Here is a 72,089-nt window from a genome sequence, read left to right on the forward strand (position 1 = left end):
AATCCACTATAATTTCCGGGAGATTTACATAAGGAGAAGGAGGAGGCTACTGCCCTCAAATCCTTTCTCACTCTCACAAGGATTCACTCTTCCTCACGCACAGCTCTCTACACTCTGCACCTCACAACACAGCACCCTACAATTCTCTGCAGCTTCACCACACACTGCTGCAATTCACCACACAATCACTCTGTATACTGCAACTCACACACCATATTTATATACATATGGGAGGGGGAGGAAGTCAAAAAAAGGCAGCTGCAAAGTCACAAGAGGTGGGCAGATTTGGTGGCCATCCATCTCCAGTTTCAACATTTTCTGCTGGGTGGTGCGGCTGCTGACACCCATACGAGCCACACATCCTAACAATCTCCACCTTGGCGAGTATCAACTCTCAAGTCCACAGCTCCACCTTGACACGAGCTCGATCAATGCAAGTCTTCATAACTTGGTTCAAACATCTGAAGCATGCAAAGAGTATCGCCTTCTTCATCAGCAAACTGAACTCGTCTGTTCGTTTCTGATGACGTGCCGCTATCATTATCCGAGGTCAAATCACCAACCACTGCGGTTCCCATTAATTGATATAACCCATAAGACTCCTTCCCAATGAATATCTTTGAGTCGCGTCGTGTCACCTCCATAGCTCCACCTGCGACAGAGATTTGACAGCCCTTAGAATCCAATCGACTTAGGGAGATCAAATTTCTTTGTATCCTTGGTACGAAGCTTACGTCATCCAAAATACGAACCGCTCCAACAGGCGTCTTCAGTTTCACAGATCCGATCCCTCTGACATTGCATGAAGACCCATCACCGAGTGATACCGTACCGCGAACTTCTTTGAAAGAATGGAAAAATTCTTTCTTAAAACAGACATGAACGAAACTCCCAGAGTCCAAAACCCATCCATCATCGTTTGGACTGCCATGAGCATTCATGTTTTTCTTCATCAATTTATGGCACTTTCTCTTCATATGGTCGTGCCTTTTGCAGTATCGACACTACACATTTCTTCGACTGATTTGTTGACGTAAGCTGCTCACCATTACAAAGGCCTCATCATTGGCATACCACGAGACATTCTCCGATACATTGACACCGTATCGTGTCTTCTTTTCTTCTTTGTATCGTTTTCTATCTCCACAGTCCCTCTTGAAGTGCCCTTTTTAATCACACCAGTAACATACGAATTCACTCGTATCTTGTCTTCTTGATTTTGAACGCCATTGCTTACCTCCGAACTTTCGATCTTTGCTTCTTCCTTGTCTCTCACTGTTAGCTACCAAAGCTTGCACATGAGACCTCATAATCAGCTTTCTTAACGTCTCAGAATCTTGAAGTGATGCCATCACATCATCCAACTTCAAGGTTTCCTTCCCCACAAGTAATGCAGTTACCAGACCATCAAAAGAAGCTGGTAGAGACAACAAAAGTAGAATTGCCTTATCTTCTTCATCAATCTTTACGCCGAGGCTCAACAACTGGGTCAAAATCTTGTTATAATCATTTATGTGATCAAAAAGGCTGCTTCCCTTCATTCATTCGAAGTTGATACAGTTTATTCTTCAAAAACAACTTATTGGTAAGGGGTTTCGCCATATACCTTTGCTCCAATTTCTTCCAGAGCTCCATTGGTGAGGTTTTGTCTAACACCGAATACTTAACTTCATTTACTAGACACAATCAGATTGTGCTGACCGTCTCCATCTCTAATTCGGTCCAATCATCATCTTTGAAATGATTTAGCTTCTTCCCGATCAACGGCTTGATCAAGCCTTGATGAACCAAAATATCTTTCACCGTGCTCTACCATAAACTGAAGTTGTTCCGCCCATCGAACTTCTCCACCTCAAACTTCGAAGTGCCAATACCTTCCATTCTGCTCTGAATCTCAATAAATGGACATTGCCAATGGCTCCGGAACGGTTGAAAACCTTAGAAATGGTTCAAGCCGCTCGAAAAACCAACCCGAAATCACTTTGAAAAGCCCGGTCGAACTTCAGGTCAAATCAGACAAGAAAAGTCAACTATCCGTTAACTTTAACGGAATATTCCTGACGACGTTAACGGCCACTAACGACGTTACTGAAGCCGTCTGATGACGTGGCGCAGTGGTCCCCACCTGCTGCATAGCACGGGACAACCTCATGTGGGGTCCACTGCTAATGTGGTACGGGACAACCTCCCTTTGGGGCCCACCGGTTGACGTGTCCTGGACCCACTTTGTGGGGCCCACCTGCTGATGTGGCTATACGGACTACTAACGTGTCGCCGGGTCCCCAGTTGACGTGGTGTGCTGACTCGGCCTGACACCTGCTGACTCAGCGCTTACGTGGCCGATGACATTAGCGTCCTCAACCTCCAAACGTGCGCCAGACGTTTGCCAGCGCGTGGGCGCGCGTGACGTTACTTCCTGATCACTTGGTGGTGCATGAGAACACGTGCGTGCACTTGGCGGCACATGAGAACACGTGCGTGCACGTGGCGACGCGGTCTTTCCATCTGAGGCGCGTGTGAGTGCGTGCAGCTTCGTACGAGCTCTGTTTGAGCTCTGGTTACCGCCATCGACTTCATCTCAACAAAAGGAATTTTGTGGTGGCTTTAAAAACAAGTTTCGAGCTACTGGACAAAGGCTCAAACTTGGAAATTTTGCTTCGATCCGGCAATTTTGCTCCAACCTGGCTCTGATACCATTTGTTGGGAAATGATCGACGAGCAACAATCTCACAAGCAAAATTACGCAACACAAATGTGAGACAAGATTTACGTGGTTCAGTCCACTGTGACCTACGTCCACGGGAGAGCTCAAATCCACTATAATTTTTGGGAGATTTACACAAGGAGAAGGAGGAGGCTACTGCCCTCAACTCCTTTCTCACTCTCACAAGGATTCACTCTTCCTCACACACAGTCCTCTACACGCACAACTCTCTGCACTCTGCACCTCACAACACAGCACCCTACAACTCTCTGCAACTTCACCACACATTGCTGCAATTCACCACACAATCACTCTGTATACTGCAACTCACACACCATATTTATATACATATGGGAGGGGGAGGAAGTCAAACAAAGGTAGCTGCAAAGTCACAAGAGGTGGGCAGATTTGGTGGCCGTCCATCTCCAGTTTCAACATTTTCTGCTGGGTGGTGCGGCTGTTGACACCCATACGAGCCACACATCCTAACAGATTCTCTACATAATGACAGATTCTTGCGGGTCATTCTTCAATCATGAGGAGCCCAACCTTCCCTGACTGTTTGTGCTGAATGAAATATTTGAATTTGAATGCATGGCTTGAGATTGTCATTTTATCATGGTTCATGTCCCAAATTAGGCAATCCAAGTGACCCCTCTGCTCTGTCAGTGCTTGAGAAGCCATTATTCGGCATTTGAGGCTTGAATCTCATACGTTTCCTGATTATTGACCCCTTACTTCAAACAAGAACTTTTGATAACCCAAATTTTGCCCTCGTAGCTTCCTCTGATACAATGGCGAGACTCTGGTCTGTGTCAACCGGAGAAGATATTAAGGCATATCAAAGGCATCACAAAGCAACTGTTTGTTGTGCACTCCATGATGGTGCTGAACCTTCTTCCTGAAACTGTAATTCCCATTTTTTCCCTCTTTCTTTTTCTTCTCTTAGGTGATTGGCGCTGTACGATATGGGCTGTGGCACAAGTTTGAGACAATTTGCAAATGATTGCTGACTATGTGAGCTCTGCATAGTCTTTTTGGGCATCCTTGTAGATGAAAACTTCTTTTACTGTTCAAACTAGCTGATTCCTCCGCTAAAGCCTAAAGTGTGTCTATGCATGTTCATCAAATTGAAGTTATCTCATTATCATTGTGCCTACAATAGGAAGGCAAATTCTTGAAGAAGCTTTCTTTACATTTACCTTGCAACAAAAAATTTAGTTGTATAACCCACAATTTATGGTATTAAAGTAGCAGCTTGGGTGTTATAGTGGGTCAATCCCATTCATTGTTCAAGAACTCAATGCTAAGAGCAAAATATGAGCGGTGCAGTATGTTCAAAATATTACTTTGATTACTTCGGTCTATAATTAGTCACCCTTGAATGAATTTCCAAATCTTTGTAGTTTAAAGATGAATAAACACTATGCCAAACAAGAAATAATTAAAATGAATTAAAGTTTTTGCTAAAACCGAGGTAGTGTTCCGACAGAAGGATTATATAATTTATGTATTTACAAATCCTTAAACCAATTATTTACCAACACTTTGGGCTAAAAAATTGAATTAGATGAGCCCAAAAACATGAAAAACTTTATGAAAAAAGTTAGATATTAGGGACATAATTTTCAGCTTTGACAGAACTTTAATTTTTTACAGTTAATTTTTTATATTTAACCATTGAATAATGAAAAAAAAAAAGCAATTTTATTTATTATTTTTCAGAAAAAGGAAATCTAAGATTTTATTTAGAATGATAAACAAAGCATAGAAGTTCAGTTTTTTAGTAGAACTCGATTCAGTAGATAATGAGTTAATATTAGAGAGAAAAAAATATCACAATTAGATTTAGGCAATTTCTCATAAAAATTCATCGATGCAAAATGGGAAAAAGGGTGAAAATTGATCATTAGCTCACACTTCGGACATTTTGGTTCAAGCAAGGAAGGCAGACCATGACAAAGCGCATGCCTAGAGAATGAGGGAAGGTTAGCCTCTGCTTGACCTTTAGATATCAGACTCAGCAAGATGCAGTGTGTATTGGGACTCAGCAAGATGCAGTGTGTATTGGGATTTTGGTGTGTGAGAGAGAGAGAGAGAGAGAGAGAGAGAGAGAGAGAGAGAGAGAGAGAGCAATTGTCTGAACCGCATTAAAAGAACAATGCAAGAAATGAAGAACTGGCAAATAGGGGTGCTCATGGTTATATTAACCAAATCATTAATCAAGCCGAAGTTTCAATTCACTAAAACATGCGAACCAAAATTGAACCATTTAAAATGATTAACCAAAATTTAGTTAACCAATTTTTGGACCAATAACCAATGATTAATTGAACCAAACAATTAAAAATAAATTTCTTTCTTTCGCCATAACCAACATGTAAAAAATTTGAGATATTTAAAATAAAAATATAAGCATGAATATTAGATTAATACAACTCTTTTTAATTTAAATATTTAAATTTTATATGACATTATATACAATATGCATATTTATAGTATATCAATTTAGTTCACTTAATTGTGATTATTGAATGCGCCGAACGAAACTGAACCGGTAATCAAAAAAATTAAAAATTGCAAACCAAAACCGAACTGAAAAAATGGTTAACCAATTTTTTAGTTTGGTTTGGTTTGGTTTTGTGGATTAGTTCGATTTTTTAATTTTTCTTGCCCAACCCTACTGGCAAATATCAGAGAGGGACAGCATGAGATTATGAACAAAGATACCCCACTACATGATCAAAAATAATTATAGTTCAACCAGCATTCATATCACCAGCAAGCTTACACGCTTGAATGGAAAAAGATAATAGTGTCACTTGACTAAGAATCTCATGGCCAGAAATATGAGACAACAGCCATCAAGGCAGTGAATTCTAGAGAATGGAATCAACCAGCTACAACCAGATCAACAGGAAAAGATTCCCTGGGCAAAAGATGAGCGTTAAAATGGAGACAACAAGGGCATAGCATTTACAATCAGTTCTTGAAGCACATATTAATGCTCAATGTGGGACTTGTCAAGGAAAGAAAATATTAGGCAACACTACAAAAAGAGAAAGGACAAGGATGAAATCAGTATATTGGCCTAACCTACATGCTAAAAGGCTTGAGCAATGTCACTAATAATAACGGCCACCAGTGTTGTAAACACGCCCTCCCGGGTAAGGAACCCTAGCTTCAGTTCCTTGAGTTCTCCCATGCCCCAGAAACTGACCCCGCTCTCGGTAAGATTCAAAGGCATAAGCTCGATGTGCATCTTCAGCAGCAGCTGCAGCTGCTGCTCCACCATAGCCATGAGCATCGCTCAGGCCCGTGTTATTAGGGTAGAGACTCATTCCAGCCTGCTGGTACTGATGTAACCTTGCCTGTGATTCCTTGCGGAGGAACTCTTCCCTCAAGTTGGCATGTCGAGCACGAAGTGATGACAGTTTTTCCAGATACCTCATATTGATCTCAACTATTTTCTGAAACAGAAAAAGAAAAAATTGCTTCCATGTTTCACATTAAATGACCAGGTCATCCAAATAATAAACTACATCTAAAAAAAAAACATAATTAAGTGATGATGTTAGTACTTTGCACCAATTGCTTTGATCATGCAATGAATGACATCTTCATAAACAGTGAGAAAATAGCTCAGTGATGTGATGATGACAAATAGCGCAGATAACTGCACTGCTTTTTCTGCTTTCTTTTGAGCATCCAATATGTTGATTCTTCAAGTTCTCATATTTCACACCAAATGTGGCAGTAAACAATTCCCAACTAGCTGGCAGTAGGGGTGTACAAAATTTACCAAAAAACCAAAAACCGGACCGAACCCAATCCGTTTGAAGCTTTGGTTTGGTATTCGGTTTCGGTCTTTGGTTTCGGTTTTGAATATATTAAAACCGATTTTTCAGTTTCGGTTTCAGTTCCACTTAAAAACTGAACCGTAAAAATCGAAAACCGATTATAATTTTGAAATAATTATTTTTCATACAGTATATATATACGTCTTGTGAAATATATTATTTTTTAATCTGAATTGTTGTCATGTAGTGCTTGTTCGGGGAATGGGAAAGAATTTTATATAAAATGTATGAGATTCATGCTTCCCATTTTGACGATGTGGAACGAGTTTGGTGGAGTGGAAGAGCCGGGCCAGCCGCCTATTGCCCGTTGGTGTGGGGACTTGTCAGTTGTCACTTGGCTATTGCCTATTAGGAAGACCAAACTCCACTCCAGGTCCTGGTAGCTGCCAAGTGCTGAGTCACCGACTGCTGTGCCCTCACAAATCACAATCACAATCACAAGTCAGTGAAGTCACAAGACTCACAACACCTCCCGCTCCCTCCAACGCTCACGCCTACACCGACGCCGACACCTTCCGTCCTCACAAGTCACAACACCACCGGCTTCCTCCCAAGTCCCACCCGCACGCCGACACAGCGACACTCATGCCCACACCAGTCGCCAATGGCCACATCTTCCACACCGATGCAGCAACGCAGCTCATGCCCACATTTTCTCTGGTGTGAATCACAGGGTTTAGACATGGAGCCGGAATAAAGCATTATAATTAATTAATTTCTGTATATAATAATATATATATATATATATATATATATATATATATATATATGTCAGTATGTGTGTGTGAAGGAAAAAACTGAAAAGGAAGAAAACAGAGTAGGGGAGTGTAAGAACCGTGTACACCCCTAGCTGCTAGCCATCCCACATCGGTTGGAAATGGGAAGGAAAAAGTTTCCCCGCCTTTTATATTGCAGTTGGATCTGCCTGTTAAAATGAACCATACCACACTCTCATTTGCTGCTGTGCTGGGCCTTGGCCCAGTTAAATCAATAATATTGGCTGTGGGCCTGTGGCTTGTGGATGCCAGCCCAACTTGGCATTAATGTATTTTTTGCTTGATTGTTTAAAATTCGGTTAAAACCGAAATAACCAAACCAAACCGTAAAGTTGACGGTTTGGTTTGGTAATAAACCGACGGTATACGGTTCAGTAGCGGTTCAATAGTTTTAAAAACCGAGCAGTTCAGTTCAGTTGACGGTTTTGGAAATAACCGAACCAAGCCGTGTACACCCCTAGCTGGCAGAATGGGTATGTATATTTTTGAAGTTCAGTAAACCATTTCTACCAAGTGCACTATCCTATACTCAATAATTGTTTAATTTTAAAAAAAAGAAAATATAAGTATTTTGTTCTAAAAATTAATAAGAAAAATTTTTTTTTGGGGGGGGGGGGGGGGAGTGTTACGAAACCAGTCCATTTCAGAACGAAACCAGTCCATTTCAGAACAGTTTGTGCTGATGGAACGACCAGGGCAAGCAAGTAAACAATTACTTATAACTTCCTGTTTTTTTTAACAGCAAAAGAAATTCAATAGATAGAATGAGAATGTACAATCAGGAGAAGAGACATCTCCTTGACAAAGCTTGGGAAACCTCAGGGAAAACAAAATAAGAAAGCCAGAAAGTATAAAAAACAGCCCAAGAAAATCAGCACAGCCTAAGAAGTTAAACAGAGAATGCCAATCCTGCTTAATATCTGCAAAGCATATTCCCTAGAAATTACCATTGCCCAGGCACCACAGAGAAGACAGAAGATGAATCTTCTCCCACACAAAACCCAACAAAAAATATTGCCAAAAACTCCTCCACTGTCCTTGATAACTGAATAACTTGTTCTAAACCTTCCATGCAAAATTACAATGCAAGAAAAGATGCAGAGCAGATTCTGAGCAGTTAAAACAAAGCACGCACATATCTGGAGAGAGAGAGAGAGAGCCTTTAAGGCCTCCTAATCCGCAGCAAGTCATTAAGAAAATGAAAATTGGGTCCTGAAGTTTTGGATTCATTCAGCATTTTTTTTTTTCATTTGGTAAAGATGGATTTCATGGAAAGAACACCAAGGGGGTGCCATGTACAAAGAAAAAGAGAGAACAAAACAGATGGATCAACAATGTGACAGTGTATCCAAGAAATCAAAAATTGTGACCAGTATCCAAGAGATCAAAAATTGTGACCAGTATGTACTGCTGACTGAACCAGCTTGAAATAGTAGTAAGCCATCTATCCATGATAATTGTGGGAGAAATAATTGTTCCTTTAAAAGCTTTGTTTCTTTAAAAGCTCTAAATTTTCTCTCTCCACGCAATCCAGAAGATAGTGAGTAGAATCAAGGACAAGGCTTTTTTAATTTCTCTACTCATAGAAATACACTCAGAAGCCCAGACTTCCTTTCCCACAGAGGTCAGCAATGACCCAGCACTATGCCATAGGAGCAGTGACAAGACTCCAAAAAATTCTGATCCAGGGGCAGTGGAGCAGTAAGTGTGGTCTACAATTTTTGGCATCTTCTTTGCGAAAAAAACATCAATTTACCAAAGTGCAACCACTTTGCTGAAAGCCATTTTTTCATACTTCTTTTCAAGTATTTTTGGCCAGAAGTATTTTTTTTTAAAGTGGTTCCAAACAGGGGATAAGAGCAAGATCCTTAGCTGAAGTTGCCACACAAGCAAAAAAATTAACTCTGGTTGGTCAAGAGTTTTCCAAATGGCTTGCATTTTATAAACTCAAACAATTTCATACCAAGCAAAGAAAACACAAACACACACACACACACACACACACAAATTTCAATTCTTATAATAATGTTTCAGCAGCAGTTCCATTCCCCCACCCTCCACCCCAAAAAAAAAAAAAAACTGCAATCTAGGCAAAAGGAAATTAATACTATTTTATAGGTCATCAGGGAAAAAAGGACAGGGCTAACGTACTAACCTCTCTGTGCCTAGCATTTTCCACATCTTCTGCATCATTCTGTTCTTTGGTTAATTTCATAATTTCATCAAGGAATTTTTTTTCAAGACCTTCAAAACTTGATGGTAAAGGATTCTCTTCGTAACCAATGTCCATATCTTGCTCGTGGGGCTGAATGCTGGATTCTTTGTTGCCTTGTTTCTCCGAAACCAGATTTGGGTCTGATATCTGACCTTGGTAAAAAGACCTACTTGAGTTGCCCCCTGGACCTGCACCATGACAAGATTATAAATATAGTGTTATTACCACTTTTGAGTAAAAGCTTAAGCTATAGGTTGTGCCCAACAGTGTATATCAAGCTTTTAACACCCTCCACATGTGCTGATCAATTGCACATGAAGAGATAAAAAAACAATAAATAACATCCGTTGCAGAGAGTAACATAATTTTCAGTCATGACACAACCGAAGCAACAAGACTAGAGCCCAAGACTTCTGTAAATCATAGCTCTGGTACCATGTTAAACAACCACTTTACCTAAAAGTTTACTGATGTAGGACAAGAAGCCAGACCGTGGAAAACCCTTGTTGGAGACTCATTAAAAAGAATTGGTCAAGGATTGTGGGGTCTAGTCAACAGTTTATTATGTGTTTAGTTTAATTAGTATAGGATTATGTGTATTTGGGGCTTGTTTATAATGTTTGTGTATGTTAGGGGTTGGTCTAATTTCATGTATCTTCAGGTGTATATGTATAATTTCTTGTATTTTACGCTTTCTTATAATTGTGTTTGAAAGCCATGTAAGAGTTAGGTTTTTGATGGATTTGAGTTGAAAGTGAACGTATGATTCCCCCATTGTATCTCATCTCTCCTTGCTTCTGCTTCCTTCCTCTCTTCAATTTCTTCTAGTTCCTCCCTTGGCTGCAGATTTTGATGCTGTCTTGGTTCATTTGGTATCAAAGGATTCAAAGCCCAATCACAATCTCCATACTTCCATTTTCAGTCCCCCCATTTTCCTTCCAATCATTCCTCTTCTTCCTCCTCCTTTCTTCTCCATCTCTTCTTCTCTCTCTGACTGCTTACTCTCTTATTAGTCTGTTCTGTTCTGTGATTGCTGTCTTTTCTACTTGCAACAATTTCCTCCCTTTTTAATTCTTCCTCCTCTCTTCCTTCTCAGTTTCTACTCTTCTTTCTCTTCTTCAATTTTCTCCCTATTTTCTGTAACTGCCATTTAAAATTTCCCTGTAACATTCTTCCACACAGCCATACAAAAACCAGTGTGCTCAACTTCTCAAAAAATTACAATCGTGCCCCTTGATTTTGAAACACTAATTTCCAGACATCTTGCCACACCATCCAAACCATTGACAATAGAACCCCCCAAGACCCTCTTTCCCTGAAATTTCATCACTGTCCAATCACCAGTGAAGTCCCTTGTCACCAGAAGTATCCAGCCATTGGCCACTCTTAAATCCCAAATTTCCTGGGATTATTTCTGCACACCACCACCACCATTGCAATCCCCACCCCCTGATATACCTAGGCCGAAAATATCATCACCAGCGAACCCTTTCCAGAAGCTCACACACCCCAAACTCTGGTCATACACGTGAGGAAACTTACCAGTCTCTACTGTATTTTCCAGTTTCACAAGAAATTGCTCCAGCCATGATATTTTGGGTTTCTTTCATGATATTTTGATATGCAGCACAATATTTTGATTGTGGACATGATATACTGCTAACATGCATGATAATTTGATACAAAAAGCAAGAAATTGACGCTGCCAGCATCAAAAATAAAGTTTTATTGCTGCATTTTGTGAATTTGTTTCATTTCAGCACGAGACTTAGGATCAAAGGTGAATTCAAGATCTTGAAAACTGGAAGTCCATTTGTCGTTTTGCATGAATAAATTGAGGGTTGTTAGCAAATTGTGTTTAAGGGCCTTTTGTGATATATAGTTGCAAACTTGCAGCATATATAAATAAATCCGACATGGCAACAGCTTACTGGAAAAATAAATGGCTTTTGTCATACTCTAGACATAATTTCAAGTCATTCTGCACCTTTCTTAAATTTGGAGAAAACATCTACAAACTCATCATTGATGGAAGATGTCCTATGAACATGGTTTCTAGAAATGGAGTCACTTGAATGCAACTTTATATGGAGTCCCACCCAGAGCCTTACGACATATCTTGGATTGATAACACTACTTTGCATGTCTGTGAAAGATGTTGGTTCCTATCCAAATGGAAGACTATTTTGCTAATGCTCGGTTGAATGATTTGGGTGTGACTCAAGGACATGACGAACACGTGTCTTTAACTAAAATGGTAAGAAAATCATTTTAAAGCCTACTCTACCAACCGACCAAGACAAAGAATCTGAGATTATTGATCATGTCAAAGTTACTCAACTTCCAAGATCTTTCAAAATTTCCTGTTGTTGAGTTTGTCATTCCCAATGTGTTCACTGATGCCAATTCTCAATTCAAATCCCCGGTGTTGCCAAAGGAATGTGGTTTCTTTCTTTCATCACTAAAGTATAGAGCAGAGACTTTAGAAGAGCTCAAATTCACTTCTTACTTTTGATACTCCAACAATTCAAAATTCAAGGCCGAATTTTTCTAATTGGGAGAGATTTGATGTAGGACAAGAAGCCGGATCATGGGAAAACCCTTGTTGGGGACTCATTCAAAAGAATTGGGTCAAGGATTGTTCGGTTTAATTAAATGTTTATCATGTGTTTAGCTTAATTAGTATAAGATTATCTGTATTTGGAGGCTTGTTCATAATGTTTGAGAAAATTGAATTGAAAGTGAACGTGTCATTCCCCCTTGTATCTCCTCTCTTCTCTCTTCCCCTTCCTCTATTCAATTTCTTCTAGTCTCCTCTTTGGCTGCAGATCCTTGAAGCTCTCTTGCATCACTTAGGCTACTAGGTTGCAAGCCAACAATCTATATCAAGCTTTCAACATATATAGTATTTGATAGCAAAACAGATATTTCTCCACAAAGTCAGTCAGTTTCTCCATGAGAAAAGAATCAAATGATTGGTTAAGCATGCCCTGTAGGAAGTCTTCTTTAAATGGGCGTACGATTTTGCAACTGTTTAAGAGGGTCTCTAAATTAAAATTTATTTGGGGAAGAGTGGGATAGGTTGAATAAATTTGTGTGTTCCTAGATCTTTGCAGTTGACCTCTTTAGTTGGGTGTGATATTCTAGACTGGACTCTGATTTGTTTAGCAGTGCCTTTAGGTTGTAATCCTAGGTCAGTTTTGTTTGGGATCATGTCATGGAGTAGGTATCCAAGAGGTTAGATAGATGAAAGGGTGCTTCATTTTCTCCAGGCGCATTATCTGGCCTATCTTGCTAGTTTCCTCTCTATCTCTTGTTTATTTTCTGAATAAGTGGGGGTACCTAAAAGTATTGAGAAAGTCATTGAGGATTTCCTTCAGTCCAGGGTTGAGCATAAAAAGGGTCATTTAGTTAGTTGGGAGGTTGTTTATAGGTCTAAAAAGGAGGAGGTTTGGGTCTTGGAAATTTGGTCTCGAACATTGCTTTAATGGGTAAATGGTTATGGTGCTTTCTATTAAGGTTTCTTCCCTTCGGCACAAAGTAATTGGAAGTAAATTTGGCTCGCACGGCAATGAGTGGGATACCAATTTGGGGTTATAAGTCATTGGAAGAGTATTCACAGATACAGATAAATCAGCTTTAGGAAGACTTTTTATTTTTTAAGGAAAAAAGGGTGGAGGGGTTTCTTGGCTTCGCACTTCTTTTCCTCGCCAGTATAACTGTCCTCATTACAAATTGAAGATATTTCTTCATTCTTTATGTCAAAGAGGGGTGGATTCTCTTGGGAAAGTTTCCACATTTCCTAAACAAATGTTGGAAAATGGAAAACAAACTAGCACTTGCACAATTCTTTAGACAACTGAAAATGGAAAATGAGAAAAACTAGTATCTTGGGCTCCATTGAATTCCAAAATAAACTAATATGCTAAGCATCTTTCTTTGCCTACTTAGCCCTCATCCTGTTGTCCTAGGATTTGTCAGATAACATTGCTTACCCTGACCCATTAAGTCTTCACAAACTTAGACAGAGTGTAAATAATTACTACCATTTGACTGATGTGGGTAATTAGTTAAGGTGGTCCAAAATGAATAATGGATCAGTTTCCATACGGTCCAAACAGTCACCAAGCAAAAAATAGGAAACCACAACCAGTGTACTAAACACCACATACAACTAACCACAATCAATACCCTAAGAAACTATATACACCACATCAAAACAGATCAAGCAGCGTATTGCATTTATAAGCTTCTCAAATACAATCCAGAAGATAGCGAACAGTTTTTTTTTTGGGGGAGGGGGGGTGAAAAAGGAACTTTATTGGGAATCAGAAGAAGCAATAGTTACAAAATGGGAGGAAAAAAAAAAAAAAAAACTCCTCACTATAAAGAAAAAAGAAAACAAAACTGCAACATCTGAATAAAGCACCCGAGTCATGGAGTTGGATGACATATTGAAAACAGCAACCCCTTAAAGAACTTACTATAAGCAAAAAGAAGCCAAGTACAAATCCTATCCCAAAGAAATCCCACACATTACCTCCACCACAACAACCCAAGTCTTAAAGTCCCAAAGAAAATATCTCACTTAAAAAATTATAGCAATTTTTTTCTAGCCAAACTCCCGATAACACACACAAAGAGCATACCTTGACAACCTTTAAACATCCCTGCCTTTCCAAAAACCAGCAAAATAAATAGTCAAAAGATCTTCCATTGACTTCGGATAAACCCACATTTCACCAAGCACATCTAAAAGAGCACTCCACCAGTTTCATGCAAAAGAACAATGAATAAATGAATGAGACACGTCTCGGACATGTATCTGACGAAAGAGCTTTAGAAGGCCTCATACTCTGCAGCAGGTTGTTGGAGTTATCTCTGTTGAGGATCACCAGCAAAACAAACATGATCCTAGAAGGAACTTCTGCCTCCCAAATACCCCAGTGGAGAGGAAAAACCTCATCAATCTTAGTCAAATAAGAGGAGAAAGATTTACATGAATAATCCTCTGAAGAATCCAAAGACCAAACTCGGCCACCACTTGTACTAGAGATAAGGCAATCCTCCAGTAAAATGAGTAAAGAAGACAGCTCCTCCCCCTCCCTATCATTCAAATCCCTTCTAAAATTGAAGTCCTAAGGAAAGGAATCAAGAATAAGAACGAGGAAATCACATTGTTATGACAGGAGAGATGATACAAATGACCCAAATAAGAAAAAAATGCTGCCCCCTCACCCCACCCCAGCATCTTCCCAAAACCCTAATACGATCACCTCTCAATGAAGCTCTGCAGGAGGAAGAAAGAATGATAAACTTGGGAAATGAACCTCGAAGGACTCTAAAGACCTTCTAATGCCCAAAGTAGCATCCACCCATTATTTTGTAAGCCATGTTTGATTTGCATTACAATGTGCCAAAGAGAATTCACCTGTAAAGGAAATCTCCACAACCATTTGGCCACTAGGAAAGTGTTTTTAGCCACTAGATTGCTAAGACCCAACCCACCTTCTTCCTTCAACCTACACACCATCTCCCACCTAACCAAATGATCTCTCCTATCCCTACACTTGACCAAAGAAAATCCCTCATAATCCTCTCTAGCCTCTGAACTACAACTCTGGGAATCCTAAAAAGAGAAAAGTACAGCAGACCGGTCTAAATAGGAGTAAGTATAACACCAGAGGAAATTAAAGCTCATTTCCAACCATCCAACATCTTAGCTACATCAGACACCACCAGATCCCAAAAGGCTAATGAACAAGGGTTACCACCCAAAGGAACTCCTAAATAGAACAAAGGCCATTCTGAAACACCATACCCAGCTAGGGATGTCAGCTCCAAAACTCTCTCAAGATTAACACTAACCAACCCAACAACACACCTCCCCCAAATTAATTCTAAAGATCAGAGGCACTCTCAGAAATGTACAGAATTGTAAGAATGTTAACAAAAGAGTCATCATGGTCATCTAAGAAAATAATGGTATCATCTGCAAACTGCAAATGAAACACTACAACTGCCTCCTTAGTCCTTACCCGCCTTAATACCCCTCACAACCCCACTTTCTACAGCCCTATCTATCATTCTACTCAACACATCCACCACAAGGACAAATAGGAAAAGAAGCATAAGAGATCCCCTTGCTAAATCCCCTAAAATAAGAAAACCAATCTTTATGCTACCCATTAATAATTACTGAAAAATAAACATAAGAAAGACACCCCTAGTCCAATCCGCCACCTAACTCCAAAGTCTTTCCTCCTAAGCACGCTGTCAAGAACTCCCAACTAACTCTATCATAAGCCTTCTCAAAGTATAATTAAGTCGCAATACTGTTTTTCTTCCTATAGCGAACATCCTCCACTGTCTTATTAGCAATCAAGGTAGCATCAACAATCTATGTCCTCCCCACAAAAGCACTTCGAGCAAGAGAAGTAGTATCACTAAAGACAGAACTCAACCTACTAGGAAGCATCTTAGCTATGATCTTGTACATGCCAGATATTAAACCGATAGGCCGAAAATCGAGACCTAAATTGACCTATTCTACTAGGGCACAAGTGATATGAAGGTATAATTCACTCTTCCCCAATTTACCATTACCATGAAACTCATAAAAGATCTTCACTAAATATGCCTTCGCCACATCCCTGCACTCTTGAAAAAGCACTAATCCATCAAACCCTAGAGCCTTATCCCTCTCAAGACTAAACATCACCACCCTAACCTCCTCAAAAAGCCTCTTCAACCAAGACATCTATAAATCCAAAATAGACTCCACTTCAACCATCATTTACATCCCAACACTCCTAGAAAGAAAAAGCTAGCCCATCAAACTCCGGAGCCATATCCCTCTCGAGACTAAACACCACCGCCCTAACCACCTCATCCACAAAAAGCCTCTCAAACCAACACATCTACAACAACAACAGCAAACCTTAAGTCCCACTAGGCAGGGTTGGCTACATGAATACTTTTTCGTCAATTCACGAGATCAATGGTATTTCCCTCAGCTAACTTAAGAATTACTAAATCCTTTCTCACTATCTCATTCCAAGTTATTTTAGGTCTACCTCTACATCTTCTACTATCAGTAACAATAACTAAACCCTCCTCACTTGGCCTGCATTTCAAATGCCTAAACTACCTAAGCCACCCCTCTCTTATGTTATCTTCTACTGGTGCTGTGCATAACTTAATGCGAATTCGTACCTTAATTAATCCCTTAATGTTAGCATTCGCATTTTCACAACTTTTTTTTATTCTTCGAAATTTATAAATGCTTCAGCTTTGCCAACTAATCTCACTAGATTATAGAAGTCCACAGCGAAAAATGAAGGAAAACTAAATGGGAAATTTATATAGGGGAATGCATTCATCTCTAAGACATGGTCGTTGTGACAGCCAAGGAGCCAAACTCCAGCCCCGTGTGCATCTACTACTAAAACAGAATGCCCTAATCATTCAAACTCACTTCCCCCTGTACTCCACCATAGTGAAACCCTAAATCCCCCATTTCCTCAAGTCGATCTTTTCACAGCAATAAAACCCTAGCCCTCCACATTTTTGCAACTTTTATTTTTTGGATACGTTGTTTCTTAGCTGCCCAACATTCTGATCCATGTAGCATATCTGGCGTTACAGCTATCCCATAGAACTTTCTTCTTAATTTTAAAGATATTCTAAGATCACATAGCACACTTGAAGCACTCCTCCACTTTACCCAACTTGCTTTAACTCTATGTATTGTACCGCTTCAATCTCTCCTTCCGCTTGCATGATAGACCCAAGGTAATGAAATTTTCAATCTCTCCAACCAACACATCTATAAGTCCAAAATAGGACTTCAATCAAAGCCTCATTTGGAGATGTTAAGAGTTAAAAAAAAAATTAGCTTGAATCAATGCACTGGACACAAAAGCAAGTCATTTTTCAACAAAGAACAACAATGAAACCTTGCATGCAGCAACTTAATGCCAGGTAACAGTAAATAAAACTTCATCACGCCAAGCAACAACTGACACATTGATCAGCAACCTGACAAAATGGCATCTTGTAGCATACATCAAAATACAAGATTTATGACCAAGATCTTCAAACCCTATAAACAATGACATCAAGCTTGGCCATAAGAGGCAATGCAGTCTGAAGCAGAGAACCATGACCCTTTTGACAGAGAGGGGTAAAGCAAAGAGAGTAATGAATAGAAATAACCTAAGATGGAGGTTTTGCCATGTTCACGATGGAACTTGCAGAGATGAGAGTTTCTATACATGAGGAAAGAGACTGAAACTAAAACAATCTAGCAAGGAAGAGGAAGAATGGGAGATTGGATGATGAATGGTTCAGAAATGGCAAAGAAAATGAGAGAGATTAGTGCTCCGATACCAAATTGATATATTGCCATAAAACATTGTAATTATCCAGTGTGTTTTCTTAGGAAAAATGTAGCACCCTAGATTTACCATCTGCAGGTTGACTTCCTAAGAAACAAAGAGCCCTAGCTTCATGGAAGAGCTAGTGGAGATGATTTCCACAAAAAATGATTTAAAAAATTGGTTTAAGTCAAATTCTAATAATGTGTCAATGGTGACATGTGAGATAGTTATGAAAGAGGATTGGTCAAATAAGAAGTTAGTCATGGGTTGACAAATCTTGAGGTGAAATATTTAGCTAAAAAATATCTAATGCAACATTTATCATAGGAAAACACACCATCCAAGTATTTCTTTTCAGATGGCACTGCAATGTATTTTTTTGTTCAGATTATTCAGAATACATAAATGAATAAAAATGAACAATGACACGTTCTGAAAACTGTTACCAAACAAAATAGCATACTGCCCCACCTTATCTTCCACAGACCAGTTTTCACATTTCCTAATTCCCATGCAGCCCCCTATTTCATTAAATGGAAGTCATTATGTAGAGGACCCCAATCCAATTTCATCATGGATCAACATGCTCAACAGTCAATCCCAGTGTGTAAGATAATGATTATTCAATCAAAACTAGCAATGTTTTTTTTTCCCTTTGAAGGAAAACATATAGAGAACATTTAGGGATCATTTGGAATCATTTATGAAGAAGTACTTCACTGATAAATTGTTGAACTTAGTAATTAGTAATAATAAGTGTTAAACTGAAAAAGTATTTAAAGTCAAGAGCATTGTTTGGTTGCATCTAAATTCTAAAAATAAGTAACAGTTCCAACGGCCATGCGAGAGAGAGAGAGAGAGAGAGAGATTTGATCTAAAGGCGGAAGCACGAAGGGACGGAGGAAGAGAGTGTCACACAGGCGGGCAGATTAGAGGTGACAGTGAAGGCTTGCATAGGCCACAGAGAGAGAGAGAGAGATGGCGAGGGAGTTCTGGTAGTGGTGCAAGGAGGAGGCAGACAATGGTAGAGGAGGAGGGGCCCAGCTATGGCATCGGAGGGGACTGAGGCCACTCTGGAGAGAGGAGAGAGGAAAAGAGAGAAAAGGAAGGAAAATTTTCAATCAATTACAAAATTGCCATTGCAAGTGATTAAAATTATGAATAGGCCACCAACAATAACCACTTTCAAAGCCAAAAAACAATCCCCCATTGCTTCTTAAAAGGTACTTATTTTTTCCCCAAAAAAAAAGTGGTTATGAATAAGTACTTTTTGGATGAACATAAAAGAACAGCATCAAAATTTCCAATGTTCCCCACAACAGAAGTGATAATTATCATTGTAAGAAAATAATTAATAGAAAGATTCCAAGAACATTACTTGCCTTCATTGTATGAATGAGATGGCAGTGGATCTGATACTTTAGGGGCATCTCTGCCCCACTGTGAATGCCCTTCTGATTTTGAAGACATGTATGGATTCTCTTCCTCACCAGGATAAAAGTCTGGCCTTCCAGGGAAATTGTTTAATCCAGCATTGTGTTGCATTCTCTGCGCAGCCATGTGCTGCATCTGAGAAGCAGCATATGGATTGACACTGGCATCATATGGTGCCTGCCTCTTCATATTCCCTGCATCACAGTGCCAGCTGTTTATAATAAACCTAGTAATAAAACAGTAAAAACAACAAAAAGCATTTCATAAAATTTGCAATAAATTGATTAACTTGCTATTCATGATAAAAATTTTGAGAAATTGTATAAGAGAAAAAGGACCACATTGATCACGATGAAAATCAACAATACAATGGTGTAAAGTACACTTACATTTAAGAAAACCATTTCAATTAGTACAGTTCCATGGCATAGCTATTTCTGAAGCAACAGAATTAGAGAAAATTTACACAAAAAAAATGCAACATTCAATGCACAAGGTTCCCATGCCATATTGGGGGTCTAAGAAGGGCTTGATATATGCAGCCTTATCTTAACATTTGAGGACACTGTTTTCATAATTCGAACCTATGACCCCGGGAGTAAGACCCTTAAGTTATGTTTGGTTCACAAAATGTCTATTCCCAGAGACAAAATAGTTATAAAATAAAATAATTTGATTGTTTACCTAAAAATGTGTCATATGATAAAGCAAATAACAAAGAAATTTTTTTTATAAATCCATAACAATAAATAGACTAGAAATAACTATTCCCAAATTTCATGAATGTATATTCCTTCCCTATTTTGATGGAATAGCATAAGCTTCTACTTGAGTGAATTCCTTCTAAACTATTACACCCTCGGAAAGAAAATTTATACAAACATAACAAAAACTAATTTTGATTGCAAAGGTTTGAAAAAAAAAAAAAATTTTGAATCTAAGAACAATAAGCACAGCAATAGGAAAAAATCCCTTCCCATTTAATCCACCTGCAACCTACAACCATTACTCTGAATCCCAAAAACAAACCCCTTCATTGATCACAGCAATTCAACACACCAAGCTTCCAGAGTGGAAGCCTCCAGACCACGTCAAGTACATGAAAATTATTAGAGATTGAGAAAGCAAAATGACTTCGCTTCTCTTTTCTCCCTTCAATCATCCTTAATTCAAATTAGCACTCTGTTTTTATTCCCTTTTTCTAGGGTTTGTAACATAACTCTAATTCTAACCATTAGGCAGCTACCAACACCCAAAAACCCTGAAAACCAGAACTCATGAAGTATACAAAATCGTGCAATAGGTCACAATTACAAGCACCCAAAACATAACTTGTTACACAGGTTTAGCCCAGCACACAAGTGCCCGTTCTCAGTAAACCAAGCCCAGTTCCATTCATCATCCAAAAAAACATTATTGAAACAACTAGCATGAATCAATCCAAAATGCGCCCAAGCCCAACCCAAACCCCTGAACGTGGCATTGCGTGATGTGGATGAACAACAAAATCAAAATTTTAGCACAAACTCGCAGCAGATGCACAAAGGCAAAATCAAAAGCACCATAATGAAAGTAAGAACATCACTTTTACCTGATTTGTTCGATCCTGGCTCGCTCTTTCTCTCTTCAGAGACAGGAGGCGGAGATTACGCCAGCGGGAGAATGGAAACCCCTCGTCGCTTGATTTTGATCCGTTGGGGAGCGAAGATTGAGGGTTCTATACTAGGTACAAGTCCGCAACTTCACTGTTCTCGTTCCTCCTTTCTTTTTCTTTGTTTTTTTTTCTCTTTTGGGGCCGGGTGGGGCGAGTATGCCCCGTTAGGTTTGTGCAAAATGGGCCGATCAGGTTACGAGAAAAATCATTGCTCGTCTGAAAACATCGCTGAGAAAAGAAAGGGAAGGAAAATAAAAAGATTTTTTTTTAATTTTTTATATTAAATATTATTAAAAAGAAAATTTTATTTTAATATCTTAAAAGTTTAATAATTAAATATTAATAATATGTAAAATTAAATTTTTGTTTATTAGTTTAATATATATATATATATATATATTTTACTTTGATTAATAACCAAACATAAGAAATTAGATTCGTTTATATTTTTCTTTTTCTTTTTTATATTTTTCAAATTCCAAATCGGAAGAAAAATAAAATATTAAAAAACTTGAATTTTTATGTTTGCTTATTAAGGAAATTGATAAAGAAAATAAAAAAGTATATCAAATTCATGAGTAAAAATTATTAATATTCAATTTTTTCATATTTTTAATTATATTAAAATGAACTTTCATTTTTAATAGTTTTTAATCTAAAAGGAAAATATAATAAAAAATGAGTTCCCTCCTCTTTTTTCTTTTCTTTAATTTACTTAAGGGTTCGTTTGGATGCAGTATTTTATGTGAGAAAAAGAAAGAAAAATTAATGAACGAACTCATTTTCTCTTATATTTTTTTTTCTATTAAATATTATCAAAAATAAAAATTTATTTTAATATAACTAAAAATTAAAAAAATTAAATATTAATTATGTGTAAGATCCTTTGTATTTATGGATTTAATATATATATTTTTTCTCACTTTCCTTATATTAACCAATCGTGAAAATGAGGAATTCATGATATTTTTCTTTTCTTTTTATAATATTTTATGAGTTCCAAATAGGCCTAAGTAAAATTTTACCCATAGAGAAAAATCATATCATAAGTTAACAAATTATAATAGTTTGATAGATGGTAATTTTGATTTCTATTTAGAAATGTTTTAAATAATTGACTACAATAGACATCTCAAAAAGTCCAAATAAGGTTGCTTTTAGAATAATAGATTTTAAATTTTTTAAAAATTCATATAGTTTTTTATTATATTTTGTCTAACTAAATTTACACAAATTGAAATTAAAACTCTAAAATTTATACTTCTAAACACAAGTTTTTAAGTCTTATATCATTTCCTTACCTCCTTTTTATATTTTGTTCGTTTACATTTCTAAATTTTTTATTTTTTTTTTTATACTTGTGACAAATATAGAATCACACTGGAGTGGAAGGGGCGTTTTTATTTTCTATTTTCATCCTCGGTATAGGTAATTAATAATGAAATGAAATATTGATCAATTTTTAAAAACACATTAAAATGTACAAGTCTAATAATTTTTTAAAAGAAATTAACTCTTTTAAAAATGACTTCTAATTAAAGGGAAAAAAATAAAACATTCATTTATAGTGCTCGTGTAGAATTTAAAAGAAAAAATTAGATAAAGTAAATTCCAATAATTTCATTCTATCTAGGTCACATGTTTTAAGTGCTTACTAAAATTAAAAGATTCATATTCTATAAAGAAGTTCAATAGTTTGTTAAATAAAATCAACATCTACGTAGCAAAACTAACTAAGAATAATCTTCACCCATTGTTCATTTTTATTATCAATAATAGTAAAAAAAAAAATTAGTTAACATGCGATCTGATCCAATTTTTATCATTATTTTCTGGCTCTCGATCATACTTAGATCTTGTATCTTCAAAAGCTCATTATTGATCTTCATTTTCAATTCCCTAACAGATGCATCTTCAATCGTGTGACTAACTCGTTTAATAGACCTGTATAACTCATTGCATGGAAAAGTAACTAGTTATTTCATTATTTATGCAAATGCTTCATCACTATCAATTATTTTCTTTAGTTTCTTCTTCGAACTCAGCAAGTCATTGGAGCACGTGCATGGGCAATAGAGGACTCAATGTGGTTGTCCATATTTTGTTGACCTTCTATTTCAAAAGAGAGAGAAGAGTTACTAATTTGAACAATATTTGTGAAAAATTCAATATGTTTGGTAATATTGTTGCATGAATTGGAAAGTCATTCTTGAAAATTTTAGTACCTAATTGCATATACAAAAATGTATATTCAATAACATTGATAATGAATTGAATACACAATGTTCATCGAACAAAAAAATAAGTACATGGTTTTTTTCGCCTATAATGACTGCGGTGAGGATAAATTTATCATAATTTTTATTTTATTTAATATTGCTATACCATAGCAAACTTAATGTTTAGGTTACTATCTTAAGAGTAGTAATTCTTTTAAATAGACAATCAATGAATAAATATAAATTATAAACAAACTTTATGAGGATTTGAAAAGTAATGACAATTTAGTAAAATTTAGTTCTCTTTAAAAATCTAATTACAAGTTTCATGAACATATTGGTAAAGCTAGAAATGAATAAGTTACGAATAAAAGTTAAAACCTTAGAAAATGGTAAAGCAAAAGTTGAGTTAATTGAATTAGAAGATGAAGATATTTATACGCAACCAGATTATGAAAAAGAAATCTTTTTAGGATATCTGTCAAAAGTCAACATACACAAATGATATACAGAAATAAAAATAGTTATTAATAAGAAATTTGTATTAGTTGTTCGTGCTCTTTTAGAGTGCTGATATGAATTGTGTACAAGAAGGATTAATACCAACCTCTTATTATGAAAAAACAAATACTCAACTTTATGGTGCCAATGATTCAAAATTACACATAAATTACAAGATAACAGATGTTCACATATGTAACAAAGAAATATGTTTAAAAACTACTTTCATACTTATCAAGAATATACAACAAGAAATTGTTCTAGGAACACCTTTCTTTACGCTACTATACTCATTTCAAGTTGATGAAAAGGGTACACATACAGAAATCAATGGTCAAAAGATTACGTTTGCATTTATAGAAAAAATGAAAGAAAAAGAAGTTAATACTTTAAAGGATTTGGCCGTTAAAAGAGTTTATTTGATCAAACAGAAAAAAAAAAAAAAAACATATTAAACAATTATCTAATTATATTTATCATAAGAAAATAGAAGAAAGAATTCAAACACCAAAAATCAAAAGCAAAATAGACCAATTCAGGGAAAAATTAGAAAAGAAAGTTTATTCAAATTTACCTAATGCATTCTGGTCAAGAAGGAAACATATGGTAAGATTACCGTATGTTAAAGATTTCACAGAAAACAAAATACCTACAAAAGCAAGACCTATACAAATGAATCATGAGTTACTAGAATACTATAAAAAAGAAATCAAAGACTTATTAGACAAGAAATTGATTAGGAAGAGTAAATCTCCCTGGAGTTGCTCTGCTTTCTACATTCAGAATCAAGCTGAAATAGAAAGAGGTTGTAGTGACCCGAAGAATAATAGCATTTTAAGTATTAAAGAGGGAGAGAAAATAGAAACAAAAACAGAAGGAGGCCGTAGACTTTGTCGACGAACATAGGGTCTCGTTGACGAAGGTCTTCAGAATTTCGTCGACGAACACAGGGCTTCGTCAACGAGAAAATACCGAGAGACAGTTCGGTATGCTCTGAACTTCGTCGACAAACACAGGGCCTCGTCGACGAATTTTGTGAAGGGCTCATCGACGAGGTGACGTGTCTCGTCGACGAATCTGACCCTACAAATAACTAAAAATCGGGATATTTTTCATTTTCACCTCGCCTCTCTCTCTCTTCTCTCTCTCCTACGACTCTCTCTCCCTTCTCTCTTCATTTTCGGCCCCACCAGTCACCGAATCGACGATCCGAAGCTACTACGATGTTCCTGGCGGAGTTCTCTACAAGACTGCCGAAACGGATGGTCAGGAAATCGAAATTGGATTTCATCCCAAATTTAGGGTAAGGACTTTTATCCAATTTTTGACTTCCTGACAGTTATAGGAAATGATATAGGCAGGAAAATACTAATGTTTAGTTTTGAAAAATATCATTTTCAGGGTGTTGTATAGGAGGTCTTGCGGGTATCGGGTTAGAGTACAGTAAGGGCTTTTCAGAGTTAAGGTAAGGAAAGTATGCTATGTTAGGAAATTTCTAAATATTATACAGTATATTTATTTATGAAAATTATGTATTAAACTATGGTGTGGCTTGTGAACATGTATGTAGTACGGGGATATGTTTTACGAATTGTAGTTTCATGATTTTTATGAATTTCAGTACCATGATTTTACGGATTTAAGTACTATGATTATGTGAACTTCAGTACCATGATTTTACAGATTTTAGTATCATGATTATATGAATCTCAGTACCATGATTATACGAATTCCAATATTACGAATATGCAGTTCCATGTTATGATTATTCATATTTCAGTACGTTATGCAGCATCATGGTTAATATTATTACTTTAGAATCATGATAAAACAGATAGATATGTATAGAAAAATATTATATGATATCAGACCCTGTTGGACTTGCAGCTACAGAGCACGGTACCGTTGCTACAGATACTATGTTATTTTATGAGTGCAACCACCTATTCAGATAACACGTGGTACGGTCGACCACATAGGCCCTTAAAGAGGTTAGGCTCCCCATCCAGATATGGGTTGAGGTGGGCAGATCGACTGTCGGAGTTCAGTGATTTATTCCTAGTTGGCCAGCCAGGATAAATCTAGCCTATGGGCCGCACAATCTCGTTATGAGGGGCATGTCATGACACAGATAGCCACAGGGAACGGTTTCAATTACTATTACTTACGTATTGATTTACAGAAACGGGGATCCTGCTATATACATTAGAAGTATTTTGAATTATAACCATAATACTGATATGTCGAGCAATAGGGAAAAGAGGTGATGTACTTTATTATTTGTGATGTACTTTTGTACTCAGTTATTCATGTTTATATGAAACAAATTTCATGATATATATAGTAGCTCATTTGTCACACACTAATAATAGCATATTTCTTCTTACTGAGCGTTGGCTCATCCCAGTGTTGAAATATTTTTCAGGTGATACAGGTAGGCGAGCAAATCAGGCTCGCAAATAGAGGGGCGTCTGTAGTGCCCTGTCAACAAAATGAGTATGTTTTGGGAGGATTTTTGTATTACCTTAGCTAGTTGAGGGTATTTTGGGAAATTCAAATATATGTGTATATGGGGAAAACATGTAGTACTCTGGTATTGAGTGATATTGGTTCTATATTGTATATAATAGTTATGGTGATGTTTATATGATTATGCTTCTCGCTGCTTAGGTTAATATTGTGGTATCAGAGTATATTAATTGTTACAGTGTTAAAAAAAAATCAATTTAATAAGCAGGTCGTTACAGAAGCGCCCCTAGACTTGTCATAAATTACAAACCTTTGAATAAATCCGTTCAATGGATTAGGTATCCAATACCTAATTGAAAAGTTTTACTAAATAGATTATGTACAGTTGCAGTTTATTCAAATTTTGATATGAAGTCAGGATTTTGACAAATTCAAATAGCTAAAGAAGATAAATACAAAACTGCTTTCACAGTCTCATTTGGTCATTATGAATGGAATGTTATGCCCTTTGGATTAAAAAATGTTCCATTAGAATTCCAAAATATTATGAATGAAATATTCAATCCTTATACAAAATTCACAATTGTATACATTCACAATGTCCTTTTATACTCTGAATCAATAGAACATCATTTCAAGCATCTAAATATCTTTTATGAAGTTATTAAAAGAAATGGTCTGGTTATCTCACAACCAAATCAAATTATTTCAAACTAATATTAGATTTCTTGGTCATAACATTTATCAAAATACTATTACTCCAATCCAACGGTCATTAGATTTTGGAAATAAATTTCCAGATGAAATTAAGGATAAGAATCGGCTTCAAAGATTCTTTGGATGTTTTAATTATGTTGCAGATTTTATTCAAAATATTAGAATCTTACTCAAACCATTATTTTAAAAGATTAAAAAAGAATCCACCTACGTGGACAGAAGAACATACACAAGTTGTTATAAAGCTCAAAAGTTTAGTAAAAAGCTTACCATGCCTTAGTCTACCTGACCCAAAAGCTTTTATGTTTTGTAGAAACATATGTCTCTGATGTTGGATTTGGGGGTATTCTTAAACAAAGAATAGATTCAAAAGAAACCCTAGTTAGGTTTCATTCGGGTGCTTAGTCAAGACCTCAAGTCAATTACTCAACAGTTAAAAAGGAGATTTTGTCAATAGTTTTATGCATTCAAAATTTCCAAGATGATTTATTTAACAAAGAATTTTTACTTTGAGTTGATTGCAAAAGTGCAAAAAACATTTTAGAAAAAGATGTTAAAAATTTGGTTTCAAAGCAGATTGTTGCTCGTTGGCAAGCCATTCTTTCTGTATTTGATTTCCGAATTGAATTTATCAAAGGTTCTTCAAATTCAATTCCAGAATTTTTTAAAAAAAGACTTTTTACAGGGTAAAAATGGCTAAAAGACAAAAGCCCAGTGATTATTACTCAAAAGAAATTACCCCCTCAAAAGCCTCTCCTTCAAAACCTCCAGAAAAAATTCCTGTTTATAATAGGTACTCGCCTCTCATAAGACCACCGAGCCTTCGAACCCCATCCTTCAAAGAGATCATGGAAGGACAGTTACATTCCCCTCAGCAATCTACTTCTCAAAAGTTTTCAAAATGATATTTTATCAAAGATATCTTCGAAGATCTGTTTCCCATTGAACTTAAATGGGATTCATCTTCCCCCTTTGAAGTTATCAAGAAATTCTTCTTTCAGGGTTGTCATCTTGACACTCTAGACACTATAAAAAACAGAAGATTTTATGAACTTATTTTAGTAGAAACAAATTCAGTCATAATTGATCATACTTACGATCTGCAAGATGCTTCAAAGATTAATTTTTCGAAAATAAAAATCTTAAAAATCATTACTCGTTCTGAGTGGGGTCAGCACCCACACGTCTCCAAAAAGTTTAGGGAAGTTTTTGTCCCTCAAACTTATGATTATCAAGATTATGGAAAAGCCTGGTTCTTTGCCATGTACGTCAGAAATTTTACTCATTCATGATTTATCCATTTTGATCAAAAGATGATCAAACACTTTCTCATATGGTTCCTCTCTTAGTTTAATTTCTTTGGACCAGAGAAAAATATTTTCCCAAAATTTATTCAAAATGATTTTGAATTATTTCAAAAGAATTTTAAGCTCCCTCTATAATATTCAAAAACCTATGCAAGCTTATTGTTCTTCTCTTCGATATTCATGATTACTTGGATTACATGTTGGGGTTATGTTATAATTCCTCCTGAAGAAAGCTCCTCATGTCACACAAAAGCATTACAAAGAATTTTCAAGGTTCGTTGGTGGGATAAATTCTCCATGCCCAAAGGAAAAGTTCGAGCATGGTTGGCTCAGTCCCTTAGTCATGAAGTCCCTTATCCTGCCTCAAAAGACAAGAAGAAATTGTTTGAAGACAATGATACTATGTCAATAGTATCATCAAGGAAGTCAAAATTATCTACAAAGTCAAAATTACTCAAGATGCTTGCACAACTTGAATCAGACGATTCTGATTCGTCAAAAGACCAGGATTCTCCGAGAGCCGTTGATTTCAATCTCTTAGGATCGGATATTAACTCGTGGTACAAATTTGTTCAAAACGATTAAGAAGTTACCTATTTCAAGAAAACTTTGAACTGAAGGATCTTCAATTATCAAAAGAAGACAAACCTTTGCATCCATAAGTTGCGGTTATATTCAGAATTATCAAAAGAAGGTATCATGTTGTCTGAATATTTACTCAAAAGTCTTTTACACCTGTCCACCTTTTGGCTAGGGTTGTATTTTTTTTTTCTTGTAAATTAATTGTTTATTTAAAGGTGGTGGATCCCAACACAAATGTAGCCGTCCATGTGTTGTCACCTATAAGTAAAGTTTTTTTTATTTTTTGTGTCTGCTCGCCTTTTGTAAAGATTCCCGTGTTGACTTTAGTGGACGATGAGACTCAATTAGTACCCGCACTAATTCACCCCAAATTCCAAATGATTTCAAGTCTGAGCCTTTGTATCTATAAATAAGAGTCCTCTAGTCTGTAACAACTTGCACCAAGTTGAGGCTTTAATTTCCTTAAGCAAGCCTTAACCTCGAGCTCCACTCAACTCTCTCCTCCCTTTTCTCTCTCTAACCTTCTGTCTTAGGCTTTTTGTCATGTAAAAAGAATATTATTCAAATTTAATCAAGTAAGTTTTCAATTTCAAATTTGTTTGCACATTAAGTGTAACGCCCCGACCCCCTACGTGGGCCCAGAGTTCTACTAATCCATTCATTTATCTGATAATCCACATTTTAATATCATTTATGTAGCAGAAAACATAACTATAATCTTCCAACAAATATAATACCAGAGTTTTCCAAAATCTATCTACACACCGTAATAAACCATGCTTCCACCTCTATCCAACATATATACATGTCCCAAAAAACATCTAGTATTCACAATCATTCATTTCTTATCAACCTTAAAACATAAGACACAAAATATAAAATATTAACATTCCCAAAAACATAATTAAAATTTTTATACCCTTTTTTCTTATACCTCCCAAAAATGCTATAAAACCTCGAGCTATCTAAGCTCGATCTCGAGGAGGTCCTGAAAAAGATACATTTATATTTGGGTGAGACACATCTCAGTAAGAGAAGAAACAATATATTAAAACAATATGTGGCTAACATGAGTTTATATAACAACATATTAATAACATTTGCAAAACACTTCCATAAACCCTGAAATCATTCTTTGAACCTAATCAAACACATGTAAAGGTTTAACCCACGAGATAACCTAAGGATATGGATGATTACCCGCCCATACAAGTAGCACCCCTCTGCTCTAATACATTAGGCAACCCAAAAGTCACAGCTAAAGTATACTAGGACACTCACCTTACTCAGTAATCGCTCAAGTGATAAATTAATATCGTACTCACACAGTTCATACAAAAGTTTACCGGTGAAGGCTCCCAAGAATAGGGAAATCTATCCGCCCATACAAGTAGTTTCCCTCTGCCCTAGCACATTATGTAGTCTACTGCTACAACTAATACAACCAGGGCACTCGCCTTACTCAACAAGCCCTCGGGCGAAGAGTTTGCCTCACCCAAACGTAACATGTTCTATCATAATACATTATTTTGTTTGCCATTATCCTGCATCTCTTAACTGTTCATGTTTTCATCTTTTACTTTTCATTTCATTTCACTTTATATGGCTCTTTCCTATTTTACATTGTTCACATTTCACATTTCACTTCCATTTCATTCATTTCCATTTTCATTTCATTTCATTTCATACCCAACATCTTTCAGCTATTTTACCCAGCATTTTTTAGCTATCATACATTTACCCAACATCTTTCAACTGTTTTACCCACCATCTTTCAGTTGTCATACATTTACCCAACATCTTTCAACTATTTCACCCAACATATTTTAGCTGTAGACATGATTGCATTAACACACACAAGCAACATTGTTCATATCATATTTCATTCTCAATATATTACTTACTTAACCTACATCTCATACATTTAACATATATTTGCACAAAATTTACATTTACTCATACCACATAATTTAGCAATAAAATTCATACACTGTCTGTAAATAAGCCAGCCAGCATTTAATGTTTATATACTGAAAATACCTTTCATTTCTTACATAATTATCCTGAAAATATTTTCCACTTTCATTAGTTCATTTTCGCATATATGTATCTAATAAACAGCCTTAAATTTGTAAAAACATAATTTAAATGGTTGGCATTTTAAACTTATACCGAAACATATACACATATATATAACACAATTCATTTTCCATTAAATTCATAAAAAATTTGATTTAATATATATTTTTCCCCTTACCTGGTTTCTTAAACTACGCCAACAAGAACCCTGAAAAGATACCTCGACGCTCACCTAAACACTGAATCAAAAATCCAAATTTCATTAAATCAACCATAAATAAAATATTATTTTAATATTTCCTAGACCCATAAATTCCAAATAAATGGTTATACCCTCAAATATAACCAAATTACCAAATCTCTCAAATCTCACTCTCGCTTTGGAATGGAGCCAAAAAAACCCTAATTGGAAATTTACTTACGCCAAAATAACGACGATCACAACTAGGATCTCATGGTGGTGTCTGATCATCAATTTTACAGCAGATTTAATGAGAAATTGAAAAATTAGAAAAAAAATTGTCTTGCCCTAAGAATGGTGCCAACGCTGTAACGACCCCGACCTGCCACGTGGGCCCGGAGTGCTACTTTAGTGACGTCAGTGTACCTGATACTTTATTCATCAAAATAAAACACACGTACGCAGCGGAAATAAAATAAAAAATCTTCAAATTACATTACCAGAGTTCTAACTATCTTTATATACAAATATATCCATTTCCACAAAACTACATCCCATAAAACTAAACAAAAATAAAATCTCTATCTACACACTACCTACATAAAATTTACATCACTAGCCCGACTCCTCTCGCCCGCTAGACCCGATCTCTAGGATTCCTTGAATAGACAGTTTGTAAAGTATAGGTGGGGCACAGTTCAGTAAGGGAAAGACTAAGTTAATATCGGTGTGTGACCAGCATGCATTTAGTGTACAAAAAATAACCAGTTCACTAAGTAGACAAGCACATTTATGAAAACATTCTTATTTTACTCTCACACACACAATTAGTCGAGGATAGGGAAGATTACTTGCCCATACAAGTAGCTTCCCTCTACTCTAGTATCATTACTGCTACCAGGGCACTCATCTTTCTCAGTAAGCCCTCGAAGTTATCTTATTAATTAACTGTATTCACATAAATTAACAGATATGCATATAAGACACTCCCTATGACAAACAAGCCATTTACATCCCCATGGCACGGGTTGTGTAACCTGAAGGCTGTACTAAGTCTGGGTGATCAGTCCAAACAAAGTCAAATACAACATCCTCTACAAACACATCTGCAAGCATCCACAGCAAAACTGCAAGTCCGACGCTCTTACTTAAACCTCACGCAAGCAGTCGGCTGGACCCCTTACACTTCTATTCAGATAGTGTGGGTGCACATGGTCTAACTAGCAACGGTACCGTGCTCACATTACACTAGTCCCCAAGGTTCCTAAAGCATATCATGCAATTTAGATAATAGAAATCACTATTTAAAGCATTAATTCACATATATTTCCTGTTATTCCAAAAACTTGGCTCTCGGCTACAAATACAATCCGGCATATAGCCATCAATCAAAACTCGACCCTCGGCCATCAAATAATAATCCTGGCCCTTGGCCAATCAAACAATACACGACCATTGACCATTATTTCAAACACCTGCATTTCATAAATAGTTTCAGTATTTTCACAAGCATTTCCAGTATTTCTCAACCAATTCAGTATTTCATAGACAATTCAGTATTTCAAAATCCCAAATCCATATATATAATAATCCATACAAATTAAATCATTTGTCACACGATTTTCCACATTTTAACAAATCCATATAAATAAACAAGTTTTTCACCGTTCATTTTATTCAAAAATACCATACTATATATCATAGGTTTGTAAAATTCATTTTGAACGGTTGATTTCCAAAATAGCCTTTAAATTCTCAAATGAATAAATAAATAAATAAATAAATTTATATAAACATAACAATTTAATTGATTCAAATTTCATAAAACTATTGACTTAACTTAATCCCTGTCGCGGCGTCCCGACGAGCGCGTGTGCCCTGGGCGGCGAAATTAAAATCAACTTCATATTTTCATGGAAAAACATGGAATGTCGGAGTCGCCACTAACCTTTAGTGTGGTTAGAACACATGATTACTACCCCGTTAGGGGTAGAATCGGTCTACAATACCAGAGTTGGGGTCGGGAGTTCGATTACGCGAGGGGAAGGTATGAGCACCCCCTACGCGCCCGTTCTTAAGAATGGTACCTAATTAATTTAAAATTATCCCTAAGTTAATCTAATAAATCTTTACATTACTCCTTTTTATGAATTTATAAATACATAGGAAAATAAATAAATATATACATATATTCCTTCAGAGCTTAGGGTACGTGATGCCCAAAGGCTAATACCCCTTGCAATTAAATCATAGGGATTAAAAATCAAAAATACTTTATAAAATACGCTCCCAAATGTTAAAATTGTAAGTAAAATATTTATAGGAAAATAATAGTATGGGAGGTTTAAATAATGGATATAATAATTTAAACATAATAAATAAATAAATAAAATAATAATAAACTAGAGTATTAGGATACCACAATACGTACTAATCAAAATATATAATAGAAGCTAAAATATCTAACATACCAATAATAGTAGAATATAAACATATAATATAGACTAAGATAATGAGCATATCATAATATTAAAATACCACATATACGTTATAAACAAAAATACTTAAACATACCATAATACACATAATTACGATAATAATAATAAATATCCACAAATAATATTATACGTAATAGATTACTATAATACTATATATGCTAAACATACCATATAATAGCATGATACCAAAACACCAAATATACTATATTACTTAAAGTATTAAACTTACCATAATAAATAATACCTTATATATTAACATACTTAAAGTATCATAATAATAATAAATATATAGTATTACTCAATATGCTATATTAAAAGTTACCTAAAATACTAAATTGGATGCATGATGTTACTTATAAATCCTAAATTGTTAAATACCTAGTATTACTTACATTCTAGCATGCACATACAACTATAGTTTTAAAATACCACTACAACTAATCTACTAAAACTCCTAACATGATATACAACACGACCCAAAATTCTAAAATACTAATAATCTACTATAAAGTTAACCTACAACATATGCATGAATAAAATAATATATATATAAGAAAAAATCTTACACATAAAAACCACAACAAGATAAAGAACCCGAAACCTAAGAATACGCACAGCTTAAATATTACGCACTAAAAAAAAATGACAACATAAATTATTACATTTAAATATTACAATTGAAATCTTACCTTGGCAATAAAAAGAAAAATCCTACAATAATGAAGATAAACAAATTAGTATTTATAAATATGGACATCCTGAATAAATATACGAAAAAAATATATATATGATGAAATATACCCTAATATTAAAAATGCCCCAGACAAATAACCATGAACATGTAACAAATAAAAAAATCTAAACAAATATCACCACAACAAAATGAAACCATAAACACTATTAAAATTTTACGTACATATAACAAATAATACATTAATATACATACAATTTAGATACAAGGCAATAGACTACTTACCACTGCAAATAAAAGAAACCCTACGACAATGGGAACAAATCAATTAATATTTACAATAAAAAAAAATATGGACATGGGTATTAAATATGAAAACAATTAAAAATATGGACATGGGTATATATATATATATATATATATATATATATATATATATATATATTATCTACAATATAACAATAATAAGGGTAATTCATAACAATAAATAATAATTATTAAACAAAAAAAAAAAAACTACCATGCAATATAAGTATGATAATAATAATAATGCTACACACAACGATATAATATTAATACTAACATGATAATAATATTGTTAAATAATAATATCATAGCAACACACAAATAATACCATAATATTGCTAATAATAATATACAGAAAATAAAAATATTTAATATGATCAATATGGAAGGGGATATATACTTATACCTATTAACACTAACAGTAATATATATATATATATATATATATGTATATGTATATATATGCATAATATAAAAGAAAATATATATATATACATGTTGACACTAGCAGTAGTACATATGTATATTTATGTGTGCTGTGTGTGCGTGAGTGTGTGTGTGGCAGAAACAGGAGGAACTTACAGAGGGGGGGTTTGCCGGAAAACTGGGGTTGGTGGCTGTGTGGGTTTCGGCCGGAGCAGAGGAGGGCCGTGCCTGCTGAATGGTGTTGCAGAGGTCCGCTGCTGGTATAGTTGCTGGTGGCCGGAGAGTTAGATCAGGGTCGCCGGATTTGCTGCTGTTGCAGCTGCTGCCGTGGAGGGTGGTTGCTCGGCTGGTGCTGCTGGGTGATGCGGGTATGGTGACGGTTAGAGCTTCTACTGCTGTTGCGCTAGCAAGGTGGTCGCGGATGATGGTGTTAAGGAGTTAGTTTTCCGACGGTTGGTGCGATGACGGTGCCAACGACTCAGCCAGAGGATAGGAGCGATTACGACGGCTGCCTGCCAGGCGCTAGAGGTTGTGCCGTGAGCTTTGATTGGAGGCAGGGGAAGATGGAGAGAAGAAGCAGAGGCTGCTCTGCAGCCGTGTGTGCATGAGGATGGATAAAGAAGGATGGCCGTAATGAGGGAACTGAGAGAGAACTCTAGTGATGGAGAGAATGAGAAAGATGGCTGTGGTTGGGAGACACTGCGGGTAAGAAGAAGAAGATGGAGAAGGAGGCTCGAAACGGAGAGGCGTGGCGGCTGTGCGTGAGAGAGTTAGGTTTTTTTTTTTTTTGGTTTCTTTTTCTTTGGCCCCTTCCCCCCGCTGTGCTCAGCGCCCCCCTATTATATAAAAAAAATATCCCAAACCCTAAACAACTTTCCTTCTTTTGATTTTCTTTTTTTCTTTTTTCTTTTTTTTACTTTTATGCTTATGGTAATAATAAATATAGAAATAATAATAATAGTAATAATAATTATAGTAATAGCATCAATAAGGTAATAGTAATAAATAATAATAATAATAATAATAATAATAATAATAATAATAATACTACTAGTAAATAATAAATAATTATAGTAAAAAAAAATAAAAATAAAAATGAAGATAAAATAATAATAATAACAATAATGTTAATAAAAATAAAATACGATTATTAAAAGTAATAAATAATAATAATAATAATGACAACATTACCAAAAATAATAAAAACAATAGTAGTAATAATAATAAATAATAATAATAATAATAGTCAAAAATAATAAAATAAATGAAAAATAAAAGTAATTATAGTAAAGTAAAAATAAACGTACTAGTAATAATAATAAAAAATAAAAAATAAAAAAATAATAATAATGATAATAAAAATACAAGTAAAGTACTAATAATATAGGAAAATAATAATAACAAAATAATAATAATAATAATAATAAGGATAAATGAAATAATAAAAATACTACTAATAATAATATAATAATAATAACAATAGTAATAAATATATTGGGCATGGGTAAAAATAGGGTGTCTACAATCCCCTTACTTGATTCCTGAAAAAGTCCGATAACACCCTGGCCTACGCCCCAGGTGTTCAAAAACCGAATCCTGAAATTCGAATTTCATCATATTATTCGTCATAATTCCTAAAGTAACTTTCCCTAAAATTTCCCTAAGTTTTGAATATCCTAAATAGTCTAATAAAAGCCTAAATTATCAAACTTACCTCCGATTTAGGATTGGTACCTCAAAGCTCCAATTCGAAAACTCACTCCAACTAGATTGTAGAGAATCTCACCACGAGTCTCTTGATAATTTCCGCTTGTTAATGGGACTTATAGTTTAAAAGAAATTGAGATAAATTTGAGATTTGACCTTACCACAGGAGATATGCCTACACCGCTCCCACAACAGATTCGCTCTAGTATAAATGTCGGTGGTGGCGAGCAGATCCCAATGGTATTTTTAGATTTTTAAGCGACCGAATAACGGAGACGAGATGGAGGAGAGTGGGAGAGAGGGGACAAGGAGACTTACTTCTTCCTGAAGGATCCTGAGATCCTTCAGGATATGTTATATATATATATAATATAATATTATATTATTTAATTAATAATAATCATTTAATTAATTTTTTTTAATTTTAAATTTAAATTTAATTTTTGTTAATAATATTTTTAAAATTTTTTTATTTTGTTTAAAAAAAAATTAATATAATTTTTTTTATGATCACTACATTTTCCTCTCCTTACAAAAATTTCATCATCGAAATTTGTTAACTATTACCAATTATCTTCTTAACTCACTATCTCTGTCTACAAAAGAGTCGGTAGCCACCCATATAGTGGCCACATCCCAAGTTTATTAACTACTCTCACTTATGGTGGAGAAATACCGTAGTTACATACTGCTTTTGAAAAATTACAATAATCATAACAATTTTTTCCAAAGACTATCCATAATTAAAACTATACAAAACTAACCACACAACCTACTCTAATCCCTTTTTATACAACCATATCATTACCCGTCCGGCACTAGTCCTCGCTAAATAGTTGCGGGTACTTATGGCGTATCTCCATTTTCAACTCCCAAAAAGCCTCCTCAATTGCATGATTTTGCCACAGCACCTTCACTAACAATATATCCTTAGTATGTAGTTCTTGTATTTTCTTATCCAAAATCAGAATTGGTACTTCCTCGTATGCTAGAGTATCCTTGATCTCCAACGACTCATAACTGATCACATATGAGGGGTCTGGAACATACCTACTCAACATGTGTATCCTAGACAGCGCTGGGGGTAATGCTATCTTGTACGTCGCCGAACCAATCCTCTCCAGAATCTCAAATGACCCAATGTATCTAGGGCTTAGCTTGCCCTTCTTTCCATACCTCATCACCCCCTTCATCGGAGCAATCCTCAAGAATATCATATCACCTACTTCGAATTCTAGCTCTCGTCGACGAGTATCCGCATAACTCTTCTGCCGACTCTAGGCTTCCTTGATCCTTTCCTTGATAAGTTCAACCTTTGCAGAGGCCTGCTGAACAAGTTCTGGTCCCAAAATCTATCGCTCACCTACTTCATCCTTGTACAACGGAGATCGGCACCCACGACCATACAAAGCCTCGTATGGTGTCATTCCAATGCTGGCCTGGTGACTATTATTGTATGCAAACTCAACCAACGGCAGATATCAGATCCAACTGCCCCCAAAATCTAACGCACATGCCTGTAGCATATCCTCAAGAATATGAATGGTTCATTCAGACTGTCCATCCGTCTGAGGGTGAAATGCAGTACTAAAAGTGAGTTGAGAACCCAACGCTCCCTGCAAACTCTTCCAAAAACGGGAAGTGAACCGCAGATCCCGATCTGAAACGATGGACATAGCCACGCCATGTATTCTGACTATCTCCTGAACATAGAGTTATGCCAGCTAGTCCGTGGAATAACTGGTTCTAACCGGAATGAAATGGGCAGTCTTTGTCAATCTGTCAACCACTACCCATATGGCATTCTGCCCATGCAACGCTGAAGGCAATCCCGATACAAAGTCCATCTAGATATGCTCCCACTTCCACGTAGGGATGTCTAGTGGTTGAAGTGGTCCCACTAGCCTCTGGTGTTCTGCCTTCACCTGCTGACATGTCAAGCACAAACCCGCAAATTTAGTAATTTCCCTCTTCATGTTACTCCACCAGAACGTTTCTCACAAGTCTTTATACATCTTCGTGCTACCTGGGTGAACAGTATAGAGATAATGGTGAGCTTCCCCTAGAATCGTCCTCTTTATCCCTGCGTCATCTGGCACACACAATTGAGTGTGAAATCTAAGAACTCCATCCACAGCAACATTAAAGTTTGTGTGCTACTCATCCTGTATCTTCTCTACAATCTCCATCAACTTTGCATCTTTCAATTGAGCTACTCTGATTCTCTCCCGTAAAGTTGGTTGAACCACCAAACTAGAAATGAATGCCTGATGATTCCTTTATACCAATTCTACACCCAACGTCTTTAGGTCCATCACGATATGGTGAGAAGTCATAACTGGTGAGGTTGATGTACCCCTAGATTTATAACTCAATGCATCGGCTACCACGTTTGACTTTCTTGGGTGATAGCTAATGGTGCAGTCGTAATTCTTTATCATCTCAAGCCATAGTATCTCCAGATCTTTAATGCAAACACAACTGCTGCCAGCTCCAAGTCATGTGTAGGATAGTTCTTTTCGTACTCTTTCAACTAGCGGGACGCATATGCAATGACTTTCCCCTGCTGCATTAGAACACAACTAAGTCCCTTTTGTCATGCGTCCCTTTTGTGATGCGTCATTGTAAATTACAAATTCACCCTCACCTGATGGAAGGGTCAACACTAGGGCAGTGACTGGACGCTACTTCAACTCCTAGAAGCTCTGCTCACATTCTTCGGTCCAGTCAAACTTCACATTCTTCCTCATGAGTCATGTTAAAGACCCTGATAATCTAGAGAACATCGACAAATCGGTGGTAGTATCCTGCAAGACCTAGAAAACTTATGACTTCTTACACGTTCTTCGGCCTTGCCCAGTCAACTACAGCCTCTACTTTGCTCGGATCCACTCAAATCCCTTCCTTGGATACCACATGACCTAGAAATGTAGCCTGCTCTAGTCAAAATTCACATTTCTTAAGTTTAGCAAATAACTTCTTTTCCCTAAGCACCTAAAGTACTAGTCTTAGATGGGCTTCATGCTTCTCAAGACTCCTCGAATAGACCAAAATATCATCTACGAACACAACAACAAACTAGTTTAAGTACTCGTGGAATACCCTGTTCATCAGATCCATGAATATTATTGGAGCATTCCTCAACCTGAACGACATAACCAAGAACTCGTAATGGTCGTACCAAGTTCGAAAAGCAGTCTTTGATACATCATCTAATCTAACCTTCACCTGATGATATCCAGATCGCAAATCGATTTTAGAGAAAATATGCGTACCCTAAAGCTGATCAAACAGGTCGTCAATTTGGGGTAATGGATACTTGTTCTTCACCGTTACCTTATTAATCTCTCGGTAGTCGATGCACATCCTCATTGACTCGTCCTTCTTCCTCACAAACAACACCGGTGCACCCAGGGCGATACACTTGGTCTGATAAACTCCTATCTAGAAGCTCTTGTAGTTGTTCCTTTAATTCCTTTAATTCAGCTGGAGTCATTCTATATAGGGCTTTGGAGATTGGTGTTGTCCCTAGGATCAAATTAATTGCAAATTCCACCTCACGATCAGGAGGCAACCCCAGTAAATCCTCTGGTAAAACATCAGAGAAGTCCCTTATCAATGGGATATCTTCCAACTTGAGTTGCTCCTTCGACACTTCCTTCACCATTGTAAGGTAACCCTGACTGTAATGACTCGAAAAAAAAATTATTAAAAAAAAATTAATTAATTAAAATTATTAATCAATCAATTAATTAAACATTATTCAATTAATGTATTAAATAAACAAGCAAAAAGAAATAGTATGAAAAAAAATAATTATTAATTAATTAATGAATTAATTAAATATTATTTAATTAAATAAATAAAAAGTAATTGTAAAAAAAAATGGAATAAAAATATATATATATATATATAAGTTTAATGTATGTATAATATATATATATATATATATATATATATATATAAAGTTTATCTAAAAGTAAGTTAAAAGAAAAAAGAAAAAAGAAAAAGAAGATGAAACTCATACGTCTCTCTCTCAATCTCTCTCTGAACTTTCTCCTTCTTCCTCTGTTTCACCCATCGCCTCTTCGTCTCCGCCTCTCTTTCTCCCCTCATTTCTCGACGAATACTCAACCGATCGGGAAACGAAAGGTGCCATTGGGTTTCTAACTCCGCTACCAACATTTCTACTGGAGCGGATTTATCGTGGAAATGACTTAGGCCCTATTCCTAAAGAAAGGTATATTTTCCCCAATTTCTCAATTTCTGGTAAAATCTGCTGTTGAATTGACGATTAGGCACCACCACGGGGTCCTAATCGTCGTTGTCATCATTTTGACGTAGGTAATTTTTCAATTGGGGTTTTCTAGGCCCTACTCCAAAGCGAGAGTGGGATTTGGAAAATTTGACAATTTGGCTAAATTTAAGGGTATATTTATTTATTTAGGAATTATAACCCTAGAAAATATTTAAATAATATTTTATTTAGGAATAATTTATTGGAGTTAGGAATTTTTTATTCAGGGTCCGGGTGAGCGCCGCAGGTATTTTTTTCAAAGTCCCTGTTGGCGTAATTCAAAAAACCAGGTAAGGGAGAAATTTATATATTAAATCAGGTTTTTCATGAATCAAAAATGAACATGTGTTATTTATGTATATATGATTTTATGTGGGTTTAAAATGTCAACCATGAAATTTATGTTTTCTTGATATAGTTATGTATGTGTGAAAGTAAACAAACGAAAGTTAAATGAATTTTCTAAGGAATTATGTAAGAAATGAAGTGTATTTTGAGCATGTAAATGTTAAATGTGGGTTGACTTATTTAATGAGAAATATGTATGAATTTTACTGCTAAATTGTGTGACATAAGAATCTGTGCAAATTATATGTTAAATGTATGAGATGCAGGTTAAGTAAGTAAAACAATGAGAATATAATATGATATGGATAATGTTGCCTTTGTATGTTAAATGCAACCATGTAAATGTAAGACAGCTGAAAAAGAGCCATGTTAGCAGATCTTGCACACTTCTGTGTAGACTAACTGATGACAGTTAAAAGGAGCTGTGTTAGCAGATTTAGCACGTTTCTACGTAGACTAACTGATGATGGCTAAAGACCAGCTGTAATACGAAGTAATGAAATGAAATGTTATGCAATGAAATGACGATGAAATGACAATTAAATGAAATGACAAATGTAAATGATGTAAATGGGAAAGAGCCACTTAAAGTGAAACGAAATGCAAAGTTAAGTTATGAACATGAATGAATGTGCATGAATGTATAATGACAGAAAATAATGATGTATTATGATATTAGAAGTATGTATGTACGTAGAACATGTTACGATTGGGCAAGGCGTACCTTTCGCCTGAGGGCTTGCTGAGTAAGGCGAGTGCACTAGTAGCTTTAGATGTGGCAGTAGCTGCATAACGCACTAGGGCAGAGGGAATTTACTTGTATGGGCGGGTAGAATTCCCTATCCTTGGGGCCTTTGCAAATAAACTATTGTTGAATGCGTGAGTACGAGATTAATTTAACACTTGAGGGCTTACTGAGTAAGGTGAGTGCCCTGGTATGCTTTAGCTGCGCCCTTTGGGTTGCCTAGGTATCATAGCAGAAGGGTGCTACTTGTATGGGCAGGTAATCACCCATATCCTCGGGTAATCTCGTGGGTTAAACATTTGCATGTGTTTGATTAGGTTCAGGGAATGATTTCATAAATTATATTAACGATTTATAAATGTTAAATAATATATTATATATAAACTCATGTTTGTCACACACTGTTTTAATATATGGTTTCTTCCCTTATTGAGATGTGTCTCACCCGAATATGAAATTATCTTTTTCAGGAGTTCCTTGAGATCGAGCTTTGAGAGCTCAAGATTTTATAACATTTTATTTGAAGATATAAGAAAAAAGGTATATTTTTATGTTAATTCTTATATGTATATTTTATGTTTTATATCTTTATGTTTTAACTCAGTTATGAAAGGATAGTTGTGAAACATATTGGTATTAGTGGATAATGTTTTGGAGACATGTATATATTTGAATACTGGTGGATGATTAATTTATTATGGTTGGTAGTTAAAATTAGTAAACTCTGGTATTATGTTATATAAAGATTATGGTTATGTTTTCCGCTGCGTATATTATGGATTATGGATTATCAGGGATTTTATCAGGTATAACGCACCGGACCCAGGTTTAAGGGTTCGGGGCGTTACACTGGCATTCCCCCAAAAGTAACCTCTTCTCCTGAATAGCAGAAAGGATCTGTGGTGCTGAACGCACACACAATCCAACAAATACAAACTCCTGCTCCCCAGGAGGTCTGAATACCACCTCCTTCCTGCGACAGTCAATGCTCGCGTAGCTGGACTCTAGCCAGTCCATGCCTAAAATAATGTCAAAACCATATCAAGGACTATCAAACTAGAAAGTAGCACTCTCCCCTGAATCTCTACTAGATAATCCTTGATCATCTCGCTACATACTAGCACTGACCCTGTCAGTGTGCCCACAACTAACTCTATCTCTAACAGTTGAACCCCTAACCCACATAGTTTAACAAATCCTCGAGACACAAACGAGTGGGTTATACCTGAATCAAATAATACAATGGCACTATCTGACAGTATGTAAATAAGATATAACCCGACTTAGAAATTTCACGTTTAACATAATTAAGGGAAATATGGAATAATGGAATTGATATAATATATAGGTTCTAATTTAATAATTCATATTCCAATTCTATCACAAAACCATTAAGGTAAAAATCTCCATCCCAACATTAACTTCACACACATACCCACTCATACTAATATTCCAACCTAAATTTCCCGAGTTTAAATCCCTCAACCTAAAAACGAAATCATCAATGGATTTACCATGATTTTCTGAAACTCGCGACTGATTCAGAAAATCACAGAAGTCCGTCAATAAATTTCGGCCTCCAAGCTTCCAGACTAAAACTCATCTTAACCTACCCACTCCTATCCCTATCTTATTTCAACCTATACTCTGGTAATTATCAATCCTCAAAGTTTGTAGAATCTAACAAACCTAGGCTCTGATACCACCTGTAACGACTTCGACCCGTTACGTGGGCCCGGAGTGCTACTTTAGTGACGTCAGTGTACCTAATACCTTATTCATCAAATATAAAACACACGTACGCAGCGGAAATAAAATATAAAATCCTCAAATTATATTACCAGAGTTTTAACTATCTTTATACACGAATATATCCATTTCCACATAACTACATCCTATAAAACTAAATAAAAATAAAATCTCTATCTACACACTACCTACATAAAATTTACATCACTAGCCTGACTCCTCTAGCCTCCTAGACCCGATCTCTAGGATTCCCTGAAAAGACAGTTTATAAAGTAGGGGTGAGACACAGTTCAGTAAGGGAAAGACTAAGTTAATGTTAGTGTGTGGCCAGCATGCACTTAGTGTACAAAAAATAACCAGTTCACTAAGTAGATAAGCACATTTATGAAAACATTCTTATTTTACACTCACACACACAATTAACTGAGGATAGAGAAGATTACCTGCCTATACAAGGAGCTTCCCTCTACTCTAGTACCATTACTGCTACCAGGGCACTCATTTTTCTCAGTAAGCCCTCGAAGTTATCTTATTAATTAACCGTATTCACATAAATTAAGAGATATGCATATAAGACACGCCTTGTGACAAACACGCCATTTACATCCCCATGGCACGGGTTGTGCGGCCCGAAGGCTAGACTAAGTCTGGGTGATCAGCCCAAACAAAGTCAAATACAACATCCTCTACAAACACATCTGCAAGCATCCACAACAAAACTGCAAGTCCGATGCTCTTACTTAAACCTCACGCAGGGAGTCGGCTGGGCCCCTTACACTTCTATTCTGACAGTGTGGGTGCACATGGTCTAACTAGTAACGGTACCGTGCTCACATTACACTAGTCCCCAGGGTTCCTAAAGCATATCATGCAATTTAGATAATAGAAATCACTATTTAAAACATTAATTCACATATATTTCCTTTTATTCCAAAAGCCTGACTCTCGACCACAAATACAATCCGGCATATAGCCATCAATCAAAACTCGGTCCTCGGCCGTCAAATAATAATCCTGACCCTTGGTCAATCAAACAATACCCGACCACTAGCCGTTAATTCAAACACCTGCATTTCATAAATAGTTCCAATATTTTCACAAGTATTTCCAGTATTTCTCAACCAATTCAGTATTTCAAAATCCCAAATCCAGATATACAATAATCCATACAAATTAAATCATCTGCTACACGATTTTCCACATTTTAAAAAATCCATATAAACAAACAAACTTTCCACCGTTCATTTTATTCAAAAATACCATACCATATATCCTAGGTTTGTAAAATTCATTTTGAACGGTTGGTTTCCAAAATAGCCTTTCAATTCTCAAATGAATAAATAAATAAATATATTTATATAAACATAACAATTTAATTGATTCAAATTTCATAAAACTACTGACTTAACTTAATCCCCTTACCTGATTCATGAAAAAACCCGATAACACCCCGGCCTACGCCCCAAGTATTCAAAAACACCTGAACCCTGAAATTCAAATTTCACCATATTATTCGTCATAATTCTTAGAGTAACTTTTCCTAAAATTTCTCTAAGTTTTGAATATCCTAAATAGCATAATAAAAGCCTAAATTATCAAACTTACCCCCAATTTAGGATTGGTACCCCGGAGCTCAAATTTGAAAAACCACTCTGGCTAGATTGTAGAGAATCTCCCCACGAGTTTCCTGATAATTTCCATTCGTTAATGGGGCTTATAGTTTAAGAGAAATTAAGGTAAGTTTGAGATTTGACCTTACCACAGGAGATATGCCTACGTCGCTCCCACAATAGGTTTACTCCAGTAAAAATGTCGGTGGTGGCTAGTAGATCCCACCAATATTTTTGGATTTTTAATTGGCTGAATAACGAAGACGAGATGGAGGAGAGTGGGAGAAAGGGGACGAGGAGACGGAACCTATGCCTCTGCTCCTTTACTTCTGCTTGAAGGATCTTGAGATCCTTTAGGATATGTTATATATATTATTTAATTATTTATTTTTAAAATTTTTAAAAATTTTAAATTTTAATTTTAATTTTTGTTAATAATATTTTTAAAATTTTTTAAAATTTTAATTTTTTTTTTTAGGATCACTACATACGCTGCTCCCACAACAAATCTGCTCGAGTTGAAATGTCGGTGGTGGAGTTAAGAATCCAATGGCACCCTCTGTTTTTCGAATTGGCCGAACATTCGTCAAAAAATTGAGAAGAGAGAGAGATGAAGACGAAGTGGGAAATGGAGGACTCTCTGTAATTCAAAAAGAATTGATGAAGCTTCAAGTAAGCTTCTTTAATTTCCTTTATCTTTTTTTTTTACTATTCCTTTTATTTGTTTATTGAATACATTAATTTAATAATGTTTAGTTAATTAACTAATTAATAATTACTCCTAATTTAATTTTTTTAATTAATTAAAAATTTTTTAATAATTTTTTTTCTCTGGTTATTACATTCTTCCCTCCTTTAAGAAATTTCATCATTGAAATTTTGCTAGCTAATCAATCATTTCCTTAACCTCTGAAATCAACTAACCTAACCATCGAGTTCAAATCATGCGTTCTAATTTCTTGGCTCGAAAACATCACCATCGATGGATTGACCATGATTTTCTGAAACTAGCTACTTATTTAGAAAAGCATAAAAAACTATTAAGGGATTTCTGCCCCCAAACTTACGAAACACGATTCAGAATTCCTAATGGTATCTTAATCTACCCATCCCTATCCTTATTGCAACTCAATCCTATACCCTGGTATAAATCATTCCTAACCTAATACTCTAATATTTCAATATCCAAGCGATGTGAAATTAATCACACTTCCGACTGGACATTACTCGGATACCATCTATAACACCCCGACCTCCTACGTGGGCTGGGAGTGCTACTAATCCATTCATTTATTTGATAATCCACATTCTAATATCATTTATGCAATGGAAAACATAACTATAATCTTCCAACAAATATAATACCAGAGTTTTCTAAAATTTATCTACACACCGTAATAAACCATGCTTCCACCTGTATCCAACATATATACATGTCCCAAAAAACATCGAGTATTCACAATCATTCATTTCTTATCAACCTTAAAACATAAGACATAAAATATAGAATATTAACATTCCCAAAAATATCATTAAAATGTTCATGCCCTTTTTTCTTATATCTCCCAAAAATGCTATAAAACCTCAAGCTCTCTAAGCTCAATCTCGAGGAGGTCCTGAAAAAGATGCATTTATATTCGGGTGAGACACATCTCAGTAAGAGAAGAAACAATATATTAAAACAGTGTGTAGCTAACATGAATTTATATAACAATATATTAATAACATTTGCAAAACACTTCCATAAACACTGAAATCATTATCTGAACCTAATCAAACACATGCAAAGGTTTAACCCACGAGATTACCTAAGGATAGGGGTGATTACCCGCCCATATAAGTAGCACCCCTCTGCTCTAATACATTAGGCAACCCAAAAGTCACAGCTAAAGTATACTAGGGCACTCACCTTACTTAGTAATCTCTCAAGTGATAAATTAATCTCGTACTCACACAGTTCATACAAAAGTTTATCGGCGAAGGCTCCCAAGAATAGGGAAATCTATCCGCCTATGCAAGTAGTTTCCCTCTGCCCTAGCACGTTATGTAGTCTACTGCTACACTTGATACAACCAGTGTAGTCGCCTTTCTCAGCAAGGCCTCAGGCGAAGAGTTTGCCTCACCAAAATGTAACATGTTCTACTAGTATAAATACTGCTAATACCATAATGCATTATTTTGTTTGCCATTATTCTGCATCTTTCAACTGTCCATGTTTTCATCTTTTACTTTTCATTTCATTTCACTTTACATGACTCTTTCCTGTTTTACATTGTTTACAGTTCACATTTCACTTCCATTTCATTCATTTCCATTTTCATTTCATACCCAACATCTTTCAGCTGTTTTACCCAACATCTTTCAATTGTTTTACCCAACATCTTTCAACTGTTTTACCCAATATTTTTCAGTTGTCATACATTTATCCAGCATCTTTCAGATGTTTTATCCAGTATCTTTCAACTGTGTCGCGGCGTCCCGGGAGCGCGTGTGCCCCGGGCGGCGAAATAAAAACCAATTTTAATATTTTCATGGAAAAACATGGATGTCGGAGTCGCCACTAACCTTCAGTGCGGTTAGAACACATGATTACTACCCCGTTAGGGGTAGAATCGGTCTACATTACCAGAGTTGGGGTCGGGAGTTCGGTTACGCGAGGGGAAGGTACGAGCACCCCCTACGCGCCCGTTCTTACGAACGGTACCTAATTAATTTTAAATTATCCCTAAGTTAATCTAATAAGTCTTTAAACTACTCCTTTTATGGATTAATAAACACACATGAAAAATGAATAAATAAATAAATATATACGTATATTCCCTCAGAACTTAAGGTACGTGAAGCCCGAAGGCTCATACCCCCGCAATAAAATCATAGGGAAATAAATCAAGTAAATATTTTATAAAATAATTGCTATAGTGCATATAAGGCCAAATAACGAAAATACTAAAAATAGTGATAATAATATAAATAATGATAGAAATGATAATATTGATAAATAATACTAGTGATAATAATACTAATATTAGGAGTAATAATAATAAATACCATAGTGATAACAACAATAGTAATGATGATAATAATAATAAATAATACAATAATGATAATAATAGTAATAATAACAAAAATATTAATAGTAATAATAACAATATGGTTAATAAATAATAATAATAATAATAATAATAATAATAATAATAATAACAATAGGGATAATGATAACAATATTAGTAAAATAATAATAATAGTAATAATAATAATAATAATAATAATATGCATATTTTTATAATAGAACACTCACCTTAATATGAACACACAATCAATACATATAGAAACAAAATTATCAAAAATAAAAAAACAATCTACTCATCAAATTATGGAAACCAAGTAGCCCTAAAATCAAGAGGTAACTATACAAGGGTAAGCAAACAGATAAATTATGGAAACAGTCTAAAAGCTAACACTAATATGTAAATATTTAACAAGACCACTAAATGGGAAATCGCGGAAATAAATCAAACCAAAAATTGGTGTACAACCCTAAAAATTAATATGCTACATAAACATTGCCTTTTTAATAATACTATACTAATATTACAATGATGATAATAATAACATACAAATTATAATAATATAGATGATAATAACATAAATATTCTTATAATATGATAACAATTTAAGGAATAATGTACAAACAGTATAATACTAATATAATCCATATGATAACCAGGCCAATAATAGACAAACAATAGAATATCAATACTAATAAAATCAACATGATAATCACAATACTAATAACAATGTTCAAATAATATAGTAGTTTTTACAAATAATTAAATACAAACAATGTAATAAAATGTAAATAATGATATTAATACTACTAATAATATAGGAACAGCAATAATAATATAATCAATGTAAAATACATAGGTATATATATGTACATATATATTAACACTAACACTAAAATAAATAAATATATATATATAGGTATGTGTGTGTGTGTGTGTGTGTGTGTGTGAGTGTTGTGTGTGCAGGAATCTCACAGTGGGGGGGTACCGGAGGGAGGCCGGGAGAAGGCTAGCAGTGGTGGTTGCTGCCTCGGCTGCTGCTGCTGCTGCCTGGGTAGGTGGTCGTGACGGTGGTCTGGAGTTGTCGAGTTTTGCAGAGGACCTGCTGTAGACTTCTGCTGAACAGAGGGCTGGTGCTGGCAGCAGAGGCAGAGACAGAGACGACGGCGAGCAGTGTTGGCGACGACCACGGCTAGGGACAGGTGGCCACGGCGGCGGCGACGTCTTGTTGGTTCGTCAGGTGAGTGGAGAAGAGGGGTTTCGAGAAGTTGCAGGGAATGGAGCAGAGAGAGAGACAGTTAACGACGCCGTGGAGTGTTGCCAAAAGTGGTGGCCGGAGATGAGGCTGGGCTCGGCTGGTGTGTGTAGAGAGGCTGTGGGGGCTGGAGTTGCTGGCAGCAAGTTGATGGCAATAGCAGGGGAGACTCAGAAGGTGGCTAAAAGCAGAGGCGGCTGGCGGTGCTGGTCGGAGATTGAGAATCTGCGGGGGCCAAAAGAACCAAGGTGGGGTTTTTTTTATTTTCTGCCTCCTCCCGCTGCTGTGCGTGTGCAGCGCCCCCCCTGTTTGAAGAGAAGAATAGGTTTTTTTATGAGCAAAAATTAGAAACCCTAAATCTCCCCTTTCCTTTTTAGTTTATGGTATATTTTTCTTTTGGAAATAATATATATGAAAATAATTATTAATATGGTAATAATAATAATAATAATAATAATAATAATAATAATAATAATAAGGGAAAAATAATGATAATAATAAAATAATAATAATAATAGTAATAACAAAGATAAATAAATAAATAATGATAATAATAGTAAAATTCCTAATATTAAAAATAATGTCAATAATAATGAAAATAATAAATAATAATAATAATAAACAATATAAATAGAAATAAAAATAAAAGTAATAATAATAATAATAATGAAAAATAATAATAATAATAATAATAATATATAAGATAATAGTAATAATAGTAATAAAAATACTAATAATAATGATAATAAAAATAATAAAAATAATAATGAAAATAATAAATAATAATAATAAAATAGACATAAAAAATAAAAATAAAAGTAATATTAATAATACTAATGAAAAATAATAATAATAAAGAAAATAATAATAATAATAATAATAAGATTAGTGAAAATTAATAATAATAATAATAATAAGAATAAATAAAGTAAAATAATAATAATAATAAAATAACAATAATAATAATAATAATAGTAATACATATATTGGGCCTGGGTAAAAATGGGGTGTCTACAAACTGTTTTACCTAACATCTTTTAGCTATTTTACCCAACATTTTTCAGCTGTCATACATTTGCTCAACATCTTTCAGCTGTTTTATCCAACATATTTTAGCTGTTTACATGGTTGCATTAACACATACAAGAAACATAGTTCATCTTATTTCATTCTCAATGTATTACTTACTTAACCTGTATCTCATACATTTAACATATATTTGCACAGAACTTATATTTACTCATGTCACACAATTTAGTAATAAAATTCATACACTGCCTGTAAAATAAGCCAACCAGCATTTAATGTTTATATATTGAAAATATCTTTCATTTCTTTCATAATTATCCTGAAAATATTTTTCACTTTCATCAGTTCATTTTCGCATATACGTATCTAATAAACAACCCTAAATTCATAAAAACATAATTTAAATGGTTGACATTTTAAACTCATACTGAGACATATACACGTATATATAACACAATTCATTTTCCATTAAATTCATAAAAATTCTGGTTTAATGTATATTTTTTCCCTTACTTAGTTTTTTGAACTACGCCAACAGGGACCCTAAAAAAGATACCTGTGCTCACCTGAACGCTGAATTAGAAATCTTAATTCCATAAAATCGACCATAAATAAAATATTATTTTAATATTTCCTAGGCTCATAAATTTCAAATAAATGGTTATACCCTCAAATATAACCAATTTACCAAAATTTTCAAATCTCACTCTCGCTTTGGAGTGAGGTTTAGAAAACCTCAATTTAAAATTTACTTACGCCAAAATAATGACGATCACGACTAGGACCTCGTGGTGGTGTTTGATCGTTGATTTAACAGCAGATTTAACGAGAAATTGAGAAATTAAAAAAAAATTGCCTTACCCCAGGAATGGTGCCTACGCCACTTCCACGACAAATCCGTTCCAGTAGAAATGTCGGTGGCGGAGTTAGGAATCCAATGACACCTTCTGTTTTTCGATTGACCGAACATCCGCTGAGAAATTAAAAGAGAGAGAGATGGAGACGTAGTGGGAAACGGAGGACTCTCTGTAATTCAAATAGAATTATTTGATGAAGCTTAGGTAAACTTCTTTAATTTCCTTTATCTTTTTTTTTTTACTATTCCTTTTATTTGTTTCTTTAATACATTAATTTAATAATATTTAATTAATTAACTAATCAATAATTACTCTTAATTAAAATTTTTTTATTAATTAAATTTTTTTAATAAATTTTTTCCAGGTTATTACATTAAGTATGCTCTACAAAAAGAATATTATTCAAATTTAATTAAGTAAGTTTTCAATTTCAAATTTGTTTGCACATTAAGTATGCTCTGCAGTTGCATTCTTTGGATTATCCTCTGCATCAGAAATATGTTTTGAATGTTCTTCATTTATTAAGGACAACTTTACAACGAATACTCGTAACCTAGCCTTTGAGGCTTAACATCAGGTTTAACGAAGTTGTAATGGGGTCATTTGCATGATTTAACTTCTTTTGTTCTACTTCACTTCTGAATTAAACGATGAGGGGAATTTGGTATCAAAGCCAGAACTATTCATCATCTTTTAAAATTTTTCTGAAAAAAAATTGCATGTTTTGTTTTCACTAAGCATTGATCAGCCAGTGAAAATTCGATGGTCAGCCCAATAAGCCAGGAGAGCGTCAAGGGTGGTCCCTGTGGTGGCCCCGATTAGGAAAAATAAAACTTGCAAAACTAAAGAAAAATTTAGAAAGATCATTGATAAATTGGTTCAAAATATCAGGAAAATCGGAAAGTTTTTGAAAGAAGTAAAATTGGAACAAAAGGAATCTACGTCATGCAAAAGATCCGACAAAAAAGAAATACAAGTTTCATTAGAAAAAAATGAAAAGAGATTAGCAAATTGGAACGGAAAAGATTTACCAATACAAGATCCAAAAGAAATTTGGAAGATATCCAGAACCGAAGCACAATTAATCAAACAAAAAGGTTCTTTAGAGGTTAATGAAGAATATTTGGTTAAAATTGTTAACAAGTTGGTTTCCTTAATTACTAATGAAGCCAGATAACAGAAAAGACTTTTAAGTATAGAAGATCTAGAAGCCTTTAGATCAAAATATGATAAGATTCATATTGGGATGGTCCAAGTAGGACTATTTTTATTAACAAGAGCAAGTCTTAACAAGCTAGTCTGTGTCTTACTTAGAGATGTAAGACATCATGAGTTTAATGATTCTTTATTAGGAATGTTAGAATCAAACATAGTTGAAGGTCCAATTTACTTTGAATGTTATCCAAACATTAGGGCAAATCTTCATGATGAATCAATCTACAAATTATTGACATTAGATATCCAAATAAAAAATTATAATATGAATTCAAGATCATCAAACTTAGAAATGATTTATCGAATTTATTACAAAGCAACAATTTCAACAGTTTTTCCAAACGTAATAAAACTATCAATTATTTTCTTCATTTTCTTCTTCGAACATACCTCAGCAAGTTGTTGGAGCACGTGCATGGGCAACAGAGGACTCCATGTGGTTGTCCATATTTTGTTGACCTTCTATTTCAAAAGAGAGAGAAGAGTTACTAATTTGAACAATATTTGTCAAAAATTCAATATGTTTGGTAATATTGTTGCATGAATTGGAAAGTCATTCTTGAAAATTTTAGTACCTAATTACATATACAGAAATGTATATTCAATAACATTGATAATGAATTGAATACACAATGTTCATCGAACAAAAAAATAAGTACATGGTTTTTTTCGCCTATAATGACTATGGTGAGAATAAGTTTATCATAATTTTTATTTTATTTAATATTGCTATACCATAGCAAACTTAATGTTTAGGTTACTATCTTAAGAGTAGTAATTCTTTTAAATAGAAATAAATATAAATTATAAACAAACTTTATAAGGATTTGAAAAGTAATGACAATTTAGTAAAGTTTAGTTCTCTTTAAAAATCTAATTACAAGTTTTATGAACATATTGATAAAGCCAACAAATAATATTCCTAAAGTGAGGTTTTTTTTTTTTTTGAAAAAATTTTTTTACATCCCCTAAATTATATCATTTACTACAAATATTCCCTTGAACTTTAAAAAAAAAAAAAACTTGCACTCCTAAGTTATCTTCATGTTGAAAGAAGATTAAACTATTAACAAAAAAAATAGTTAAATCTAATAGATATGGTAATGTATATCATGTGTGAATGGTTAACAACTTTTTGAGATGAAAATATCCTTATAAGTTAAAAGAATATTACTATTAATAAATTTATAATTGTGTATAGCAAAAATATTTGAAATTAAAATAAAAAAATATAAAGTATTTTTATTATTTTTATTGATGGATGCTAATTTGGTTATCCTTTTAATAGTTTAAGGGGTGTAAGCGTTGCTTTAAAAAAAAAAGGTTTGTATGGTTACATTTTAAAATATTTTTAAAAATAAAAAAAGCATATTTTGAACAAACGAAAAATGCAAGCCGAGGAATATGGAAGAGTTGTCCATAGGAGGGTATTATGGTCCTCTCATCCATGGCGGAGAAAATGCCGGTGCCCTCGAGGTTCGAGCTCACCTCAGCCCAGTCCATTTTACAACCCACTGTGCCGGTGAGGAAGGTGAGGTAACCGGCAACTCACAGGCGGCGAAACCAACCTTTGGGGAGACAGAGGCGATGCTGAGGAAGGTGGTGGGCGGCGCTGTGCAGCCATGGCGCTTGATCGCACAACGCCGTTCGAGTAGCGTATCCTCCGCCGTCGACTCCATTTTGCTACGCTCTCTCAGAGAACACTATCTTGAAGTCTCCAAAATGAGTCCTCCTCCTGTCTCTCTCTCTCTCTCTCTCTCTCTCTCTCTGCGTGCGTGCGTGCGGATTTATTTAGGGTTTTAGTGGTTTAGTTGATTTTTAGACGTTTACTGTCATGCTTCGCTTGGCGAATCCTTTCCTGTGTTTTCAAAGTGCGCACGCGGGTATGTGCGCCGCGGACTTTATGTAGAATTATTTCTTTGTGGCTTTTCTGATTTCGAAAATGTTCACGCGCCGCAGAAGGTGAGCCCTCCGTCTCCATTCTCAATCGTCAAAGGCGCGCTCGATGCTAACGGCCCTGTTCTGAAGCGAAGCTATAATGAGGAGGAGATCAGCATATACGTAATGCGGTTAGCTAACATTATTCCCGACGGGGGTGGAGAGGATGATGGGGATGACGGCATTAATCAGCTATTTCTTCACGTTGATGTTTCGAAGCCCGGCCAGAAGGAGTCTTTGCATTTTCTGTGTGGGCTATATCCGGACGCATTGGGAATACACTCTGTTTCGATGCGGCCCAAGCTGGAGTCATCGGGGTTTCCTGTGGTTCCATCCAAATACAATGGCCCAGTTTTCGAGTAAGTGCTGAAATGTATTATATTTTGGGAACTGTAATGTATGGAAATCTGAAAAGAGAATGCAAATTCTTTGATTTGTCTGCGGGTGGGTATGTGTTGCTGTATCTTAACTTGGTGCTTGCTTTTGTTTGTGGAGACTGGAAATGGGTATTCACTTGCAGTTCCAAAGAAAAAAAAATATAATTGCTTGTTGCCTTGCATTGTGAAGGGCTGTTGCTATTTATCTTGGTTCAGAATGTCAGGATAAAAGCTGGCTTCATTCATTCCAGCGGTAAAGGATGCACTGATTTATTATTTGTGTCATCACTGACATTTTGGTACTTGTAGATGTTTTAGTCGTAGCATAACAGTTGCGCTGAGTGTCTAAGTTATTTTTTTGAGGGTACAATTTTTATCATGGACAATATTGCTTGTTTTAGTACTGATTGTTGCATTATGTTATGAAGTTGGGGCGATGATCAAGAAGCACCTGTGTTTGACTTTTTAATGCAATAGTGGTTGGAATGCTGGATGGGGTTGAGAAGTGAGTGTTATTTGATTCCTGATTCCACTGTTGAGTTTCTTTCGCTTAATAGATCAATGAATTTTTTTTTGGGATTTTTTTTGTGCAGTGCCTCAGGGGTGTGGCAATTTGAGGGTGTTAATGGTTATGTTAGTCAATTAGTATTAGTAGTGTGCAAGTGTTATGTTAGTAATTGTGAGCTAGTAAGGGTATTATGGTCATTGGTATATACTTGACATATATGATATATAGAGGGAGAGACCTATCATTGTGATTAAGTCTTTCATTTTACTCAATACTTCAACACGGTACTAGAGTAAGATCCGACCTAATCCCTACCACCAAACCAAACCCTAAACCTGTTTGTGCTATGCAATTTTGCCATTATAGGAGGATCATCTATATTTTAGAGATTAGAAACAAGTCTAGAGGTCTTCGGAAAACACAATATTTATTGTAAACTTGCTGGACAACATTGCTTTCTTCATAATCTCAAGAACCCTTTTGTGTTTCACAAACCAACACCATACCTAGTGACATAACGTAACCCTCCCTTTTGTAGGTGGGCGAAATTTCATCACTGAAGGACCAGCCACGCGCCCTATGCATTGGCCAATTGTCGATAGGTCTGTCCCCTCGCGCTCGTGCATGAGAAAATTTTACAGCTAGTTTTGCCTCTGATTTCATCTAGAATGTTTTAAATCCTTCATTTTCCATAATATCAAGTCATTGGTCATGTATTTGGTCGAAGATCCAACCCTTTTTGATCTTTCAATCATGGCAAATTGTTAGTTGTTCGGTATTGTTAAGGTGCTCGGTTGGTTCCTTGTGGCAATGGGAGTGTGTATAGGCTCAATTTTGGGGGTTGTGGTAGTTCTATGTTCGTTTGTTGGTGGCTTGCTTGTCATTGAGTTGGTGGTTAGTTGTTCCGATTTTTTTGAAATGGAGTTGAATCCCAAAAGTATGTTCTTTTTATGATTGCTGCAAATAACAATAAAAAATTTAGATGGAAAGAATTATGTTCGAAGGTCTAAGGTTGTTGGTCAATTTAACAGGCTTAGGTAAATCTGAGCACTTGTTCCAATCCGACCCTATGATGATGAAAAGAAAGAAGTGTGGATTTAGGAAAATATACTTATTGTTTCCCTCTTATGTAACTGGATGTGTGTAAGGAGACCTGGATTATGTCAAACTCCTATATTCCATTAATATTACACTTATGTGCGATCTATCCTAGGAGCACTTTTAGTTACAACAGGGAGATAGGAGTGTCATGGAGTACATTGCAGAGATGAAGCATATCTTTGAGGAGCTGAACATCGTGCGATCCATAATTACTAATGTTTGTGAGATGTAATGGCAGAAGTGGAGCACATGTCAATTCTTTGGGTTTTAGTGAATTTGAATCCCGAGTTTCAGGTAGTCTTGTCTTAGATTCTTAGTAATGTAGAGTTGCTATCTTTTGCAGATGTTTGTTTATTCTCACGTAGTCATGCTTCCTCCAACACTCATTTCCTAGTCCCTGCATTTGGTGCTTCAATTGCTGGCTCTGAGAGTACTACTTTCATTGCACAACTATAGAAGTTCTCAAGGTGGTTTAACTGTTCAAGTGGCTGTAGTGGAAGAGATGGACGACGTAGAGGCCCTCCTTGCAAGTCCATTCATTGTGGACGAGGATCTGATCTCTACAGTAAACCTCCTTGTGCTGCCAATGCATCCTCCATAGATTGCACACTTTCTAGCCCAAGTGAGGAGCAACGTACTATATCTATATCAAAGAAAGAGTATTCCAAATTCTAGCAGTATCAATCATTGTAGCAAGCTTTCCTTCTTATTGCATCTCTCGGTCAAACAAGTAGCAGTCATCCAATACTTCTCCTCCTAGTCCTTGGGTATAGATTTAGCAGCCACTAATCATATAACATGTATACCAAATTTTTTTTCCCCCTAATACCCTGAAACCTTACGTTGTGTCATTCTTGTTGATTCCACCACTGCAATTAAGGGAATAGGATTGTAAATCCCATGTCTTCTATCTCTTTTCCTTTGGTTTTATATAAACCTAAGTTCTCTTTCAATCTTATGTCAGTTAACAAGATTACTAAATCCATGAATTGTTTAGTAATATTCTCACCTGACTCTGTAGTTATTCAGGATTTAAAAACGAAAAAGATGATTGGTGGAGGGCGTGAAGCTGGTTGAGTTACTATCTCCTTTTAGGACCTACACTATTGCCATAGCACCATTCTAAATCCATTGTTGCCTTGGTCATCTTATGTTAGAAAAGTTAAAACTGTTGTCCCCTGTTTGGTTTGCAAAATGGATTTTAAAGCAAGAAAGGGATTGAGAGAAGAATGGAATTAAGATAGGAATGGAATCGTTTTTGGAATGTAAGTACTACGTTTAGTTAGTACATGAAATGACTATAGGATTCACAATCTAAATTTCTTTCGAACTTTTGGTATTATTCAATGGCGACTATAATGGAATGAAAAATAAGCCAAAACAACAACAACAACAACCAAGCCTCAAGTCCCATTAGGTAGGGTCGTTTATATGAATCATTTTCTACCAATTTATGCGATCATGGACCATTTCTTTTGACAAATTCAGGGCTATTAAATCTTTACTCACTATTTCATTTCAAGTTATTTTAGGTCTACCCCTACCCCTTTTATTGCCCTCCGTAGTAGCTAACTCGCTCTTCCCCATTGGCGCACTATGTGGCCTACGTTGCAAGTGCCCAAACCATCTGAGTCGTACCTCAATTATCTTATTTTTTATAGGAGCTACACCTACCTTACCGCGAATATGTTCATTCTTTGATTTATCTTTCAGTGTTACACCACTCATCCATTTAAGCATCCTCCTCTCGGCAATTTTTACTTTTTGGATATTCTGTTTCTTCGTCACCCAGTATTCTGATCTATATAGAATAACTGGTCTTATAGCCGTCCTATGAAACTTCCCTTTTAATTTTAAGGGTATTTTACGATCACAAAGCACACATGAAACACTTCTCCATTTTACTCAACCTGCTTTAACTCTATGCATTATATCATCTTCAATTTCACCTTCAGCTTGCATAATAGATCCAAGGTATCGCAATGTACAAGTGCTATTTATTTCTTCATCATCAAGTTTAATTTTGTCTCCAATATTTCTCTTATCATTACTGAAATTACATTTCATATATTCTATCTTATTTCTACTTATCCTAAAACCTCTAGATTTCAAAGTTTCTCTCCATAATTCTAAGTTAGCCTTTACTTTGCCCCTAATATCATCTGCAAACAACATACACCATGGAATCTCATTTTGAATGCTTTTAGTTAGTTGGTTCATCACTAAAGCAAAAGGATAAGGACTCAAAGCAGGTCCTTGATGTACACTTATGGTAATTGAAATTCTCTAGTTTCTCCATCTATAGTCCTTACATTAATCATTACTCCATCATACATATCCTTAATGACATCCGTATACTTACTACATTCACTTTTTTTTTTTTTTTCTTTCTAAAACCCAGCATAGAACTTCTCTAGGTACCCTATCATATGTTTTCTATAAGTCAATGAATACCATATGCAAGTCTCTCTTCTTTTCCCTAAACCTTTTCCATTAATCTTCTTAAAAGATATATAACTTTTGAGGTAGATCTCCTAGGCATAAAACCAAATTGATTTTCTAAGACTTTCGTTTCTTGTCTTAATCTTTGTTCAACTATCCTTTCCCACAGTTCCACGATAGTTATTACAATTTTGAATATCTCATTTATTTTTGTATATAGGTATTGAAGTGCTTTTCCTCCATTCATCTGACATTTTCTTAGTTTTTATAATTGTGTTAAATAAATTAGTTAGCCATATAATTCTGTTATCACCTAAGTATTTCCAAACTTCAATTGGGATGTTATCCAGTCCTATAACTTTTTTTTTCCCATCTTTTTTAGTGCAAATTTAACTTCATTAACTCTAATTTTGTGAATAAATCTCATATTTTTAGTCTTTTCCTTATTTGTCAATTCGAAATTTAAGCCTTCTATTTGGTTTTCATTAAACAACTTACGAAAGTAACTTCACCATCTATCTTTTATGTCCTTGTCTTTAACCAAGATAATATCATCCTCACTTTTTATACATTTGACATTTCCTAAGTCTTTACTTTTCCTTTTTCTAGTTTTAGCAAGTTTAAATATATTTCTTTTTCCTTCTTTTGTATCTAATCTATTATACAAACTATTAAATAATCTGTGTTTAGCTTCACTAATGGCCTTTTTTGCATTTTTTCTCACCTCTTTATACTTTTAAAAGTTATCCATGTTTTTACATTTTTGCCACGTTTTATACTAAATTCTTTTTATCTTTATTGATTTTTGGACATCTTTATCCCATCAAAAACTTTATTTGCTATTCGAGAATCTTTCCCTTGATTCACCTAAAATCTCTTTTGCTATCTTTTTGATAGATGCAGCTAATCTACTCTAAAGAGTATTTTTATCTATTCCATCCTCTATAGTCTAATCCCCATCTTTAATCATTTTATTTTTAAATTTTATTATATTTTCTCCCTTTAAGTTCCACCACCTAGTTAAAAAAAAATTCGTGTGGTTAGACTTTCACCTAAAATAACTTTACAATCCTTGCATGATAAACGATCTACCCTCCTGGTTTAAAAAAATATCTATTTGACTTATATTTTGTCCGCTTTTAAAGGTTATTAAGTGTTCTTTTCTCTTCTTAAAGCAAGTATTCATTGTAATAAAATCATATGACATAGCGAAGTCTAACATCATCTCCCCAGACTCATTTTTGTCTCGATATCTATGTACCCTCACATAACCTTTATTATCCCTTCCAATGTGTCTATTCATATCTCCTATAAATATTTTCTAAGTCCCTGGTATGCCTTATATAATACTATCTATATCTTCCCAAGATTGTCTCTTAAAATTTTCTGGTAAGCTTACTTAAGGAACATAAGCACTAATGATATTTATTATCTCTTGGCCTTTACCATCTTGATTTTTATAATTCTATCACCTACTCTGTTTACATCAACAATGCTATCTTTTAAGTTTTTGTCTATAATAATTCCTATTTCATTCTTATTTTTTTCTTTTCCAGTATGCCAAAGTTTAAATCCTGTTTTATCAATTTCTCTAGCTTTCTCCCCCACTCACTTAGTTTCCTAAGGGCAAATTATATTAATTTTTCTTCTATTCATTGTGTCCACAATTTTCGTGCTTTTACCCATAAGTGTCCCTATATTCCAAGTTGCTAATCTAATCCTCGTTTCCTGAACTAGCTTCTTTACTTGCGCACGTCTAGAATAATGCTGAAATTAAAAGTAAGCCATTTTTTATAAATACCCTTAGTAAAAAATTATTCAATTATTTAAAATTATTCAATTTTGTAATTTTTCAAATATATGACTTCAATTCAACATTATTTTTATTGATTTTTTAAACATTTTTTAGATCATATTTATTTTTACATTTTTAATAATAATAAAAAATGTTCTCATTTGGATTTTCTTGTTATTTTTTCAAAAGAAACAACAACAACAAGAAACTACTATTAATTACTTTTTCTTCTCTTGCTCATGTTGCTGTTTTTTCTTTTATTGTTTTATAATGTAAGTATTACTAGTGTAATTGTTATTATCTTTCTCGTTGTTATTATTATTTTTATCATTTTTATAAATTATATATATTATTGTTATTGTGATTGTTATTCTTATTAGTATGTTGTTATTATTTTTTATTATTTTATAATAATAATTAGTAATACTTGCATATTATTATTTTTTATCATGTTATAATAATAATTATTATTATTTGAATAACCTATATTATTTTTTTTACTTTTTTCACTATTATTATTTTTATAATATTTTTTATTATTCATATTATAATAATAAATTATTCTTCATATGATATTAATAATAATTAAAATTATAATAAAATAATAATAATTATTATTATAATTTTTAGCATTGGTGGTTAAGAGACAATCAACTTCTATTCTGAGAATTTATTATAATGTTAATTATAATTGTCTCTAAAATAAGGAGTCAAGAATGGAATTACTATTCTTGCCTATAAGAGGATGAATCGCCATCCATTGAATGGGGGAATTGTCATTCCTGAAGGAATGCGATTCCACCCTCATTTTCGCAAATGAAAATGGGAACAAAAACTAGGATCATAATATTGATTAAATTCTAGTTCTATTTTCGCAAACCTAGCGGGGGGCTAGTTTCTATTTGAGTCTTGTGTCTAGTCTTGAGTGTGTGAGTCTAGTCAATTAGGAAAGCATCATCATGTCTCCAAGTCAATAAACTAGTCCATTTTGATGTTTGGGGTCCTAGTCAAGTTGTGCCTAAGTTGCGTTCCGGATACTTTGCAACATGTGTTGATGATTATTTAAGGATGACTTGGCTCTATTTAATAAAAAACCATTATGAGTTATTTCATATATTTTATGCCTTGTGCCTTGAAATAAATACTCAATTTGCTTTCTCTGTTTAAATACTCAAGATGATAATGCAAAAGAGTACTTCAATACCCAATCTTTTAATTATATGACCCGGTTTGGTATTGTTCATAAGTTGTCCTATGTGCACACTCCTTTACAAAATGCAGTTGTAGAAAGGAAAAATAAACATATCCTTGAAGTCACTTGCACCTCACTTCATCAAATGCATGTTCCTAAAGTTTTTTGTAGCGATGCTATACTTATTGCCTGCTATCTTATCAACAAGATAGCATCCTTTGTCCTTGACGGTAAAATTCCCTACTTCGTTGTCTTCCTTAATGCTCCTCTATTCTCTTTACCTCCTTGTATATTTGGGTGTGTGTTTTTTGTTCATTTGCTATCTCCCAGTACAAATAAGTTGGATCCTCGTGCTATGAAGTGAGTCCTTTTGGGCTACTTGTGTACTCAAAGGGGTATCATTGTTATAGTCATATTTTGCATAAATTTTTTGTCTATGCCAATGTTATCTTCTTTGAGTCTCCATCATACTACTCTCAGTCCCTTAATGCTTCTGACCTCAAAGAGTCTCTTCCTCTGCCATCTTCCATATTCTAGTTTGTTATCTTTACCCAATCATCCACCGGTGTTTGCGTGTAGTTTGAATCTGTATCATTGTCTCAAACGTTCTAATTTGCAGGTGAATTCATGATGGCAGCTCTAGGGGCAAGAGTCTCCTCTAGCTTCTATTGCTACGCCTTTGGTTCCTCATTTGATGATCATATTTTGATCCACCCATTGCTGTCCAGAAAGGTAAATGCATGTGTACGCTATATCTTATCTCCAACTTTGTTTGCTATGACTTCTTGTTACCTTCCTATTACTATTTTGTTACAATTCTATCCTTTGTTGCTCTTCCTAAATCTTTTTTTTGAAGCCTTAGCCCACTTTGGGTGGAGAAATGCAAATGGTCGAAGAGATAGTGCATTACAAGAAAATGATACTTGGGAATTGGTATTTTTTTCTTCCTAATAAATCTGTGGTTGGTTGTCGTTGGGTATATGCTGGAAAAGTTAGCCTAAAGAGTTTTGTGGCTAGTATGAAGGTAGTTTCGTTGGTAAAGAATATACTCATGCATATGGTTTAGATTATTTAGACACATTCTCCCTGATCGCTAAACTTTCTTCAATACGTCTCTTTATTTCTTTGGCTACCATTTGTCATTGGCCTATGCATTAGTAAGATTTGAAGAATGCCTTTTTGCGTGGTGATTGAGGAGGAGGTCTATATCGAACAACCAATTGAGTTTGTTTCTTAGGGAGAGACATGCTAGTGTCTTGGCTAAAGAAGTCAGTATATGGTTTGATACAGTCTCTCAGAGCATGGTTTGGTCAATTCAATGCTGTAATACTTTTGAGTTTGGCCTTCGTGTGCAATTGGTCGCTCTGTGTTTATCTTCATACTCCATTGGGTAGGATTATGCTTACTTTGTATGTGGATGATATTGTGATTCTAGATGATGATGATCAATGTATTCAGGGCCTAAAACATTTTCTATAGGCTAAGTTTTAGATTAAATATTTGGGACTATTGAAGTACTTCTTAGGTTTGAAAGTATCCACATGGTGTATGGGAACTGTTCTGTCACATAGAGGAAATATGTTCTTGATCTCGTAGGTGAGATTGGGCTGTTGGGATCCAAATACACTATGGATCCTAACAATAAGTTAGTTTTGGATATGGGTAACTTGTTGCCTAACCCAAGACGACCCCAAAGACTTGTTGGAAAGTTAGAATTGTTTCACATATCTCTTTTGCAACATGTGTTGTGCGTTAGTTTTTGGATTCTCTGAGGACAAGTCATTGGGGTGCGGAACTTCACATCTTGAGATATCTCAAAGGTGCACTTGGAAAAGGCATCTTATAGGTCGCATTTATATTAGGGTTATATAGATGTAGATTGGGCAAGATCACCTTTAGATAGAAGATCCACAAGTATTGTATCTTTGTTGGTGGTACTTTGGTTTCCTGGAAGAGTGAGAAACAAACTATAGTCGCCTGCTGAGTCGAGTGTATAGGGACGTGGCTCACACTATATGTGAACTTGTTTGGCTGAAAAACATGTTGGAATAATTGGGTTTTCCGCATTCTCGGTCTATAGAGTTGATGTGTGATGATTAAACTGCTATTCATATTGCCTCCAACACAGTCTTCCACGAGCATAAAGTAAACATTGAAGCTGATCGCCATTTTATTCGGGAGAAACTTGTATAGAAGTCTGATGTGTAGCTTGCTGACTTGTTTACTAAAACTTTGAGGGTTGCTAGTGTCAAATTCATTTGTAACAAAGCTAAGAGCATATAATATCCATGCTGCAACTTGAGGGGAGTGTTAAACTGTTAATGGTTTTGGTCATGTGGTATTATTGGGGTGTTAGCATTATGTAACTGTGAATTAGTAAGGGTATTATGGTCATTGTCATGTACTTGATATATATTATAAATAGAGGGAGAGACCTATCATTGTGATTAGGTCTTTCTTTTTACTCAATACTTCAACAGTGGATTTGAAACCATTAGTGCTTGACGATGAAATGATCTATTTTTCCAAAACTTGGGTGAAGGTGAGGTTGATTTAGTGGACGGTGTAGAAGTAAAGCTTACCATTGTGAAATCTTTTATATGGTTGCCTATTAAAATGTTTGACTCCATTTATTTGATGAAGATACAGGATCAGATTTTGCACTTGGTTAGGATGTTACAGCTTTCAAAAATTGAATTGCAATGTCAAGTTCTTAACAAACATGGATGGTATTTTTCACATGATCATACAAGGTGTTAGATATGCCAAATACAAAAGAAGGGGTTTCATTGTAGGATATAAATTAACTAGTGGTTTAATGTTTTATTTGATGGTTTCAAGGCGGATGGGGATATTATTGTGTTTAAGGAAAGGTGAACATATGCTTAGTCTACAGAGCTGTAGATTGTAGGCGGGAATATACTTGCTAACATTGCTAGAAATTGCAGCATTAATTGGAATTATTGAAAAGGATGTGCTGAGCATGCTAGTTGGATTCTTCTTCTCATTTGGGTTGGATTGGGTTGGAGAATTTTAGTTAACTAAATTACTTAAAAATAGCGATATGGCATATTAGAACCTTTGTACCAGAGAAATAGTTGTGATTTGAATAGTTGAAAAGATATTAAGAAGATGATCTTAAGGTTTATAGGAAACAATTTGAGATTTAATTTCTTGGGCCAACTGCAAGGTTTTAAAATTCCCAGAGTATTAAAAAAAAATTGATGAAAATTTGTATTTGGATTGAAACCTTGAACTTGAATTGGGCCCAACTCAGCTGAACTTGAATTTGGATCAAGACCCATAGGAGTTGTTGGGTGGGGTTTAAATTAGTGAGTCCTATTGGTTAAGAGTTGAGGTTGCTATTACGGTATTACCCCTAGGACTTAGAGGATGGGAACAAGATTTAAAAGTTAGCATCTTCCATTAACTATAGGGGGGCAAAAGATAGGCAGGGGTGGGGGGGCTAAGATTTCACAATAAGAGTGTTTTTGGGAGTCTTGCTAAGTAAAGGGTAGGGGTTGTGCATGGTTCAGAGAACTGAACCATGCCCCCCTTACTGTTAGCCAAACCAAAGTTTTGGTTCGCTAAAAAATGAAAACCAAAATCGAACTGTTTAAAATGACTAACCAAAATTTGGTTAACCAGTTTTTTAGACTAATATCCAATGATTAACTGAAGCGAACCATTAAATACAATTTAAAATATTAAAGTCACTACAAATAATATTTTTTCTTTCATAATAATCAACATGTAAATTTAAAGTATTCATCATTAAAATTTAAGCATCAAACTTAGTGCAATGCAGCTTTTTAAATTTAAATTATTAAAATGTTATCTAATGTTATATATAATATGTATTTTTGTATATATTTATAATATATCAAAACGGTTAACTGTGGTTATTGAATAGGCCAAGCTGAAACCAAACTAATTACCAAAAGAATTAAAAATTCCAAAGTGAAATCGAACTGAAAAAATGGTTAACCAATTTTGCAGTTTGGTTTGATTTCTCGGTTTCTTGCCCACCACTAGTAAAGGGAGTCTTGCTAAGCAAAGTTATGGTGGTTATCTGCAAGGCTTCTCTTGATATGGCTATGCTGTAGAAATCTAAGGAGACTACAATGAGGTTTATTGGTTGTTAGGAGCATTTGTGGTGCTAGATTTAAGGATTGTGTTTGGTTAGGTTCTATTGGTTCCTTGGGGGCATTCTTGTGATTTAGGGTCCTAGGTTTGTCTGGATGGTGGATAAGCTTGTAGGGTTGTTTTCAGCGTCAGTCCTAGGTTTCAAAGAGAAAGGTTGGCAGTAGTTTTCTTTTGTATATGTGCCCAATTGCCCCACCCTTTTCTGTTTTTTTGAGGAATTGGTTGCATTTTATGGTCTCTCTCTCTCCCAATTGGCTTTTTTTTTGGAAGGCCCGGGGGGGGGGGGGTTTCCTAGGATTATGCCCATTAGGGTCTTGATTCTTTTATTAGTGTTGATTTGCTTGATATTTCCCTTTCTAATGCTTTGCTTGGTTTGCTATTGGTCATAGTTCCATTGCCACTCGGATTGATGTATTCTTCTTTACCAGAAAGTGAGAATCTGAATTGGACTCAGAAAGTGCTCCCTAGAGTAGTATCAGATCATTGCATGATTCTAATTTAGTGAAATGGGGTCCTACTCCTTTTAAGTTTGAAAATATGTGTCGACTCATTCTGCATTTCATAAGTTGGTCGGGGGTTGGTAGGGTGCTGTTGATGGGTGGCTGGGGTTTCTTTTCCTAAGGAGGTTAAAGTATATTAAAGAAAAGTGTAAGGTGTGGAATGGAGGTTTTTGGTGATGTGGAGATTAGGGAGAAAGATGTTTTTGTAGGAAATTGATGCTTAGATTTTTTTTGATAGTGAGTGCTTTAGATAGTTACTGGAGGAGAGTTTTCTCTCAAATGATTTAGTTGCTGAAAGAGTTCATTTGTTGAATGAGTTTGAGGAGGTTCTTATGAGAGGAGGCTAGTTTATTTGTCCAAAAATCAAGCAGATCATTCTAATAAGCAGTTGATGCAAATTCAATGATGCTTGAATGTTGTTTTTTAGTGGATCATATCTGGATAAAAAACTTGTTATTAACATTATTATATAAAGAAATATGTAATAGAATATGTTTTTAACACTTTTTTCTTTGTCATGTCATGTCTTGAACTTTTAAGATTTGGTGCATCAGAGTGTTCGACACCTGTGTCCGTGTCAATATCTGTGTCTGTCCTTCATAGTCTAGGTATCATTGTGAGTAGGGAGGCTGAGTAATTTGGCGTACAAAATCATTTTCTTGACAGGGGAGTGGTTATGGCATATGGCAAATTTCTTTGGAACCTGACACTGTTTGGCACAAGGTAATATATAGTTTGCCTGGGCTTCAACAAAATGGATGTGCAGCTAGTATTTCTCATGTGAGTCGTTGGAATTTTACATCATAGATATCCCAGTTTTTTTCCACATGTTTGTGACAGGGTTGATAATTGGGGAGAGAATTTGTTTTTGGAGGATCTTTAGGTTAGGAAGGCTCCTTCGACTGGAGTTTTTTCCAACTTTTTCACTTGTCTAGCCTTGAACCTTCAATTCTTTATTTGTTCTTTTTTTTTTGGATAACGCACTGGGTTTCCATGTGACTAATCCTGCGCCCAATTCTTTATTTGTTCTTAACTCAAGGAAACATGGAGTGAAATCTTCTCTTTGTGAAGAATTCAATGAGTGAGATGAATGAACTAATCTTATTGTTGAATGTGCTTAATTCTTTTCGTACATCTTTGTGGAGGGATAAAAGAAGTTGGAATTGGAATTTTCTTGAAGCTTTCTTCCAAGACTTTTTTCACTCATTTGATTCATGATCCTATCGTTATTCCTTTTCTCTTACATTCCTTTATTTGGAAATCTAATGGCCCATTTAGTTGTGGAAAACAGTTTTCATTTTCCATTTTAGTTTTCCAAGAAATTACTGAAAAGTCAGTTAATTTTTCATTTTTACTCATTTGTTTGAAATAAATGAGCAACAATAAACAATTTTGGCACTATTTGCTTGTGGAAGTAGTTTTATTTTTCATTTCTAATTTTTCAAATAATTACAAAAATGCTGCCTTGTTTTCCAATTTTTGAAATTTATATAGAAAAAGTTGGAAAACATATTTTCATTATCTTTCTAGATTTTTATCTCTTATTTTCCATATGGGAGTATGGATTTTGAATTTCGGACTTTAATTTGTGTGAATTATGTATGGAGTTTCCTCAAAATGCACACAAATCCATATTTAAGCCCCAAGGCCATGATTCTAAATACTACATTTTATAAATTTTGGAAAATTAGAAAACTTGTTTTTGCACATTTAAACAAACACTTTATTTTTTTACCTTTTTAACATGAATCTTAAAAAATTTAAATCTAAGTTAAAATTTTTATAATTCATGGAAAACTTAAAAATTGGTAAAAGTAAAATGTTTTCCACTACTAAACGGGCCCTAGGGTTTCCTAAAAAAGTGCAGTCCTGCATAGAAAAATACTTCGGGTTAGCTTCCAAGGAGGAGGCCAAATAAGGTATTGTATCTCATTGTATATGTGCTTTGAGATGCTAATGGACAGACTTGTTACATTTGTTACTATATTGTCTTTCTTCATGGAGTACGTGGAATGAACGTTTTGTTTTTTTTTTTTTTTTTTGAGATCTGGTTTTGTCCTTTTCCTTGGAGCCTTTTGTCTTATTCATTTTGAGGTTTTGGAAAAGAGAGAGAAAAACTCTTTGAAATTGTGCAGTTTTTTCGATTATTTGGTTTATATGGTTGCCAAGGAATGCTTGAATCTTCCATGCTGGTAGTGCTACTTCTCCTATGCTTGTTTCGATTATGGTTGTATTTCTTGCATTGCTATGATGCTCCACGAGGCTTTTTATGGATGCCTCCTTTACTGATATGTAGCCAGATCGGATTGCTTTGCTTCGTTAGCTTTATAGTGTGGATATATGTCCTTTTGTTGCTTTCTTGGTGAATTGGAGGATTCCTTGTCCCCCGTTTGTGCTTTTCTTCTCTCATTAAAATAGTATTCTTTGTTTATAAGATAACTAGATTAGTCATGGGAAATTCAAATTTAGAGTTCATGTGAAAACTATGAGCTTTCTAAGGATGCTGCCCTAAATTATGCAGTATGGGAGGAAATTGGTTAATGTATCTGATCCTACATGGTGGGGTTTCAGACTTAGTTATTGTTGTTCTTGTCTTTGGTAAGGCTACTGGCTTTATATTATTCTAAACCTCCAAAAGCAATAATCATAAAAGCTCAAAATAGTCTGGACATACCTAAAATTCTCCAAAATTAGCAAAAAACCCATTCCACACTCTGTGAGAAACAAAGCAATGCAAGAAGAGATGAGGTCATGATTCATCCCTAGCAAAACACATTGCAAAATGGTAGGAGATAAAAGTCTTTTGAGGCCTCCTATTCTGCAAAATATCATCAGTGTTATCTTAGTGAATGACTGCAAAACAAACAGGATCCTTAACCTTTGATCAAATCTTAGCCCTCCAAATATGATTGACTGAAGAAAATGACTAGAATAATGAATTAAATGTGAATTTGTATTTGTAATAATAAGCATTAGAAATATTCATATTCTAATGCTCAAATGTGATAAACTAGGGGGGAAGGAGTAGAAGAATGCTGCTGAAGGAGTATGGGATTCCATCGGTGAGAGGGGATGAGAAAAAAACTTGTTACTTGTTAGTGGAAAAGGAATTAGGGATCAGAGGGGGAAGATCTTTCTTCATAAAGAGTATGCTCCCAAATCTCCCGGTTAGTTATATTTCCTTCTTCCCTCTTCCTTGCTTGGAAGCCAGAAGATTTGAGGATGTTCAGATAAGATTCCTACGGGGCAAGGAATTTAAAGAGAAGTAGAGGATAACTGTGGATGAATCAAATTGATATTACTGGATCCCAAAAAGCAACCTCATGGGGATTACAGCCCAAGGACTCCTATGTTAAATGCCACTGCAAGACTGCTATCCACAAGGTCAGAAATCAAATCAGGACTAGTAATGACGAAAGAGAGAGAGAGAGAGAGAGAGAGATGGTATTGTGCACAAATTGTAAATAAGAAGCCCAAAACGTGATCCTTACCCACCATAATGCATGCCAAAAAGACCGATAGCGGCAGCCCTATTAACCATATTATTTAGAACACCTGCCACGGGAATATATAGATAAGAGATAGTGGGTCTTTGATGCAATCTCCTACAAGCTGAAAATGACCACTTTGGCTCCCAATTAAAAACATCAGAAAATGTATCTAGTGATAAAACACCTCCAATTCACCTTTCTCTGCAGAGAACCAAGGACTGATGATTAGATTTTGGTGAAATTTCAAGCATCTTAATTTATGGGAAATTTGATTTTGATATAAAGAAACAACAGAAACTTATAGTAAATTATAGAAATCAAGAAGGAATATTAAAATAGATGATTGTGAATAATTTAAAAACAAAATGAAAATCTCCAAAACTTGCTTGTATTTGCTCAGTCTTTAATTTAAATATCTGAAATTTCAGATGCTGAAATTTTGCAAGAGGAATTGAATATTGCTTTTGTTTCATGACCTTCCAAAATCCAAAATTTCTATCGAATTTGGGCAAAATTACTGAAATTTGATACTATGCCTGGAACTAAAGGCTTCTCGAAGCCTAAAATTTTATCCATAAAACTACAACTCACAGATAAGTTCTCTCAAGTGCAACTTGAAAACAGCCACTTATTTTGTGATGGGCAGAATAGCTTACTATTGATGTTCCATTACTTTCATATTAGTCAAAATTTTCATTTACATAAAAATTGTCTCTAAACGATATACATGCTTAATCTGACAATACGGGTGGTTATTTTCTCTTACCTCATCTTTTGTTGAGACAAATGGGCACCATGTTTGTTGAATGGAATTTTATTTGAATTCTTCTTGCATTTGAACTAATCTTTGAAACATGTTCCTGGCATTGCTATCTTATGCATATTAGTTCGCAGGTTATTTTTACCTTTACCTTTTTTTTTTTATAAATATAATAGTAGATTTCTTTTCAAAGATATGCATCAGGTGCCTAGATTTAAAAAAAAAAAAAAAAAGATTTGCTTTAGAATACTTTTTTTTACTACTGAATCAGAATTAATACTGAATCAGAATGAGTTATTCTCAATTGACAGAGATTTGGACGAAAGAATGAGAGATGCACTTCACAGCTACATAGAAGAGCGTGGTGTGAATGAGAGTCTCTTTCCATTTCTTCAGGCATGGCTTTATGTGAAGGATCATCGGAATCTTATGAGTTGGTTCAAAACAGTTGGTAAGTTCATTAATGAACGGAAGCATGCTCAAGAAGAAGCATAATACACTAAGAAATTATTCAAGAAGATTATGTAATTATCTAGTCAAAATGGTAGACTGCCTCATAGTAATTCCTGTATCTGCTATACATCAGCTGGTGAGTATAGGTTAAGCTTTTCGGCGAGATCAGTTTTGCAAGGCTATTGTGATACATGCTATTATTTTTTTCCTTCAGTTTTGAGTTGTAGGCGCCACACATGTTGATCACTGAATATACATTCTCATATTAGAATCTTCAAAATATTTCAACTGCCAGGATATGTAATTTTGCAATCAATTGTTGCACTGGATATGTTTTTTTTGTGATCATTGATTGTGCATTCTTTGCCTGGATGCTCTTGCAACTGAATTGTTATTCTGCCTGTGATTTGCAAATATGATCTCTTGTTAATTTGAGGCCATTTATTCTTTTGATTTGTGGGCTTGGCCAGTGGGTTTTGTCATGGATGATCAGTTTTTTAACTGTC

The 72,089-nt window shown here is 35.0% G+C and overlaps 2 protein-coding genes across 2 annotated transcripts; one reads left to right on the top strand and one right to left on the bottom strand.

Moving 5' to 3' along the window:
• Window positions 1-5,504: 5,504 nt before the first annotated feature.
• On the bottom strand, window positions 5,505-21,251 carry LOC131166314 (uncharacterized). The gene is made up of 4 exons (XM_058124752.1): window positions 20,962-21,251; window positions 19,319-19,564; window positions 9,496-9,743; window positions 5,505-6,174 (listed from the first exon to the last, which is right to left on the bottom strand). The coding sequence occupies exons 2-4, from the start codon at window positions 19,557-19,559 to the stop codon at window positions 5,830-5,832; spliced, it is 834 nt and encodes a 277-aa protein (XP_057980735.1). The 5' UTR covers window positions 19,560-19,564; window positions 20,962-21,251; the 3' UTR covers window positions 5,505-5,829.
• A 32,999-nt stretch (window positions 21,252-54,250) lies between these two features.
• On the top strand, window positions 54,251-71,931 carry LOC131166221 (uncharacterized protein At2g39795, mitochondrial). Its single transcript, XM_058124570.1, has 3 exons — window positions 54,251-54,617; window positions 54,840-55,177; window positions 71,442-71,931. The coding sequence occupies exons 1-3, from the start codon at window positions 54,285-54,287 to the stop codon at window positions 71,623-71,625; spliced, it is 855 nt and encodes a 284-aa protein (XP_057980553.1). The 5' UTR covers window positions 54,251-54,284; the 3' UTR covers window positions 71,626-71,931.
• Window positions 71,932-72,089: the final 158 nt, after the last annotated feature.

This window comes from Malania oleifera, chromosome 10, assembly GCF_029873635.1.
Source record: "Malania oleifera isolate guangnan ecotype guangnan chromosome 10, ASM2987363v1, whole genome shotgun sequence".
Classification (NCBI taxonomy): domain Eukaryota; kingdom Viridiplantae; phylum Streptophyta; class Magnoliopsida; order Santalales; family Ximeniaceae; genus Malania; species Malania oleifera.

Coding starts and splice junctions, on each gene's coding strand:
- LOC131166314 (XM_058124752.1), bottom strand. CDS start 19,559: ATGAAGAGGCAGGCACCATATGATGCCAGTGTCAATCCATATGCTGCT. Junction 9,744..19,318: donor ATCTCATTCATACAATGAAG/GCAAGTAATGTT, acceptor GTCATGGTGCAG/GTCCAGGGGGCAACTCAAGT. Junction 6,175..9,495: donor AAAATGCTAGGCACAGAGAG/GTTAGTACGTTA, acceptor TTTCTGTTTCAG/AAAATAGTTGAGATCAATAT.
- LOC131166221 (XM_058124570.1), top strand. CDS start 54,285: ATGGAAGAGTTGTCCATAGGAGGGTATTATGGTCCTCTCATCCATGGC. Junction 54,618..54,839: donor CCAAAATGAGTCCTCCTCCT/GTCTCTCTCTCT, acceptor CACGCGCCGCAG/AAGGTGAGCCCTCCGTCTCC. Junction 55,178..71,441: donor TACAATGGCCCAGTTTTCGA/GTAAGTGCTGAA, acceptor CTCAATTGACAG/AGATTTGGACGAAAGAATGA.